Source organism: Lycium barbarum, chromosome 5 (assembly GCF_019175385.1).
Source record: "Lycium barbarum isolate Lr01 chromosome 5, ASM1917538v2, whole genome shotgun sequence".
NCBI classification, from domain to species: domain Eukaryota; kingdom Viridiplantae; phylum Streptophyta; class Magnoliopsida; order Solanales; family Solanaceae; genus Lycium; species Lycium barbarum.
In genome coordinates this window covers 109,904,465-109,976,553 of record NC_083341.1, presented here as the reverse complement: position 1 = coordinate 109,976,553, position 72,089 = coordinate 109,904,465, and the positions used below count along the sequence as shown (strand labels likewise).

General features: G+C 37.7%; 1 protein-coding gene and 1 long non-coding RNA gene across 12 annotated transcripts; one reads left to right on the top strand and one right to left on the bottom strand.

Moving 5' to 3' along the window:
* Positions 1-11,357: 11,357 nt before the first annotated feature.
* LOC132641127 (uncharacterized) lies at positions 11,358-15,465 on the bottom strand. 2 transcript variants are annotated; one of them, XR_009582693.1, is made up of 2 exons: positions 15,079-15,465; positions 11,358-14,667 (listed from the first exon to the last, which is right to left on the bottom strand). It is a non-coding gene; the product is annotated as an uncharacterized LOC132641127 (long non-coding RNA). The 2 variants fall into 2 exon arrangements; XR_009582694.1 differs by having other exon boundaries at positions 11,358-14,663.
* Positions 15,466-47,131: 31,666 nt separating this feature from the next.
* LOC132641125 (pentatricopeptide repeat-containing protein At5g57250, mitochondrial) lies at positions 47,132-54,747 on the top strand. 10 transcript variants are annotated; one of them, XM_060358020.1, is made up of 5 exons: positions 47,132-50,668; positions 51,060-51,291; positions 51,393-51,422; positions 51,538-53,302; positions 54,305-54,747. In XM_060358020.1, exon 1 carries the CDS (start codon positions 47,432-47,434, stop codon positions 50,555-50,557), a length of 3,126 nt encoding a protein of 1,041 aa, XP_060214003.1. In that variant the 5' UTR covers positions 47,132-47,431; the 3' UTR covers positions 50,558-50,668; positions 51,060-51,291; positions 51,393-51,422; positions 51,538-53,302; positions 54,305-54,747. The 10 variants fall into 10 exon arrangements, with proteins under 10 accessions (XP_060214003.1, XP_060213997.1, XP_060214001.1 ...); XM_060358014.1 differs by lacking the exon at positions 51,393-51,422; XM_060358018.1 differs by having other exon boundaries at positions 51,393-53,302.
* Positions 54,748-72,089: the final 17,342 nt, after the last annotated feature.

Sequence of the window (72,089 nt, the reverse complement as noted above, 5' to 3'; positions counted from 1 at the left end):
TCGCCCAGCTAGTATGGTATGAATCAAGAATCTAGTTTGGTCCGCACCATCTTCAGTCTCAACTACGAGATACCTTAGTTTGGTGGATGGGGAAGTGTAGTGTCTGAAGAAAACCATCTCTTCAAGCTGCAAAGGACAAGAGAAGTTATTAGTAGCAGACTTGGACGTATATCCATAGGTACAAAGACCTTGAAAAATGAACTCCCTAAATTCTTAAGGCGGGGACGAGTATCCATTCCTTTGCGCCGTAATATTACCTTACCATTCTTAGGGCGGGGACGAGTGTCCATCCCTTTGCGCCGTAAGATGACCTTACCGTTCTTAGGGTGGGGACGAGTGTCCATCCCTGTGCGTCGTAAGATTACCTTACCGTTCTTAGGGCGGGGACGAATGTCCATCCCTTTGCGCCGTAAGATTACCTTACCGTTCTTAAGGCGGGGACGAGTAACCATCCCTTTGCGCCGTAAGATTACCTTACCGTTCTTAGGGCGGGGACGAGTATCGATCCCTTTGCGCCGTAAGATTACCTTACCGTTCTTAAGGCGGGGACGAGTGTCCACCCCTTTGCGCCGTAAGATTACCTTACCGTTCTTAGGGCGGGGACGAGTGTCCATCCCTTTGCACCGTAAGATTACCTTACCGTTCTTAGGGCGTCCAAGATTACCTTACCGTTCTTAGGGCGGGGACGAGTGTCCATCCCTTTGCGCCGTAAGATTACCTTACCGTTCTTAGGGCGGGGACGAGTATCCATCCCTGTGCGCCGTAAGATTACCTTACCGTTCTTAGGGCGGGGACTAGTATCCACCCCTTTGCGCCTCGAAACTATCTTCTTCATGCATGTTCCTTCCCTTGAACGAGAACTCAACATTGTCGTTTAAAAAAAATAAGGGAGAGACAATGCAATAAAAGGAAACGCTAAAAAAAAAAATTACCTGTCGGACGACGCAATTGAAGCAGAATAATGGAGAACATGCTCCTATTTATAAATGGTGAAAGACAACTAATGAGAGAGAAATTAACAATGTGGAATGATTGTCACTTGACTTCTGGAAGGTTTAATGAATTAAGGCGGCGGAACTAAATCCTTATTCTAATTGGACTTGGTTGTGTTTGCCTACAGGTAATGGAATAGAATGAATCATGTACAAGGCAAAGCTACCACGTCATTGTTTGAAAGAATAGCATATTATGGCTATTATAATAATAATAATAATTATGTTATAAAATGAAGCTAAAAGAGTAATAATATCAAAGGATGAAAACTATAAACATAGAGTGACAAACAGGACAAATTTTATTATTCTTCCAAAATGTGTTTCAAGTACATTACATATGAAAACTTATGCCTCTATTTATAGTACTACATATGCATTCAATATATGAGATTGGAAGAACCATTAATATGGTGGAAGATAATGGAAGAACCATTAATATGGTGGAAAATAATGGAAGAGGCATTATATTTGTGTAGTGGACATCCATTCTATATTTCATAACACTCCCCCTTGGATGTCCATAGATGATGTGTATCGTTAAAAACCTTATTAGGAAAAACCCTGTGGGAAAAAGCCTCAATGAAGGAAAAAGAGTACACATATCTAGTAATACTTTTTGAGAGTTGCCTCATTAAAAACCTTACCAAGAAAACCCAATGGGACAAAACTTGGTTAAGGAAAAAAGAGTACAACGCGTATTTCACTCCCCCTGACGAAGACCAATATTCAGATGTCGGAGTCTTCGCATTCCAATCTTGAATATCATCTTCTCAAGAGTTGAAGTTGACAAAGATTTGGTGAACAAATCTGCAGGATTGTCACTTGAACGAATTTGTTGCACATCAATATCACCTTTCTTCTGGAGATCATGTGTGAAAAATAACTTTGGTGAAATGTGCTTCGTTCTATCTCCTTTTATAAATCCTCCTTTTAATTGAGCTATGCATGCAACATTATCTTCATATAATACTGTGGGTAATTTTGTATCACACTTCAAGCCACATCTTTCTCTGATGAAATGTATCACTGATCTCAACCACACACATTCTCTACTTGTTTCATGAATAGCTATTATCTCAGCATGATTCAAAGAAGTAGCAACAATGGACTACTTTGTGGATCGCCATGAGTACCTCCGCATGTAAACAGATAGCCTATTTGAGATCGAGCTTTATGTGGATCAGATAAATAACCTGCGTCTGCATAACCAACAAGATCTGTACTACCTTTGTAAGTATAAAACAAACCCATATCGCTAGTTCCCTTCAGATATCGCAATATATGCTTAACTCCGTTCCAATGTCTTCGTGTAGGAGAAGAGCTATATCTTGCTAGCAAATTAACAGAGAACGCTATGTCAGGTCTTGTAGCGTTAGCAAGATACATAAGTGCACCAATTGCACTAAGATATGATACTTCAGGACCAAGAAGCTCTTCATTTTCTTCTTGAGGTCGGAACGGATCTTTACTCACTTCAAGTGAGCGAACAATCATTGGAGTACTTAAAGGATGCGCATTGTCCATGTAAAATCGTTTTAAAACATTTTCGGTATAAGCAGATTGATGGATAAAGATCCCATCTGTCAAATGTTCAATCTGCAAACCAAGACAAAGTTTTGCTTTTCCCAGATCTTTCATCTCAAATTCTTTCTTTAAATATTCAATCGCCTTTTGGAGCTCTTCTGGAGTTCCAATTAGGTTTATGTCATCAACATAAACAGCGATTATAACGAACTCTGATTTTTTTTTCTTAATAAAAACACATGGACAAATGGCATCATTTATATAACTTTCTTTTACCAAGTATTCACTGAGGTGATTGTACCACATGCGCCCTGATTGTTTTAGACCATACAACGATCTTTGTAATCTGATTGAATACATCTCCCGAGACTTTGAGTTAATTGCTTCAGGCATTTTAAATCCTTCAGGAATTTTCATATAGACTTCATTATCAAGTGAGCCATAAAGGTAAGCTGTAACCACATCCATCAGATGTATTTCAAGGTTTTCATGTACAGCTAAACTGATGAGATATCGAAATGTTATGCCATCCATAACGGGTGAATATGTTTCTTCATAGTCGATACCGGGTCGTTGAGAGAATCCTTGTGCAACAAGGCGTGCCTTGTATCTCACAATTTCATTTCTCTCATTCCTTTTTCGCACAAAAACCCATTTATGGCCAATTGGTTTTACACCATTAGGCGTTTGGACTACAGGTCCAAAAACCTCACGTTTGGCAAGTGAATTCAATTCTGACTAAACTGCCTCTTGCCATTTTGGCCAATCATATCTTCGTCGACATTCTTCGACAGATTGGGGTTCCTGATCGTCAATGTCTTTCATAATATTTAGTGCAACATTATATGCAAAAGCATTATCCACCATAATCTTCGATCGATTCAAATTTATCCCATCACCAGAAGAACTCAATGATAGTTCTTTATTTACTTGAGTCTCGGGTTCCCTAATATCTTCAGGAGTATCAGGATTAGTCAGATCTTGAATATCTTCATGATATTCTTTCATAGTGTCATTTTGATCATTTTTCGTGTTTCTTTTTCTAGGATTTTTATCCTTAGAACCCAATGGCCTACCACGCTTCAGGCGTGCATGAGATTCAGAGGCTATGACACTAGTAGATTTTTCCTTTGGGACATCAATTCGGATAGGCACATTCTCTGCAGGGATATGTGACTTAGTTATCCTTTTCAAATCAGTAAAGGCATTTGGCATTTGATTTGCTATTTTTTGCAAGTGAATGATCTTCTAGATCTCCTGTTCACATATGGGGGCACGTGGATCAAAATGAGATAGTGATGGAACTTTCCACACAATTTCTCTTTTGATTTCTTTTCTCTCTCCCCCTAATTGTGGAAAATTTGTTTCATCAAATCGACAATCTGCAATTCGGGCAGTGAATAAATCTCCCATCAATGGCTCAAGATAGCGAATAATAGAGGGTGATTCAAACCCAACATATATACCTAACCTTCTTTGGGGGCCCATCTTAGTACGCTGTGGTGGTGCTACAGGCACATATACAGCACAGCTAAAGATTCGGAGATGAGCAATATTTGGTTCATGACCAAATACTAATTGTGACGGGGAGTATTTATTATAATGAGTCGGTCTGAGATGAATAAGAGATGCTGCATGTAAGATAGCATGTCCCCAGACGGTAGTGGGCAACCGTGTTTTCATAAGTAGTGGTCTTGCTATCAATTGTAGTCGTTTAATAAATGACTCAGCAAGGCCATTTTGGGTATGAACATGTGCTACAGGATGTTCAACTTTTATCCCAACTGATAAACAATAATCATCAAAGATTAAGACGTAAATTATCCGGCATTATCGAGGCGTATAGCCTTAATGGGATAATCCGAACACTGTGCCCTTAAGCGTATTATTTGTGCCAATAATTTCGCAAACGCCAGGTTTCGAGACGATAGGAGGCACACATGAGACCATCTTGAAGATGTGTCTATTAGGACCATAAAATATCTGAATGACCCACAAGGTGGATGAATAGGTCCACATATAGCCCCATGTATACGTTCTAGAAAAGCAGGGGATTCAATGTCAACTTTCATTGGTGATGGCTTAGCTATCAACTTACCCTGATAACAAGCAGCACATGAAAATTCACCACTTTCAAGAATCTTCAGGTTCTTAAGTGGATGCCCATTTGAATTTTCAATAATTCGTCTCATCATTATTGATCCAGGGTGACCTATTCGGTCATGCCAAAGCACAAAAGTACTTGAATCATTAAACTTCTGGTTTACGATTGAGTGTGCTTCAATTGTACTAATTTTTGCATAATACAGACCAGAAGACAAAGTTGGCAATTTCTCCAAAACATATTTCTGGCCGGAGACATTCTTTGTAATGGCAAGATATTCATCATTTATTTCGTTTAATGTCTCAGCGTGATATCCATTACGACGGATATCTTTGAAACTTAACAAGTTTCTTGGGGATTTAGAAGAGAATAATGCATCTTCTATAACAAGTTTCGTCCCCTTAGTCAGAAATATAGTAACTCTTCCGGAGCCTCTAATCAATTTCGAATTGTCAGAAATTGTATTAATATTTCCTCTTTTTCTACGCAAGTGAGAAAAGTATTTCTCATCTTTGAATATGACATGTGTTGTTCCACTATCAATCACACAAATATCTTCTGATTGGTCATTGATCCAAATAAAATTTGAGGAATTTCCATAGATTCTTCAAAATGATATAATAGATAAAGTGAATATCGAAGTAGATATTATGATTAGGCAAAGCATTACACACATTTTATTACATATATTACTATTTAAACAAAGCATTACACACACTTCATTTACATAAACATGGAAACATAACCACATACAAACGACACGTATGAAATATCTAAGTTTTTACAGATCCATCACCGATCAAATGATCTATTTTTCCTTCAGGGAGTTCAAAGAAATCTGCCACATCTAGATGCATGGGCTCAACATTATCTTCAGAAATAAAATTTTCTTCGGCATCCTTTTCTGCCCTTTTGAGAGAGGCTTGATACAGCATAATTAGGTGCTTTGGCGTACGACAGGTACGTGACCAGTGCCCCTTTCCTCCACATCGGAAGCATTTATTTTCTGAATTTTTCTTTTGCCCAGTTTCATACTTTTCATCCTTCCTTTTACACTGCTGGTGGTGAAGGGTATTATTTGGTGCAAGACGAGAATCATGATTAAAATCTCTTCCTTGACCACGGCCATGACCACGACTGGGGCCACGACCTCTTCCACGCCTAGAATGGCGAAAATTTGCCTCATTCACTTCAGAGAATGGGGCTGTCACGACCCAACCCCGTGGGCCGCGACCAGTGCCCGAGCTGGGCACCTATACGTACCTGATACCCCAAATTAGCATATTAACAGGATAATAATATAATAATAATATTAGTGGTCGCTACAGAATTTAGCAGAAAAGCAGACTTGGCACACATAGGCCGATAAGGCCATCACATAACAGAATATCCCAAACATATGTACAGAACCCACACAGATGTATCCACAGACCTCTACAGAACATATCATAATCATAAGACGGGACAGGGCCCCGTCATACCCTGAACAAAGTACATATCCAGATAGCAGTGACAGACTGTACCAAAAGATGGGCTCTGTAGAAGAGAGCGCCCCAAATAGCAGAAATAGGATCCTAAACGTGTGGATCAGCGAACCTGTCGTCAGTACCTGCGCGGCATGAAAACGCAGCCCCCGAAGAAAGGGGGTCAGTACGAAATATGTACTGAATATGTAAAGCGGAATCACAGAAGTCAAATCATAATGGTTACAGAAAATGAGTACAGAATCCAGAGTGTCAAATGCATATTTCCAAAACAGACAGAATGCGTACAGAAACATATGTCATATCATATCATATCCGGTCCCTGACACGGGACTCGGCAGACAGAATGTGGCCACCCTCCCGACGCTGGTGCCACTATACAGAGGAATCAGAAAAAGGGGCGTGGCCCCGTATCATATAATGTCATATCAAAATGGCCATACAGATCAGATCAGAATAGGCGGACATGGCACATCATACTCCACAGACCCATGTACGCGTATACCTGCCCCCTCACATCGGGACGCGGCGAACAATGCAGAGAATTTCGCTTGACAACATATCCTGGCCCGGGCTCAGTGTGGGAAACATTGGGACATCCACGAATGGAGTAGTGAGAGACTAATGCAATTTAAAAATATCATAAATGTTTTCAAAGACTCGATGAAGCGTATCAAAGACAAACCAATCCAATGGAGTCGGACGGAATCATAATAAATGTATTTCGGATATCATAATAAATTACAGAAGTATAACTTTCCCGAAGTCATCCCGAGTGTCAAAATAATTTATAATATTTAACAGAATATTTAAAATAATATTCGTTAAGCGATTAGTAGGGTAATTAAAACATTTCTTTCAAAAATCGCTTAAAAAGGAAGCTTTAACACATTAGGGGCAAAACCGTAAATAGCGGGCCCGCCTTGGGACAAACAAGGCGGCGGGCTCAAATTGTGCCCTCTAAGCATATAGTATCACCTAAAAAGGTTATACAAACATTCTATGACTTTCTGAATAATTTAGAGCAAAATTGCATAATTTTAGAAAAAGCGTATCAAAATGGTTCAATTCTACTGAAGGAAAAACTGAAATTTTGTCTTGCGGATTCCGAGGGCCAAGAGGTCCTTCGAGGCCCGGATCCGACCCTAACACACTAGGGGCATGCCAAGGGAAGAATTGGGGTTGCTTTACATACCTTTCGCGCCCCTTAAGCCTTTCCAAACTCACTTCCCGTTTCGTCGAAAAACTGCAATTGGTCAAGTTTACCAATTGTGAATTATTAATGCCATTATTTCAACTTTAAGCATATTTGGCTACCGAAATTTCGGCAGCACTTCCCCTATACATATGACACCCCGAGAATTCAACTCGGCTATAAATCATCAACAACAACCCAAACGACAACAACAATATCAACAATGAACATTAAAACACAAATATCCTTCAACTAGTCATTTTTCTCACAAGTTGACATAATCTTCAATTCAACCCAACTTTCAACTAAGATCAATAATTTCATATTCAACAACCATCATGATCATCACCATATAGTTCTAGAAACATTTCATATCGTTTTCCTTAAGATATACACTCGATATACATGATATACAATCTTCCGCCAAAATCATAACTTATGCAAAACATCAAATCTTTGGCATACAACTTCATAACAAGTTTCCAACTTCCAAATTCATCAACCATAATCATAATTCACATCTTAACAACTTCATTTCCATAATATCACAAAATTATTCTAAAGTGACATAATCATCTACATTCCAACTTCAACCAAAATTCATTCAACTTTCATTCCCAATATAATTTCCATCATAACCACAACTAGAATGCAACATAAAATTCAACTCATATATGTATACAACATATATACACCCATGGCTACATATATATATACATACCCACTTTGCAAACTTCCTTATTTCCATAATTTCTACTCATTTCCACATACCACAACATAAACAAACCTTCATAGCATAAGAAAAAGGAATTGATTCTTACCTTTTTCTACAAACTTCTTCACTTGAACAAGTTGTCAACTTGAAGAAATAAGTGCTCCTTCTTCCAAAACAATTACACCAAGTTGTAGAGGACACTTAATTTAGTAGGAATTCAACAAGAAAATAATTTTAGAGGCAAGATTTTGAGGGGTGATTTTTCTATGGCCAAACCCGAAATGCCCTCTTTTTGTTCTTGTTTTTCTCTTGTTTTTCCTCCTATTCTTTCTCTTGAAAGTTCTATGGAATTTGGATGATTAAGTGGTCTTTTATTCATTGACCACATGACTTAATTCCATGGGCTTGGATCCTTTTTATGGACCATGGCCGAATGGCTCCTCACTTGGGCCTGAATTTTTGTTTTTCATTTTTTTGGGCCAACTCGGTTGGTCCCGAGTTGGGCCTAGCCCACTGACCTTTCGACCTTAAAACGTTCATATCTCCTTGTACCGACGTCACCTGGGAACCCACGACCTATGGATGGAAAGCTAATTCAATTATCTACAACTTCTATTTCAAGGTATTTTCGAAATTCCAAACTTACAATACAGTTTTTTCCCCCCAAAGTCAGGTCACCCGAAAACGTTTTCTTAAAAATATTCGTTTGGAGGGTTTCCACTTTGATTTGGTCCAAAGGTACTTCATGAGTTGTGTTTAACTTTACATATGTGATTCATATGACTTTTCAGATGTTCCAAAAAAAATCTCGGTATGTGGGCCCCACCCCAGCAGATGCTCCGAGGTTCAAAAATACGGGATATAACAGGGGCAGTACCAGTGGGTCAGCTTTCATGATTTTTCATTAATAATTCATTGTGTTGTTTAGCCACTAGAAGATGTGCGATTAGATCAGAATATTTCTTGAACTTCATTTCTCGGTATTGCTGCTGCAGGAGCATACTCGAGGCAGGAAAAGTGGAGAATGTTTTCTCTAGCATATCATGATTAGTGATATTTTCACCACATAATTTCAACTGAGAAATAATTTTAAACATGGTAGAATTATATGCTTTAATAGATTTAAAATCTTGTAGCCTTAAATGGAGCCAATCAAAACGTGTTTGTGGAAGTATGACCATCTTCAGGTGGTCATATCTATCTTTTAAATTATTCCACAGAGTAAGAGGATCTTTAACAGTGAGATATTCCATTTTCAAGTCCTCATCAAGGTGATGGCGAAGGAATATCATTGTCTTGGCACGGTCTTGATTTGATGCCTCATTTTTATCTTTGATGGTGTTTGCCAGACCCATCGCATTAAGGTGAATTTCGGCATCAAGAATCCAAGACATATAGCTATTGCCGGATATATCTAAGGCTACAAATTCACGTTTAGTAAGATTTGTCATTAGTAAAGGGAAATAGAAAGTCAATACCTTCGAGGCTTTTAAAGTATTTGCTCGGAACGGCAGAGTCTCGTGCTGATAACGTGTTATAAAATGAAGCTAAAAAAGTAATAATATTAAAGGATGAAAACTATAAACATAGAGTGACAAAGAGGACATATTTTATTATTCTTCCAAAATGTGTTTCAAGTACATTACATATGAAAACTTATGCCTCTATTTATAGTGCTACATATGCATTCAATATATGAGATAATGGAAGAACCATTAATATGGTGGAAGATAATGGAAGAACCATTAATATGGTAGAAGATAATGGAAGAGACATTATATTTGTGTAGTGGACATCCATTCTATATTTCATAACAACTTATTACTATTATGTGGCAAAGTTTGGGATCATTGTAAGTCTAGCGTGGACCATTTTTGGATTACTTTATACATTCTCATCTGATGAACAGTCTATCAGTGATTATTGCATGTAAGGACGTACATGTATAACTTATAATCAATCTTAAAAAGCATCAAGTGAATACTTCAAGTCTCGTCTTTAAAGATCCAACAAGTTATACATCTCAACAAGTCTTGAAGTAGGGGGCATTTCTGGATAACAAAATTTTATTAATTTTAAATTCACAAGAAATGCGAATTATATTCAAAATATATTAGTCCAAATAAATGAATGTTGTGGACTAATATAGTTGGATTTATTATATAAATCCAACAAATATGAATTTAATTAAAACAATCCAAATGCATTGGGCTAGCCCCTTTAATTGAGCTACAAATGACGAGCCCACTTTAACAAGCCCAATATGTCATCTCATCCTAGAGGCTCAAATCGGCACCACGTGTCAAATGACGTGGCACGCCAAGTCAAACAAAGAAGCCAATAAGATCGTGCCACGTGTAAAAATGATACAGCATGCCCAGTCAAATCAAAGGCCAATGAAGATGCGCCACGTGTACAAGTGACATGTTCCGACCAATCAAATATCGACATGTCAGCTTAAATCTGATTGGTCGAAAGAAGCTTGTCCTTATCACAACTCCTCCATCCTACAACTATAAATAGAAGTCTCAAAATTCAGAAAAAGGACAGAAGTTCTAACAAGAAGCAAGGGAGAGCTCGTGGATCAAACGCTGCGGATTTCTCTACAAGCTAAAAGCATTCAAGCATTCAAGTATTTCTCTAGAAGTTCTAGAGATTCAGACGAAGATTCAAGATCAAGCTTCAAGCCCTTGAATCTAAGTACAAGTTCAAGATCAAGACCACCAGATTCAAGATCAAGCTCAAAAGCCCTTGAATTCAAGTACAAGTCAAGATCAAATCCATCAAGTTCAAGAATAAGCTCAAAAGCCCTTGAAATTATTGTTGAAAAGACGAATCAGAGGAATCATAGAGATTGTAACACTCATATTCTGAAATCAGATACAAAGATTGTTGCGATATTTTCCTGTCTCGATTATTATTTTCTCAACGCGAATTTTATTGTCTACATATATATGTATGCGTGTATATAAAATAGAATATTTACCTTAAGGCTCTCGTAAAATGGCTTGAGCTACTACACTCGGGCCCTAATATAATTTCCTCATTTAAACTTAATGAATCTAACCTGTTCCATACGTTAGCATTAAATAGAAAATAATTACCCATAAAATTTGCATCTTATCCTTTTGAAACCCCTATTTAAATCGCTTTTTGTTAAAAATGGATTTAAAAAGAAAGTTAGTTTGATGAGCAATTAACTCAAAAAGGAATTTTTTTTTTCCAGTTAATTTCCTTTCGTTGGAAATCATTTTTTAAAAAGCTGAAAATCATTTGACAATTATTATTCTAAATACGCCTATAATCGAAATATTACTAAAATGATACTTGACTGGGGGTGAGAAAAATAAACGATTAAATTTCTATACTTAACTATTTCTCCGCAAGTTCATACACAAGCAAAGACACAAATATGCTACAAACACAATCCATAAAATGTTAGTCAAAAATATAAACAACATGAATATACACAAGTTTACGCAAAGACATAAAGTTCGAAGAGAGGAAGGAGGACGGAGACTCTTGACACGAATGAGGAATTGAGACTGGTACACATTAATGAACGAGACATAGGCTGCTACTGTTGCCTTCTCTGATATGGGCAGAAGGGTCTAGAGTTTTCTAGAGTTTTCATAACTCCAACTGCTCCCAAGGTTCCTCATAAAAAAAAAAAAACAAAGATAAAGATAAGGATTAGAAACAATCTCAATTTAAATACGTAAATTCAAATTATGCAATAGCGCACAGTGTACACTTGAAATGCTACATATATACACAATCATTTTTTATTTTATTTTATTCAAAAAAAAAAAGAAGGAGAAATAACACTGCCGTGACGCCATAGAAGAACAGTGCACACAACCATCATACTATATTAGCAAAACCCAAACTGTATCTGTCCCATTAATTCAAACACACGAGTTCAAATGGCAGTTTAATATATCTAAGTATGAAAAGACTGATTGACTTTTTAGCCCATTTTTGCAGGTAGATGCTTGACTATTCATGTGAAGGATAGAGGTTTTAAGATATGCATATCATTCCCATAGTATGACATAAATCATTATAGAAGAAAAAACTGGACACACAACTAGTTTTAACCCATAATACTTCAGGTAAATTCTAATTGTTCAAACAAAGGGGGCGAAGCGACAGCCACAAATGAACGGTGTAATCACATTAACTTAGCATGTACTTGACATCATCACTTAGCTTAAATAGAAATCTCCGTATGCGATAGTGCAAGCAAGAATTAGAACCAAAGAAGGAGATCAGGTTCTAAGGCATCCCTAAAAGTTGGACAACTCAAACACAACTTTCACTCCTTTGTGAATTAGTAAAGGTATGTTAAGCATTGTCAAACTAATAGATTAACCAATGGCTTAGATGAGAACAAAACATACTTTAATGTATCCCACAAAGCCACTAATTTCTATACATAATATAGACAGAACCGTATTACATGCTGTTCCTTTCTTCAATTAACTACATGGATGATTACTCTTTAGAACAGAGATTTTAACACAGAATTACATGTTAAGCTTAAACAACACTTTCAACCAATGCCAACAGCCTTCATACAATTCAACACACCCTGTCAATATTTTTTTTTTAAGGCAAAGTGTACAACATACTCACGAGAATAATTACGTCAATCATTATTTCTCAACTTCTACTGTTCACCAGAATACAATATGCCACTATTTCCCTTATTTTTATCCAATTTTACCAACAAACAAGGCCCTTACTAACCTTCCAAGAGGTGGATTCAATTAAGAACATGACAAATTGACTTAAGGACTGTCTCTGAGAAAAGTACAACTGAAAAGTTTTCATGCATGGGCTGATTCTCGTACACGTTACTCAATTAATTCAAGCGGCTTGTCCGAGAAAGAAAAGTATGAACAACCCACACTTAAATCAAACTTAGGGAGAAACCTTGGCAACTTACTGCTGAAAACTACATATCATACTTCAAGAAAACAAATAGGTAGTCATGATTACTAGACTCTCAACATTTATAAGTTAGCAAGTTAAGTAATCTTGAGCATTCCCAGCATTACAACTTAACCAAACATCCTCATTTTTTAAACAGTTAGACGACAAATACATACTCCTGGCATTTTAGCAACTTTAGGGGAGATAGTTCAAGAGCAGATCCAAGTCACAGCTGGGTTTGACTTAAGACAATTTTATACTTCAACTTATCTCATGCATTCTCAAAAGAGTAAACAGTCCCAAGTTCAATAATACACAGCTATTTTCTTCTTCTTTTTATTCTAGCGAATCACTTATTTATCATAACAAGCCCATAGTCTATGTTAGCCTTTTATAAACTGACTCATAAAAAATAGAGGCAAAATAACCGATTTTTTTTATTTTTAGCAAGAAGCCAGTTCAGTTCGTAAAACAAAGCTTATAAAAGATATAGTACTTCATGTTATCTCCTATACTTTTCAAATAAAAACAGCGTAAGTTCTCACAAATCTTTGAAAATTTTGCCTTTAGGCAAGTTCGCATCATCAACTCATAAGAACACCAAGATAGTTACTATATTCTAGTACTGGTGTTTCATTCACACAAGTAAATCGACAAGCAAACAATTTTTAGATTATTATTATTATTATTTTAAACCAGTAATTCTCCCCAACCAAAACAGTAACTTTTTAACCTGAAAACAGTAGCTTTTTAGTTAAAAAAAACAGTAGCTTTCTTTTTATATCAAAACAGTAAACTTTCCTTAAAAATAATAACTTTTTCTCTCGAACAAAATATCACCCTTTCATTTGATCAAACTTAATAACCTGTTCTTTTCAGTTATAAGGCATCATATATTCACATATAGGTCTCTAGACGGAGTCACGGCATGATATTTTTAGTCATAAGGTCTAAATGGATTTTATGGTAGAGCTTTAGGAAATCGTATTAGCAGCAGCTATGTTATCAACCATTTTATTTAAGCTAACTACAACAGGGACAATGCTAACTTTTCAATGCCCTCAAACAAATAAAGTTTCATGCTCATGTCCAAATGAAAGTAGGAAAATAGCTATTTGACACGAACAACTTAATATTGATCCATACTAGAACTGGTTTTGAAGACATGAATGAAAGATAAAACATGATCCAAGCTGTCTATAGCTACAGCCTTAATGGTAAAAAAAAAAAAAGATTACGGGATGTGGACAGATTCAAACCAACGGAAACAAAATGATTATTTGAACCCATATGTAGACTAGTATTAACTACCAACAAATCAGGACATTTTGTTTTTGAGACTCAAGATTTATTTTAGCCATTTTACATCCTGATTTTACATGATAAAACAGACCCATAAGGGATGCCACAAACAGGTTTTTTAGACAAGCGACACTACTACTCATATATTCAGCAAGTTCAACGATCATTCTCTTTAAACGCTAATAGATTGCCATGACTATTTCATGTTTGTTTATAGCAGATAAAGTATAGGCAGATTCGGCCAAGCAAACTCCAAGGAATGCTGAGAACGACAAAACAACGAAACGACTACATTTTGACTTCTACAAAATTAAAGACGAAGGGAGGACGAATGTGATTACCTTCTCCGGGACAGCGAACTGAGGCTAATGTCGTCGTCGAGTCTCCGAATCCGCTTCAAGCAACCCTTGCTTAGCCGAGAACAACCGCAATTATATAGTCAAAAGAACTTAGAGTTAAAACAGGATTTTCTGAGAGTAGGAACCTAAAAAAAAAAAACAGTGGGGAATTTTCCGGTTGTTGAACTTTGTGAAAATAAAGAGATTTTTTTTTTTCAATTCTAAACTTAAGGGGATTTTTAGCTGTCAAGAAAACTTATGAAATAAAGGGATTTTTTCAATTGTTCGACTTGTTCTAAAACAGCCCTCAAAGGCCGGTATTTATAGCTGAAGATTGGGGCGTTTCAACAGCTTCTTCAAGAAGCTTTTTGCCTTGGAATTCCGAATTAAAGAGGGGGGGGGGGGGGGGGGGGGGGGGGGGGGGGGGGGGGAATCTGCAATTTTGAAAAGATGAAATGATGAAAAACAATGACAGATTCTCACCTTTGAAGGCAACAAATTCGTTGGGACTCCGAATTTAGTGGATTCTTCATGGTTTTAGGCTCCATGGACCGAAAAAAACCTTTACCCTATTGATTGTTGGAAGAACGGTCCAGAATCCCAAAGATGTTCGCGTGCTTTTTGATTTGGGGGCTGATTCGACTTTGGACAAGCTGTTCGAAGCTCTGTCACTTGAAGAAAAGGGGAGAAAGGGACAGGGGTTGACGGGAGGCAGCGTCAGTGACGCCGAAATCGGCTTTAGCCGATGGTCTAATGGGTAAAGGGGGGTGGCGGCGAGGTGGAAGACAGAGAGGAGAGGATCGTTTGTCTTTAGGGCTGTTTGGTTAAAGAGAAGGGGTCTGGTCTTGATTGAGTTGAAAATGGGTTGGGGGATTTTAGTGTAGGTGTTGGGCCGGTTCGGGTCGGTGGGGAATTGGGCTAGAGGTGTTGGGTTGCTGATTTAATTTGGAGGAGAAGGGAATTGGCCCAATGTTATGTTGGTGAATTAATTTCTAATCCCCTTTTTACTCTAATCAATTAATTAAAATATGCTTCATTGTCCTAATTAATTCCCAAATATATACACCTATATAAATTACAATACAAGTAATTTAATATAAGTATTTAGTTAAAAAAAAATAGAGCAAAAGATGATTAATACGGTAATAAGTAGGATTAAAGGAAAAATGGCAATGCCAATATTGATATACGAATATCAACATTATTTTTTTTGAGTGATTTTAATTATAAAAAAAAATGATGTTTAGTCATTTATAATTATAAATTATGATTTTTTTTTTGGTAATTTCTAAGAAACGAGAAAAATTCCTTAACTTTAGAGAAATATATCTCGGAAAATAGCGTAATAATCAGTGAAAATATTCCTAGCTCCTTTGGGGAATTTTCAGGACTAAAAGCATAGTGAAATTAATTAAACGAAAAAAGGAGGGCCAAAATTGGGTGTCAACAGCTTGTCCCTCTTCGACCAAGGATGATGATAGAGTCTTTGGACGAAGACGTTGACGTGAACCCGATTTTGTCCCGATGGGTAAATCAGATTGGGTTTGGAAAGAGTACAAGTGAAAAAGAGTAATTCTTTTGGGAATCGAGAGGAGAATTTTATGAATTCGACCGAACTCTGGTTCCTGAGTAGCCTATATATCTCGGGTCATAAGAGAATCAGGTCGATGTAGTTAGAACAAGACGACGATAAGATTTTGAGAGGTCCTCAAAATTTCGCCCCAGTGTCTGAATTATGAGGACACTGGCTCTCTTGTTATAGACAGGGGATAATACTTTTGTTGGAGATTTGAAAGGTTGAGTTGTTGAAATTTTTTTAGTGATCCTCAAAAATTTGTCCCAGTGTTGTAGTTATGGTAACACGAGGTTTTGGAGATGGAAGGGGTAGTGGTTTCAACATGAGCGAAAATAACTAGAATGGGATATGATTGGCTTGACTCTGACTCTGAGTCCCCTACGTATTAATTCAGATGTGTTTTAAAGAAAACGAGAAGATAGAAAATTTTGAGGGATCCTCAAAATTTTGTCCCAGTGTCGAATTATGGTGACCCTAGATGTTGCTAGGAAGATGTGGTCAAATTTTGGGAAAGATTGCTGATGAAAAAGGTCTTTCTGATGACGGGATGTATTTTTGCAGCTTCTTGATTATAAATGTGGCGGCCGCAACACACCCATAAGTGAGACTCTACACGAATGCATCTATGTGCCGTCATAGGATCATATTAGCACGTCGTAGAGGACTGACCCTCAGAATTTTCCCAGTATCGTATTATGACGACCTTGATGTGGAAGAATTTGAATGAGTCTCCAGAATGTAGATTCTCAGAGGAAGTAACTATCTTCTTAAAAACTGGAAGAAAAACAGATTGGCGAGCTAAAGCTGAGAGCGGATTCATTGACTCTAGCTTATGAGTTTGATGTCCTCATTAAGCGGGGCACCTCAGTTCGCTGTGGCAGAGATAGTTCCACGTTGTATTGTATTGACCTACAAAAGATGTAAAGATACCTGTGCAGTTCAAAGTTGTAATGTAATAATAACATAAAGGAATAAAGGGAAGGATTGTAAACAAACTAGAATTGAAAGCTCCGATTTGCGGAGCGACTGGAATGTAAAGCTTCCGGCTGGCGGAGCAACTGTAATGTAGAGGCTTCCAACTGGCGGAGCAACTGTAATGTAAAGGCTTCCGACTGGCGGAGCAACTGTAATGTAATGTAAAAATCTCCGGCCGGCGGAGCAACTGTAATGTAAAAGCTTCCGGCTGGCGGAGCAACTGTAATGTAAAAGCTTCCGGCTAGTGGAGCAACTGTAATGTAAAGTAAAAATCTCCGACCGGCGGAGTTGTTGACCAAGTTAGATGGCGGTCCCCGATTGGCGGGGTAATTGGAGTTGTTAGACGGTATCCTAGATTGGCGAAGTTAGTCGACGCAATTAGATGGTATCTCTGACCGGTGAAGTTAGTCGCAGTTAGATTGTATCTTCAATTGGCGGAGTTAGTTGCAGTTAGATCGTATCTCCGATTGGCAGAGTTATTTGACGCAGTTAGATTGTATCTTCAATTGGCGGAGTTAGTCGCAGTTAGATCGTATCTCCGATTGGCGGAGTTAATCGCAGTTAGATCGTATCTCCGATTAGCGGAGATTTTTTTTTTTTTAACATAGTTAGAACGTAGATCTCCGATTGGCGGAGTTGTTATTAAGGAACAGGGCTGCTACGGGGGCCCCCATCTCTTGAATAATCGACCTTGACCCTATTTCTGGAGATACCTGCAAATTTAAATGAAATATTCAGAGATGAATAAGCCAAGATAACAAAATAAAATAGGAGAAAGTTATTTTGGCTCATGGTGTAGTGATGGGTCTTGTGACGCCTCCACCGGAAGCTCGCTTCGATGTCATCTCGTCATAATTCCTGTCACTTCTGTACTCAAAGAAAAATTCTTAGTTTGGGAGGGGATGTTTATTTGTTTCGATCGTGGCCCTAGCCTTGTCATTTTGAATCCTTTGAGCTTCTTTGGTGCGGAGATCTCTGTCCGGAGACTTGGTAGGTGGAAAAATACATAAATGCACTTTGAAAGAAAGAAGAAGAAAAAAAAAAAATATATATATATATATGGTATTTTAGAAATCGGATATGCATGTATATATACTACGTATAAATGGGATAAAACTCTATCATTTTTTAGATTATGACATGTTCTGAAATGCATTGAGCTTCTCCATTCTGATGCCTACATCCAAACGGTGTCTTTGCATAGCCTATTCCTCTGATAACGCTTCTTCATATTCAAGCCAAATGTTGCGATGTCTTTGACGATGAGACCGATCCTAATCTATAGTTACATTACAAATAAAAGGTTTCCTAAGGGTATGACCAAACCTTTTTAGGTTGCCTACGTATCCCAAATAGGAATCAGGTATGTACGTAGTTCGGGGGTACAAATGAAAAGAAAATGATATGTAATGTGATGTGACCGAGCCTGACTCAGGCTGCCTACGTATCCAAGTGGAATCAGGTCGTAACGTAGTTCAATTACAATAAAGGGGTAAAATAATGCAATGGCCGAACCTGACTCAGGCTGCCTACATATCCAAACGGAATCAGGTCATAACGTAGTTCAATTACAATAGAAAAGAAGATTAATAAAAGGACTGAATCCGGTGGGGATTGCCTAAGTATCCCACCAAGGGAAATCAGGTCGAATCGTAGTTCCAGTTACATAAATATAATGTTTTTGGGGGTTTTCTATTACAAGAGATCGGACCCGATGTGGGTTGCCTACGTATCCTACCGTGGGAAGTCAGGTCAGCGTAGTTATGTTACAATGGAAATGCAAATTACAACGGAAAAGAAAAAGCTAGCTTGGATGTCTTCAGATGTAGTACTTCTTGATTGAGTCTGAGTTGATGGGCTTCGTGCTCACTTTACTATCCATTTCTGCCAAAATCAATGCTCCTCCTAAAAGCACTCGATGAACCACGTATGGACCTTGACAATTTGGTGCGAATTTCCCTTTAGCTTCGTCCTGATGAGGAAATATTGGCTTCAAAACCAACTGCCCTGGTTCGAATTTCCTAGGCCTTACTCTCTTGTTAAATACCTTGGACATCCTATTCTGATAAAGCTGACCGTGACAGACAGCGTCTATTCTTTTCTCATCAATGAGCATCAACTGTTCGTGTCTACTACGTATCCATTCTGATCGTCCAAACCAACATCTTGGATAATCCTTAGAGAAGGTATCTCTACTTCTGCGGGTATCACAGCTTCGGAACCATAGACCAGCATATAGGGAGTTGCTCCTGTGGATGTTCTAGCAGTGGTACGGTAACCAAGCAAAGCATATGGCAACTTTTCGTGCCACTGCCTGTGACTGTCTGTTATCTTCCTCAAGATCTTCTTAATGTTCTTATTTGCTGCCTCGACTGCACCATTCATCTGTGGTCGATAAGCTGTGGAATTTCGATGTGCAATCTTAAACTTTTCACAAGTCTCTCTCATAAGATCGTTGTTGAGATTGGCTGCATTATCTGTGATAATTGACTCTGGAATCCCAAATCGGCAAACTATATTGTTGCGAACAAAATCTGCTACCACCTTCGTTGTTACTGCCTTGTACGTTGAAGCTTCGACCCATTTAGTGAAATAATTGATGGCCACCAAGATGAAGCGATGTCCATTTGATGCAGAGGGTTCGATAGGTCCAATCATATCCATGCCCCAAGCGGTGAACGACCAAGGGGAGCCCATTACATTGAGCTCATTTGGGGGAACTCGAATGAAATCTCCGTGAACCTGACATTGATGGCACTTTTGTACATAGTGAATGTTGTCTCTTTCCATAGTCATCCAAAAGTATCCCACTCGCAGAATCTTCTTTGCCAAAGTGAATCCGTTCATATGGGGTCCACATGTTCCTGCGTGTACTTCTTCTAACAACCTTGTCACCTCTGTGGCATCCACACATCTTAGCAATCCTAGATCTGAAGTCCTCTTATATAGGACTTCTCCATTAAGGAAGAAGTGATTTGCCATTCTCCTCAAGGTCCGCTTCTGTTTGTTAGTTGTATTTTCCGAATATTCTCTCGTCTCGAGCAACTTCTTAACGTCGTAGTACCATGGCTGGCCATCCAATTCCTCATCGACATGAAAATAATATGCTTGCTGGTCATGTATTTCTACCTTGATAGGGTCGATGTAATTCTTGTCCGGATGTTGGATCATTGATGACAATATCGCAAGGGCATCAGCAAACTCATTTTGGATTCGAGGGACATGTTTGAAGTCAATCTCTCTGAACTGCTTGCACAACTCCTTCACGTAATGTAAGTATGGAAAAATTTTAACATTCTTGGTGGTCCATTCTCCTAGTACCTGACGAATTAATAGGTCAGAATTGCCTATTACCAAAAGTTCTTTGATGTTCATATCAACTGCCATCCTAAGCCCGAGGATGCAAGCTTCGTATTCCACCATATTGTTCGTGCAGGGAATCTGATCTTTGCCGATACAGGGTAGTGCTGACTTGTCTCGGAAACCAAAACTGTTGTTATTCCGACTCCTTTGAAATTTGACGCTCCGTCAAAGAACATCCTCCATCCTGAATAAGGCTCTGAAATATCTTCCCCTGCGAATAGTACTTCCTCATCAGGAAAATAGGTTGTAAGCAGCTTGTATTCATTGTCTACGGGGTTCTCTGCGAGGTGATCCGCCAATGCTTGTCCCTTGATAGCCTTCTAAGTTATGTACACGATGTCAAACTCACTTAACAAGATCTGCCATTTTACTAATTTTCCGGTGGGCATCGGCTTTTGGAAGATGTATTTGAGTGGATCCATCCTTGAGATCAAGTACGTGGTGTACGCAGATAAGTAGTGCCTCAACTTTTGTGCTATCCAAGTCAAAGCACAGCACGTGCGTTCCAACAAAGTGTACCTTGCCTCGTACAGTGTAAATTTCTTGCTTAGGTAGTAAATGGCTTGCTCCTTTTTCCCTGTCTCATCGTGTTGTCCCAACACACAACCAAACGCACCATCCAATACAGACAAGTACAGCAATAGAGGTTTTCCCGGTTCTGGCGGGACCAATACGGGTGGACTGTACTCCTTGATTCTGTCGAAGGACTTCTGACACTCTTCTGTCCACTATGTGGCAGCATCTTTCTTCAGCAGTTTAAATATGGGTTCACAAATCACCGTCGACTGTACGATGAATTGACTAATGTAATTGAGCCTTCCGAGGAAACTCATTACGTCTTTCTTGCTCTTCGGGGGAGGCAAGTCTTGGATTGCCTTGATTTTTGAAGGATCCAACTCTATACCTTTTCTGCTAACAATGAATCCCAATAATTTTCCAGCAAGAACTCCAAATGCACATTTTGCTGGACTCAACTTCAAATTGTACCTCTGCAATTGTTCAAAGAACTTCCTTAGGTCAGTAAAATGATCTGAACTCCTTCGAGATTTGATAATGACATCGTCCACGTAGACTTCAATCTCCTTATGAATCATATCATGGAATAAAGTAGTCATGGCCCTCATGTAGGTCGCACCAGCATTCTTGAGGCCAAATGGCATCACTCGGTAGCAGTACATTCCCCATCGAGTGGTAAAAGCAGTCTTTTCTGTATCATCCTCATGCATCAAAATCTGATGATATCCTCCAAAGCAATCGATAAATGATTGCAACTCATGTTTTGCACAGTTATCGATGAGTATGTGGATGTTCGGAAGTGGGAAGCCATCCTTAGGACTAGCTTTGTTGAGATCCCGATAATCCACACATATCCTGATTTTTCTGTCCTTCTTTGGAACGGGAACAATGTTGGCCAACCAGGAAGGGTAGCTTGTAACCCTCGCGACATTTGCTTCAATCTTCTTAGTGACTTCCTCTTTGATCGTTAAACTCAAATCGGGCTTGAACTTCCTTGGCTTTTGCTTGATTGGCGGGCGGGTGGGATCAGTTGGTAGCCTATGAGAGACAATGTCGGTGCTCAGCCCGGGCATGTCGTCATAGGACCAAGCAAATACGTCGACATACTGCTTAAGCAATTCCAACAATTCTTGCTTCTGTTCAGCTTCTAAGTGTATGCTGATCCGAGTTTCCTTCACTGTTTCGTCGTCTCCTAAGTTAACTATCTCAGTTTCATCCAAGTTCGGTTTCTTTTGATTCTCGAGTTGCTCGATCTCTTGCGAAAGATTCTCGAGCATCATGCTTTCATCATATTCCTCGTAATCTTGTTTGCCTTTTGTACTTTTCTCAACGGTTTCGTTACATATCATAATCACAGAATGAATAGTTTTACTAGTTTGAGTGCTAAAAGAGGAAATCGAGTAGAAGTAAGATATGATTGTTACACCTCGAAAAATTTTCCGTTGATGCACAGTGAGTAGACCAATGAAGAGCACGAGTATACGGTATTTCAATAAGTAAGGAATGACATTTGATGACCCTAATTAAGATTTCAAAGGCGTTCGAGATAGAAGAAGAAAATTTGCCAAGAGAAGGCAAGACATACGATAAGTATCGAAAAGTAATTACGAGTAACAAGTTAACGAAGATTTAATAATTCTTTGGAGAAGAGTTATAACGCCCCTTAGATTGTTAATGAGGTGATAAACAAGTGCTAAGAAGGTTCCATAAGGGTTGGAGATCAAACAAGTCGACGAAAACGAACTTCGGGAAACTGGGGATTATACGGCCAAACATACTGGTCGTATAAAACATACGGACCGTATGTTGGAACGTATAATCAGCCCAGAATAGCACCCCTCTCTGGACCAAATCTACGGCCAGACATACGATCAGTATAATTTATACGGACCGTATGTTGGTCCGTAGAAACTGGTCAGGACAGATTTGTATTATTAATAAGGGATCAAGTTTCATTTTATTTCATTTCCCTTTCAAACCCCTTCTCTCTAAAACATCTCTCTACATTTCTCCCACAAGAATTCAAGAGATATTAGTGATCAACAACATCAAACTAAGTGAATCATGTGTAAGAAACCCATTAAAGTTCATCCAAGGCAAGGAATCCAAGTGAAGGTGAAACTAAGGTTTTGCTCAAGTGAGGTGTTTTCACCCAAGGTTCATCCCTACACCATCTAAGGTAAGATTTATGGTATTTCTATGTTGTTTAAGGTATTTGAAAGTTGAAACACTTGGATTGTAGAAGGATATAGAAAAATGGGTCATGAATGTGGGAATAGTATCATTGTGAGTAATAGCTTGAATTGAGTCATGATTCTTGATGTGTTGTGATATGGTTATGTTATAAATGATGTTAAGAACATGGGATAGGCATCGTATATGAATGAACGTAGTCGTGTGTTATGACCATAGATATGGATGATTGGAAGTGAATTGAGAAATATAGATAATGTGGATGAATAAAGACTATTGTTATGATATTGTGAATGTATTATTGACGTTTGGGAGTTGATATATGATATGGAGGAAGTCGTATAAGTAAAGGAGATGCTGTCCAATTTTCTCTAGTGTTAGTCGTGTATGCTAGCTATCGATTTTCTAATGGTAGTACAACTCTAATGAAGGTATAAACGTGAGCATTGAAGGAGGACATGCAAGTGTAGAGTAATTGAACGGGAAGGTATGTAAGGCTAACCCTTCTTTCATAAGGCATGGTTCTTTGGACAAATATCTATTCTTCTACGAGCCTATGATGCTCTCCAAATGATTCTATCTTCAAAAAGCTACCAAGGTTATAATTCTTGATATGTATTACGATTGTACTAAATTCCTCATATGATGAATAATCCTATAAGAATAGATGTAATGAATGACGATAATATAATGATAATGATGACGATGATAATAGTAATGATGATAATGATGACGACGATAATGGTAATGATGATAATGGTGACGATGATAGTAGTGATAATGCTAAAGATGCCTATGAGATTATATGTATATGTGCCTATGTATGGCTATTATGAAACCCTGAACGTATATGGTCGGGTAGAATATATAGATGTATATATATATATATAGATGACGATGCGCGCGCACCACTGCAGTTGAGTACGGATAACACTGAGCCTTGGTAGGGCCAGGTATGTGTAACACTGAGCCTTGGTTGGCCAGGTATGTATGATAACCGAGCCTAATCATGGTCGGGTACGTGAAACACCGAACCTTCGTGGTCGTGTATGCTATGTAAATGATATGTATAGGATATGGATATGTTTATGATATGGATATGGATATGTATATGAAAACGATTATGGATACGAATGTAAATGAGTACGGATATCAATACAGATACGGATACGGATGTATGTACACAATCACGCACTAGAAATGGAAAGTCCCTACGAAAGGCAAGTAAGTGCTTATGACGATGATACTACTATCTCCCATCTTATGCTATTTCTTATGTTGCTTATTATGCTTCTATATTGATGTTGATCATGCTTTACATACTCAGTACATTCTTCGTACTGACGTCCTTTTGTTTGTGGACGCTGCGTCATGCCCGCAGGTGGCCAGGGAGACAGGCTTGATCCATAGCTATATATCTCAAGGACTACATAGCGGAGCTCCATCTCATTCGGAGCTATAGCTTTTGGTATTGATTCTTTTGTGTACATATTTATGGGCATAGCGGGGTTCTGTCCCGCCTATATGATATGACATACTCTCCTTAGAGGCTCGTAGACATGTGTATATATTTAGATGTGTTTGGCCTCGTCGGCCTGTATTTCGGATATCATTTTGTTAGCCTCGTCGGCTTATGTACATTGATATGGGCATAGTTGCAAATGATGATATAAATGTATTGATTGTCCAACGGGATTAGTACGATTGATGAGTAGAAAGCATGATTTATTATGTAGTTCACCTAGATGTAAATGAAAAGGTATGTTAAGAGGTGCCCGGGTGGGCTAGTACCGGGTGCCCGTCGCGGCCCTCCGGTTGGGTCGTGACAATGATATTTTAATAGAAAAGTAGAAATGCATTTTCATTAAAGAAGCATTCAATGCTTTTAAAGAAAGAGGCAGATGACAAAAGAGCACAAGCATGATTCAAGCCTCAACTGATCACGCTATTTTGAAAACAAACTACAATTCCACACTACCAAGACTCCCGGCGAACCAAGGATGGGCTGACAGTCCAATTCTGTAAGATCTCTCTTGGTTCGGTATCACGAATAGTCGGTGTCTTGGTATCTGCTTCAGTCTCCCCACAACACTCCTCGATCATTGTCACGAACAGGTTCTCCATTCCTTCTATGATATCTTCATCGACCTCCGGCACAATCATCTGACCCTGGACAGGAACTTGCTCTGGCACAAAGATCCTCTTGGTGCCGCTAGTTTCTCCAAACATAGGATCATACCCGAGCCCAAAAGTACCCTTCTGCTGCTTCAATTGGATTGGTTCAATTATGCCATCAGATTTTGGGCCTAACCCGGACTTTGGCTGGTAGCCGTACTTCAACATCTCTGACGCTACCATCTTTGCCGCGCTTGACATCTTTATTTCATCAGATCCCGCCTTTTCATCTATTTTTACAGCTTGCATGATTTCCACAGCATGAAAGGTAGCTCCATCTAATTCTCTCATTTTTTCAATAATAGGAATAGAGCGTTCTGAATAGACGGGGTGACCAAGTTCCCCCTGAACTACGATTTGCTCCCAGCCCCATTCGAATTTCAAACACTGATGCAAAGTGGAAGGAACAGCTCCAGCCATGTGGACCCATGGCCTTCCTAACAATAAGTTGTAAGTTGACAATATGTCCATCACTTGAAAAAGGACCGGGAACTCCACGGGCCCGATCTACAAATGTAGACAGATTTCTCCAATGACACCCCTTTGTGTCCCGTCAAAAGCTCGGACCTTCATACGGCTTTCTTTCATTTCTCCCGTGTCCATCTTCAAACTTCTCAAGGTGTTGAGAGGGCAAATGTTACACTCGGAACCTCCATCGACAAGTACCCTAGATACAAACTTATCTCCGCACCTCACGGTGATGTGAAGTGCTTTGTTGTGTTCTGTTCCTTCTGGTGAAAGTTCATCATCGCGAAAAGAGATCTTGTTTGCTTCAACCATCTGCTCGATTGTTGTGGCCAGTGTTTCACTCGTCGTCTCATTCGATATGCTTACTCCACTCAACACTTTAACTAAAGCGTCCTTGTGGGCTTCAGAACTCATCAACAAGGACATGATCGATATTTGGGCAGGTGTCTTCTTCAATTTTCCTCGACTGAATAATCTTTGGTTTGTATCTTCTTCCAGAATTCTGCTACCTCGGCATCAGTAATGTTTCTCCTTTGATGGTGTTGTTTGCCTGAACTTCCTCTGTTTAAATCCTCCGGGACATAACATCTTCCTGACCTCGTCATTCCATGGGCGACTGCGGTCTCCATCATCTTAGCCTTCCCTTTCAATTGATAGTCCCATGCGACTGCCCTAGAATCATAATCGTGCTTTCTTGCTACAACAGTGGTCACCACGGGTTTTAGTTGGTATGTTCGAGCAGTTACCAGCGCCTTCAACTGTACCGTGATGATGGGAGCAGTTGGGGATGTTGCGACAAATGCCTCAGTGTTTCCAACAGGTACAATGGTTCTCTCCAAGTCATATTCCTCATCAAATGATATCATATTAACCGCCCGATTTCCATGATTTGGTAGCGGGTTGTTGTTCACATTCGGGGGAGCTACAGTGCATTGAATCTCTCCACTCTTGATTAAAGCTTCAACCTGGTTTTTCAAACCAAAGCATTCCTCGGTGTCATGTCCCTGAATTCCCGAATGATATGCGCAACGTTTGTTCCTATCAAAGTTTCGAGGAATTGGGTCAGGGATTCTCCCTTCAATTGGTTGCAACAATCCTGCTGTCCTCGACCTTTCAAATAACTGGGCTAAAGGCTCGGCTATAGGGGTATAGGTTCAGGTATTTCTGACTTCGGGAGTTGGGCGAGGTTTCGGGGCATATGGTGGTCTATTTTGGTGGACGGGTACTTAGATAGGGGTGTAAGGTCTTTGAGGGTTTTGGTAAGTGGGGGCTCGTGGTGGGTTGTAATGTGGCTGGGCGTTATAAACTGGGTATGGGACATAAGGGGCATGAGCAAAGATTTGGGGGTTTGTGGGGTATCGGCGAGATAACTCTCCTCGCCGGTAGTAAGGTGTGATTATAGATATGTCCTCTTTCTTCTTCTTAATTCCGCTTATGGAACCTGACTGTATGGCTTTGCTTGCGGCTTGTAGCGCAGCCATTGACTGAATCTTTCCGAACTTGATTCCTTCTTCCAAAAAGTCTCCCATTTTGACCAAATCGGCGAACTTTTGGCTCATTGATCCCATCATCTTTTCAAAGTAGATGCCTTCCTGAGCTCGAATGAAATACTTGCTGAGCTCGCTTTCGTCCAATGGGGGCATAACTGGGGTAGCCTTAATTCTCCAACGTCTTGCGTAATCCTGGAATGATTCAGTCGCCTTCTTTTGTATGTTGCTCAGAGAAAATCTGTCTGGTGTGATCTCAGTGTTGAATCCGAAGCGATTCATGAAATCCCCAGCCATATCCTGCCAGTCGCTCCATTTGCGAGGATCTTGGCGAGTATACCAGGTGAGCGCCTCTCCTGACAAACTTCTAATAAACAATTTCATCCTCAATTTCTCGTTCCTTCCTACTCCTACTGACTTGTCGCAGTAGGCCCTCAAATGTGCATGAGGATCACCTGTCCCATCAAAAATATCGAACTTAGGAGGTTTGTACCCTACTGGCATGCCAATATCCGGGTGTATGCATAGATCATCATAATCCAAACTCTCACTTCCCCGAGTGACTCACATGCTCCTCATTTCTTTCCTTAGACTGTGCAGCTGGCTAATGATTGATTCGTTTTCTCCTATCTTGGCATCTCTCTCCATTTCTGCATACTGATCCACCTCGAACGGGACCCTGACTGTAACAGGAGCGGTAAGGTTGGAGCCCCAGCTGCATATACCGGTGGCACATGTTGCTCATGGGAAGTGTCAACGTGTGCCCCTGGTATATGCTGCACGGTGGGGTATGTAGGTGCAGTAGCAGTTTGGGTTGATAGTGGGTTTTGTGAAGTATGGGTGTAGTCGGGGACGTAAGGGGTTTATTTATGCAGATTTGGTACATTCGTGAGAGTGACCGGAGGTAGGTTGGAAAAGAAAAGGGGTATTGGAGGTGGACGTGTAGATGGAGGGAAGTGTTCTGGAACCGGCGAGTCCAAAGACGGAAAGTGAGGTGGGTTTGGGAAAGCAGTCACAGTGAGATGGGTCAGGTCCCGAACTTGGCGCAACTCTCCTCTTAGTTCGTCAAGTTGTAGCTTTAGCAAAGCGATCTCTTCTTCATCGTTCAGATTAATCCTCTCTCTTGAGCTTTATGGATTTTCATTCGTTATGGAAAGGTTAGCAGTTGGGTTGACTTCGTTGGTGATAGTCATTTTTCCCTTAGACCTCAAATTGTAGTGTGACTCGGCCAGTTTGAAAATCAACACAAATCAACCTCTGTTGGGGGGATAAAACTAAAATAAAGACAATTGGAAAACAAAAGTTAGTCCGGGAAGCTTTAGAAAGAGTATAGTAACACATTTGATCACATAATTACGTCAAGTCGACGTGCAAACAAGCGTATCCTAATTGTGGAGCCTCTTTTTGCCAGAAGTAAGCCAACGTTACACACAAGTTGAAGATGATGATGATGATCCCTTTTTGACACATTCTGTGATTTTTTAGAACAAACATAACTTCCATTCCAACAAAAGTTAGCTCGAGAGCTTACAAGGATAGGCTTATGGCAGCCTGAAATGATAAAACACAAAAGGGGATGGCCATAAAGGCATACAAAAGGAATGGGTCGATGGAAATTTGAAATGAAAATGCAAAGGGTGGCCACGAGGACGTATAAAGGGATTGGGCCATACAACACTCTTTTGGAATGTAAAGAAAACAAAAGAGGGAAAGAAAATAGTCTAGGGCCATGTCGGGTCGTCATTGTCATCCCCATCATATGCTGGATCATAATCGGGCCTTGGGTGGTATTCAGGTTCTTCCTCTGGGTCTGTCTCTATCTCCCAACCTGCCTCTGGATCATACTCAGGTCCCTCCTCTATACCATGTACTGTAGGCCTGTACTCGGACTGCACCTCCAGTTTCTCCTCGGAATATCCTGCTGGAGCATACTCGGGTGATTTCTCCGGCTCTACCTCCATTACAAGATTACGCTCTGATTCCCACTCTGGATCTTCTTCCGGATCCTCTTCCATTGGTTCATCTGGCTCTGTCGGATCTTCATCGGGATCCTCTTCCATTTCTTCTTCTAGCTCCACCGGATCTTCCTCTTATACCAGTTGTATCATATGGTTTACTGAACCCAGAACTACCTGCCTGTACATGTCATTATTGACGTTCATGAAAGGCAATATCTAAACTGTAAGCCAAGCGGCTACATCATCGTCCGTGAGCCCATCGAATCCGTCCTCGGTTGGCAAAAGTGCCAAGCCTCTCACATTATACCAGGCGTAATACTCGGGTGTGCACCAACTCTCGTCACCCATACCAATTGTGATCATGTTTAATTCTCACTCGTGCTACTGGAACCACCCTATCATAATTATCTTCATGCAGTGCCATATGGGACCAGACTGGGACATCTTGTGTAACTCCAAACTGCCTCAGGACTCTGAGAGGCGCATATGGTTGAACCCCGTCCAACCCGATCAACTCAATGAAGTACAGATTTGCAGTTCTCACCAAAGGTCTCCCCAACAACCAAGGGTATTTCCACTGAATAGCATCTCCCGTGAGCTGAACCAAGAATGTGCGCCACTCCTCCTCTCCTATAGGTTCAGGCCAGTACCTCATTCTTTCCGTATGGCTCTGAATTCTGCAATGAGTATCTATGCAGTAATCCATGATGGGGAGGCGAGTATAGAAGTGTTCCATGGACCATAACTGCAGCAAGAGATTATACCCCTCGAAAAAGTTATGCCCTCTTGAACAAGCCGATAGAGCTCGGAGCATCTCCGCGAGGATCATAGGGATCAATGTCAATTCATCCGATCCAGAGAAGATATTCATAACAAGTGGCAAAAGGTTAATATTGATTCGGTAGGCTTTCTTTGGGAATACCAAGACTCCCAACAACGCTATGGCGAAGACTCGTGGCCGCATTTTCTCCCACCTTCCGCGGTCACACGCAAACTCATCCCGATATCGATCAAAGCTTTCTCGACGCCCAAATCTCTGAAAAAGAAAGTCAAACTTCACTCGATCATTTTCCACGTTCCTCAAGATAGGGTAGACATTAAATCCCAAAATGCGCAAGAATTTCTCTCCCGATATGAAGGATGGTAACACTGACATTCTTCCCTCAAATGGTAAGTCGGTGAATCCACAAACTTCCTCTAAAGTAGGGGTTATCTCAAAATCCAAAAAATTGAAGGTTACACTGGCGGGATCCCAAAATTCTATCAGTAGCTTGGTGAGAGTTTTGTTAGCTTGGATACCCATTAGTGACATTAACGACTGTTATACCCCATTTTAACCGGGTTAAATTAAAGTACAACATATTGGTGATTCCTATTTATTTTGTTTTAAGGAGTCGCCACCTAATTAATTTAACGGTGAATTAGGACACCTAAATATTAACTAAGGTAAAGTTAAAACTAAACCTCCATTAATAGTCTGTTTAACCAATGTGATTCTAGGTAAGGGCTCTATATTATCCTAAAGGGAAGGGGTTAGGCATCCTTTAGAATCAGCTAACTACGGTTGTCCGGCCAAACTTAGGTTAATTAATTCAGATTAAATATAATGCTTAACTCTTAAGAAAAATAGGTTATAAATATTATTGAGATTTTAAAGGAAAAACATAATTATGCTATTTAAACTGACTTGAAGAAATGCATAGTAATCCACTTAAAAATAAAAATTTATAAATGTTGTTAATAATAATTTTTATTATAAAAGTGAGACTGGCAAAATATAATGATTTGTATATAAATAGAAGCTTTTAAGAGAAAACCTAGCCAATATGACATTATATCAGTATAATAGCGTAAGAAATCTAGACTTGTTTTAAAAAAAAAAGAAATAGAATGCAGAGATGATGAATTTCTCTCTTTTTACTGACCTATTTAATTATACTCGGCTAAACATAGACGTGATTGATTCAAACTTGAAGAGTTATTTATAATATGTTTGAATTTATGTTTGCATATTAATGATGTTTTGAAATTAAGATAATAAAATATTGTTGTATCCCGTATTTTTGAACGTCAGATTATTTGCTGAGATGGGACCCACACATCGAGATTTTTTTTGGGACATCTGAAAACTCATATGAATCACATATGAGAAGTTAAACACAACTCAAGAAGGACCCTTGGGCCAAATCAAAGTGGAAGTCCTCCAAACGAATATTTTAAGAAAACGTTTTCGGGTGATCTGACTTCAAGGGGCAAAGACGGTATTATAAGTTTGGAATTTGGAAAAGTACCAAGAACTATAAGTTGTAGATACTTGAATTAGCTTTCCAACCATAGGTCGTGGGTGCCCAGGTGACGTCGGTACAAGGAGATATGAACGTTTTAAGGTCGAAAGGTCAGTGGGCTAGGCCCAACTCGGGACCAAACCGAGTTGGCCCAAAAAAATCAAAAAAAATAATAAGGCCCAAATTTGTGAGGCCCAACCGGCCATGGTTATGGCCCAAGCCAATATTAAATAACATTTGGTCAATAAATAAGATGACTAAGTCATCTTATTCCACATAATGTTCTAGAAATTTCAAGAAAAGCAAGAACAAGAGAGAGGAGAAAAACTTAAGGCCATTTCGGCCAAGAGCAATTTTCACAAGAAAAATTTGCAAAAATTCTCCAAAAATCATTTTCTACCAAGTAAAGGGTGATTAACAAGGTGGAGTTGTTGTTGGAGCAAGAAAAATTCAAAATCATACAAGTTGTCAAGTTGTAGTCAAGTGAGAAGTTGAAGAAGAAAGGTGAGTTTTGATCTTGTTTTATGTGTTATATATGGTTTATATGTGTTGTAGTATGCTAAAATGGATGAAATTCATGAAGGAGAGAAATATAGTATATGGCCGTGTATATATATATGTGTGTGGGAGTCATGCTTCAATTATTTTAATTAGTGTTTAGTTGTTATTGTTGTGAATGATATGTGGAAAATGGAAGTTGAATGAGTTTGGAGAGATTGTAGTGGTGTATACATGTTGGAGCCGTGTGAGTGTGCATGGTATATGTGGCCGTGTATACTTGATGTATAGTCGTGTATATTGGTGAGTTGTGAAAGAATAATGAGCGAGTTGTAATTAATTTCTTAATCGTTGTGTTGTAGATGTTATATCGCAAATAAAGACTTGACAAGTTTGGTGAAGTATTGGCAATTGGAAGTTTGTGTAAATTGAAAATAATGTTTTTGTATGGAAGACATGTAATGGTATTACTATGATGTTGTTGGAATATATGTATTATAAGGTTATTGTTGTTTCATTGGAATTGGAGAGTATTGAAGGACGTAGAATGTTAATTGAAGTGTTGGAATGCACCTTGAATGGAATATGTGAATTTTTAGTGTGATTGTTGAATTATGTTAATAGTTTGGCCGGGTTTGAATTCCCGGATTGTGATTGATGAGAATTTGGCTATGTTGAATGTTGAGGATGGTATATTTACAGAGGAAGTGCTGCCGAAATTTCGGTAGCCAAGTGGTTCCTTAAGATTCTAACTCTAAGTACCCTAATGAAAGTTTGGGTAAATGTGACCAATTTGCAGATTTTGACGAGATTGCAACGTGAATTCGGAATAGCAAAAGAAGCGGAAAGAGGTATGTAAGGCTTCACCCTTCTTTCTATGGCATGTCTTAGTTGAAATAAGTTGGGTACGAGCCTCGGGGACAACTCGGTTCCCCGGAATCCGCACCTAAAGTTTTCCACTTTTTGTTCAATAGAATTGAACTAGAAAGTGTGCCAATTGTTGGAAAAACCTCTTACACCCTTAGAACTTGTATAAATGGGACCCGATTACCCTAAGACCCTCACAAGTAACGCTATGACACGTAACATACGTAAATCGTATACGCTACCTCATCCGGCCCGAGGTGGGCCCGCTACTCTCGGATTTTTCCTTACAGTCTTGCTTGACTTACTTGAAGTGAATCCAAAGGGAACCTTTGATCCCGATTTCGATACCAAATGATAAATACTATGACTCCTCTAACGAGGGAACTTCCATGACGATAATGATAACAATGATGTTAGATAAGAGAATATGCCTATGATACGTACTACCGGAACGACTCTATGACTAAGATGACTAAGCTAAGTATCTTATGTAAACATGAAAATGATAAACTAATTTTTGAATCTTATTTATATTTCCTAGCTATGACTTTATTTTCTAAAAGATTTCAAAGTCTATGAACCGTCATCTATGATGCCCCGATTTCATTCTACGTTTACTTTAATATTATTCCCCGTTGGTAGTCTCACCTTAAAATACTCGTTCCTTCAAGGTGAGACAAAGCGATCACGAGTATTCTATAATATAATTGGAGGTCACCGACCTTACGTCACTCCGATGACTACATGATTCTTCTTTGGGCTTTCATGCGTGCCTATGAGACATATATATATAGGATACGTAAATGCATATAAGACATGTAAATGTATGTAAGATATGTGTATATATTTTTTTAAAACATGCACATGACGAAAGAGCTAGAGCGCTATAGACGCTGATGTACCTACACGACACACGTATATGTATATGATAAAAGATCTAGAGCGCTATAGACGCTGATATATGTACATGATATATGCATGTGTATACGGGGAAAATAGAGGTAAAGGCAGAGCGTTATGAACGCATATCCACCTGATCAGTTGGCATTACATGATATGATATCGTCCCGGACGCGGGATGTGTATATTTATGGTTAAATGGATCGGCTGTCGACGCCTCGGCAATATGAGATGTCCTATTTTATATGTATATGTATATGAACAAGGAAAGATTCTTAAAGGAAAGCTAAGTACGCATAGCACCTGCCAAGGGTATATATATATACAGGTTATGTTTCTATCCCAGGACATGTGTTGTAACTCTCTTATGTCATTATACATGATTCATATTTTCTGTATATTACTATTCATGCCTTACATACTCGGTACACTATTCGTACTGACGTCCCTTCTTGTGGACGCTGCATTTCATGCCGCGCAGGTCAGCAGACAGGCGGATTTGATCCTTAGAAGCTCTACCAGCAGTGTTGACAATGCTCCAGTTATTCCGGAGCCTCACTTCCTTGGTACTATTTTGTGTATATATATTCGGGCATGGCAGTACTCATCCCTTTCTATGTATAAGTGTACTACGTCTAGAGGCTCGTAGACAGAATGTACAGTCAGTTAAGTATAGTTAGGTATATGGTGTTTTGGCATGCTAATGTTGATGTATAAGTGATAACGAAGTTTATTAGTCTATGTTCAGAATGACGCCGCTAATGTTAATGTTCAAAAAAACAAAAATGGCTCTGTTTACATGGCTTGCTAAGAGGTAAAAGTAAAAAGATAGACAAGGGGTGCTCGGTACAAGTATCGGGTACTCGTCACGGCCCCTAGACGGGTCGTGACAGAAGTGGTATCAGAGCAGTTCGGTCCTAGGGGTTTGTCTACGAGCCGTGTCCAGTAGAGTCTTGTTTATGGATGTGTAGCGCGCCACACTTATAAACAGGAGGCTACAGGGCATTTAGGAAATGTGACCTTCTTTGCATTCTGAAATCGTGCGATAGAGCTAAGTTGTCAGGCTTCCATATTCCTTTTCCTAAACCTGTGTTATGGTTTCAGTAATGCCGCCGAAGAAAAAGGCTACGATGGCCGAGAAAGCCAAGGGGGTGGCGGCCAGCAGAGTTGAACGGGAGCTAGAAGAAGAAGAATCTCATAATGAGGCTCCCCCTCAGACTGTTCCTGCTCCCCCTGCACCAGCAGAGCAGGAAAGAGTTCCAGCTCCAGCCCCCGCACCTCCAGTTCCACCGCCAGCAGTTCCGGGCCAGCAGATGGCAGAGGCCATCCAGTTATTAACCCAGCTCGTTGCCGCACAGGCTCAGCGGCAAGATGTAGACCTGGGAGGCAGAGCGATAAGTGCAAGCGCCCGCGACTTTATCACCCTGAAGCCTCCAGAGTTTTAGGCAAAAGTGCAATAATCAAATGACGTAGAGAGATCCATTTAAAGGCAAAGAAACAGATTCGAAACTCAGGGGAGGGGCTCAAGATTGCAGGCATGGTAGGGGAAAGAAGCAGTGACATTAACGATATTCTTATCCTTTTAACAGATCATGCATACTTAATGATGGATGATATACCAAATGCATATTTGATATATAAATTTATAACATATCAAAAACATGTGAGGGCAGTATACTTTGTATACCTTGATATATCCTGTATGCATAACATCTCAATCAAATAGAAAAGATCCCATGATTTTTCAGATTCTGTTGGTCTTATTTAGACTCATTCTTGACCTTTAGCGTGATTTATGTTAATCTTCAGTGATGCTCTAACAGTTAACATCAAGTGAAATAAGTCATCAGAGAATTTATTAGTCATTTCTAAGGCAAGACATTCGTTGAATTTCTGTCCAGACTCTCAAGTAAAATTATACACAACTTGGAAAGTTTTACAACACTTTCACTATAGGGTCATGTGCTTACAAAGAAATGCATAAAACCTCTGTTACACCGAAAAGAGTAGAGGTGCGATAGCACAATTGTAATTAGTGGAATTTAGCTATTCAGCTCCTTGTTCCGATTACAAACACATGCTTCCCAGTCTAACTTGAACTAACTCCTTAGTAGGTATTGTTTGTGCTATTGCATAATGAATCTAAATAATGAAAGAAAACTTTGATAGTTCATGCCATCCTAACTATACTCAAATTTACGTATAGATTCAAGTGAGCACTGGCCAAACAGATGACATATTATAATTCAAGATGGGCCACTCACCATTATCTGAATACTAAAACAGCAGCCCAAATAATACCAACAGATAATTCAATGGAATATGTCAATATCACAATTTTCAGATTTCAACAAGTAGAACATAGAGGTATGCACTCAACTGATCCATATAATACTCTTAAGGGATATTAATGAATAAAGACAGGCTAATTCATAACAGAGAATGATCATTCCAGCATCCATTAAAGTCTAGAAAGCATCTAATCACACAACCCATCTCAAATCTTGATTATGTTTAAAATCCTGATTCTGTTAGCACAGTCCACATCACAACCAGAAAACTTCCCAGGGTCATATAAACCAATCAATTCTTAAAGTAAGAAATCTGGATGCTTATTCCCTATCAAAGTAAACTTGTTAAACTATATACAACATCACATAGGTTTGTTTAACTAGTCAACTTCAATTCTAAAATGATTCCCTGAATTTGACACAATTCACATATACACACCAAGCTTTGAAAATTGACAGTTTCCATTTTTTGAACTTGAAATAAGCTTCTGATTCTGAATCTAGGCTTCAACTTGGCTTTGGTAAGCCAATCTTTATTTTAAGCAAATCTTTCAAGTATACTTGAGCATGTTATTACCAGTTTAATGAGTCTTTACTTTCAAAACTAATCTTAAGCAAACACAACAACACATTTGTCAAGAAAGAGGAAGGAACAACAAATCTTTAAGCCAATTGAACCTTATGCTTAAACATACACTAACTTATATATTCTTGGTAAACATCTGACATCCTTTTATGATAGTGGGAAAAGCACATAAACTCTTGCTAATGATATTAATCAGTTCATAACTTAATGACTCCTACACAGCTAATGATATGGACATAATTATGCAAATTGTAAGCCTTAAACATGCAAGATTAAGCCATTCAAGTATGCAAATATGATCCTTGAAGCTGACATGGGCAGATAGCATATCATCTTCAGGGACTAATCTGAATTCAACTAATCACAGGGAAACCAAATCTGTATGAAAATTTACCAAATAATATAAGACTTAACATAGAAAAAAATGAACAGTAGCTAACTTGAGATGAACATGCACAATTTGCATTAGGTGTGACTAAGATTAGGCATATACACAACTAAACAACCAACAAGTAGCTGAGCTTATCTAATAAATTACAAATTCAGTGCTAAAACAAACATGGTTAAATGAGCTTAATCAAGTGAGATGGAGAAAAATTAATACACACAAACGCGATTAACATGTCATCTAATTTGAACCAACATCTGATTAATCCAATGACATACCCACTAACAATGTAAACTTGAAGCACCGGGTGAATCTAAACTTGCCTATAAAGCTAACATACTCACAGAATTAAACTAAACAGGACTGATCATGCCTAATTCAACCGGAATAACTACAAACGAAACTACAACGAGACTAAAAATACAACTAAGCTAACAAATCAACAAAAACGGTTTAAAGCATTCAAACGATTGCTAAAATAACTTAAAAGGAGGAAATTTACCTTCTTCGGGTGCAGCGAAGTGGGTGCGAATCTTCGATCTACACTCGAACACTACCAAATAACAACCCAAATCAATAAAAATGAATGGCTTAATATTTTCAAACGAGACAATCAGAAATATTGATATTGCAAGATATCAATTTTTTAGAGAAAATCAAGGCGGCTAGTAAAGAACTCTAATCTTGAGGGGATCTTAACAGCTCAAGAATTTATAATTTTTAGGGGGGATTTTCTTTGCGATTCGAAAGCCTCAGTTTCTAGGGGATTTCTGCGGATAGACGACTTTGATTTTTAGGGGGAGGTGGGTTTCTTGAACCGAAAAATCAGTTCTTGGGGGGGGGGGGGGGGTTTCTTGAACCGAAAAAATCCTTCAGATTCTAGGGGGTTTCACCAAATCAAAAAAATCCTCCCTAACCGATTCCACTCCACAACTATTTATAGGGTTTTTTAGGTTTTGTGTTGAAGAAAGAGAGAGAGAGGAGCGGGGGGACAGACGAGCGTGGGTGGCAGTGGCGTGGGGGACAGGGTATGGTGGAGTGGAGGCGGCAGAGGGGAGTGGGGGTGTCAGAGAGGAACGTGGGAGAGAGAGTGTGGATAGAGAGAGAGAGGAGGGGAGGGAGACGAAGGAAAAGGGAAAGGAGAGGAGAGAGCTGCGACTGCTCTCTCTCTCTTTTTGTTAAGGATGAGGTTTAGGGTTTTAATAGTAGTGGGCCGGGTCGGGTAGTGTATTGGGTTGGGCTGGTCCGTTTTGAAATATTGGGCTGGTATTTGAAATGTGGATTGGGCATTAAAATGGGTTGGGCTGAATTAAAATGAATTGGTCCGAAAATAGTATGAGTTGATTGGGCTACTACGTTTAAATAAAAGACCTATTTAAATAACTTGTGTTAAAATATTGCTCAATATAAAATATGCAACTATTAATGCTTAGATAATAGAAAATGGCGTTGTAATAGTCGTGCAATAATATTTCGAAAATCCAAAATAAAACTATTATTTAATTATGCGAAGATAAATGCGATGTGAGTGCGTAAGCCGGTAAAAAATGTGCTGAAATGATAAAATGTGAGTTATAATAATATTAGTAACATAATAATAATAATAATAATAATAATAATAATAATAATAATAATAATAATTAGTATTGTAATAGAATAGTGAAACGCCGGTATTGATAAGAGGCTAATAATTATAGTAAAATATGATATATATATATATTTTTTATTTTCCAAAAATATTAGAAGCGTAAATAGGTATTTCGGAGGAGAGGCGGGACAAAATTGGGTGTCAACAACGACCCTAGATGTTGTCGGATTTCCTCTCTGTGTGCCACTTTTATGTTCCTCTACCAAGTTTGCAGGTCGTGAGGAGATGAGACTATCATTTGGATATTTGGTAGGTTTTGGTTAATTTCCATCTGAAAAAGAAGGGTAAAAGTTATGATAAGTATTGTTTGTTAAAAAAAATCATTTTGTGTCTCTTAAGGATCATTTCATCAATTCACACAAAGGGTTATGTCATTCAGGTTTCAAACCTTTGACAAAGGGTGGATTCCTAATTTGCAGTGACAATACCTTGGATTGTCCTGCCTAAGGTGTATGCAGCATGACTTATTTTTTCTAGAATAAGATTTTTTCCTAAGAATTTCGGAGTGGGACTGAATGTCTGCGAGAAGGTAAGTAGTAAACTACCGCACCGACTCTGAAACTAGAGAATCCAAAGAAGGGGTGGAGGCGTGTAAGATAACACCTCGTGTGAACCATAGTGTGTGTAAGGTACGGCCAAAGACTCAATAGAAAATGCAATGACATCATAAAGAAAGCAGTAACAAATAGTGTTTTCTCAAACAAATAAGGAGCACAAGTTTGGCTTTGGCTTGCGTCCTTTCAAATGTAGCAAGCAACTCACAAATAACAGGTGATAAAATAAATAAACAAACATCCCTCGAGTATCTATTTCTTAAACTAAGTCTACTAAAGTCAAAACTTAAGGTATGATCCCCAGCAGAGTCGCCATTCTGTTACTGCCCTATTTTTAACAGATTAAAACTAGTTCACAACTTATGACTATGTTTCCTCTGGTTTTGAAAATTTTTCAGAGTCGCCACCTAATTTTAGGAAATATTAGGAAACCATTTGTAAAAAAAAAAAAAAAAAAAAAAAAAAAAAAAAAAAAGTAAACTCTTTTTTTTAGTCTTTGAAACCTGTGAGATTCTAGGTAAGGGTTTTATTTACCCCGAGGGGAAGGTGTTAAGCATCCCTCAGAGCCTATCCGAAGACAATCTTTAAACTTAGCCTAATTAACACTAGAGGGGGGATTATTTAATTTATTATCACCTATTTAAAGAATTGCGAAAAAAGAAACTACTCTCTCAAAACTATTTGTATAAAAAGGGGGTTTTAAAGTAAATATAACTATGCGAGTAAATGCATATTTATAAAAAGAAGTAGTTAATGCTAATGTATGCATGAGGAAAATATGTATGACATTCATTTTATATAAGAATAATATGTATAATATAGAATAAGGAGGGATATATATGTTTTTTCTAAGAATATGTATAATATAGAATAAGGAGGGATATATTTTTTATAAGAAAATAATGTATATATGTGATATGTAAAAGACTTAGATAGTATATGTGATATATATGTGTATGAAAATGGTACATATGTATGTTTATGTAGAGACAGTAGTTACTATACATGAGATGTAAACCTATACGTATATATTCACGATGTACTTTTGTATACAATAGTATAAGATAAGAGGATTATGAATGCATATTTTTTATAAAAAAATAAAATAAAAAAATAATGTATATGTGCGATATTTATATCCTATGAAAAAGGGTATATAATGGTTCAAAAATAACTATTTCTGTGATATGGAAATAATATATATGTATACACATGATGAAAAAATGATCAAAGGAATTACTGAAAATAAGATAGTATATATATGTATGCGTGTATATAAAATGGAATATTTACCTTATAGCTCTCGTAAAATGGCTTGAGCCACTATACTCGGGCCCTAATATAATTTCCTCATTTAAACTTAATGAATCTGACCTGTTCCATACGTTAGCATTAAATAGAAAATGATTACTCATAAAATATGCATCTTATCCTTTTGAAACCCCTATTTAAATCGCTTTTTGTTAAAAATGGATTTAAAAAAAAACGTTAGTTTGATGAGCAATTAACTCAAAAAGGAATTTTTTTTTTCCAGTTAATTTCTTTTCGTTGGAAATCATTTTTTAACCTGAAAGTGCATAACAAAAGCTGAAAATCATTTGACAATTATTATTCTAAATACTCCTATAATCGGAATATTACTAAAATGAATACCTGACTGGGGGTGAGAAAAATAAACGATTAAATTTCTATACTTAACTATTTCTCCGCAAGTTCGTACACAAGCAAAGACACAAATATGCTACAAACACAATCCATAAAATGTTAGTAAAAAATATAAACAACGTGAATATACACAAGTTTACACAAAGACATAAAGTTCGAAGAGAGGAAGGAGGACGGAGACTCTTGACACGAATGAGGAACTGAGATTGGTACACATTAATGAACGAGACATAGGCTGCTACTGTTGCCTTCTTTGATATGGGCAGAAGGGTCTAGAGTTTTCATAACTCCAAATGCTCCCAAGGTTCCTCATATAAAAAAAAAAAGATAAAGATAACGATTAGAAACAATCTCAATTTAAATAAATAAATTCAAATTATGCGATAGCGCACAGTGCACACTTGAAATGCTACATATATACAGAATCATTTTTTATTTTATTTTATTCAAAAAAAAAAAGAAAGGAGAAATAACACTGCCGTGACGCCATAGAAGAACAGTGCACACAACCATCATACTATATTAGCAAAACCCAAACTGTATCTGTCCCATTAATTCAAACACACGAGTTCAAATGGCAGTTTAATATATCTAAGTATGAAAAGACTGATTGACTTTTTAGCCCATTTTTGCAGGTAGATGCTTGACTATTCATGTGAAGGATAGAGGTTTTAAGATATGCATATCATTCCCATAGTATGACATAAATCATTATAGAAGAAAAAACTGGACACACAACTAGTTTTAACCCATAATACTTCGGGTAAATTCTAATTGTTCAAACAAAGGGGGCAAAGCGACAGCCACAAATGAACGGTGTAATCACATTAACTTAGCATGTACTTGACATCATGACTTAGCTTAAATAGAAATCTCTGTATGCGATAGTGCAAGCAATAATTAGAACCAAAGAAGGAGATCAGGTTCTAAGGCATCCCTAAAAGTTGGACAACTCAAACAACTTTCACTCCATTGTGAATTAGTAAAGGTATGTTAAGCATTGTCAAACTAATAGATTAACCAATGGCTTAGATGAGAACAAAGCATATTTTAATGTATCCCACAAAGCCACTAATTTCTATACATAATATAGACAGATCCGTATTACATTCTGTTCCTTTCTTCAAATAACTACATGGATGATTACTCTTTAGAACAGAGATTTTAACACAGAATTACATCTTAAGCTTAAACAACACTTTCAACCAATGCCAACAACCTTCATACAATTCAAAACACCCTGTCAATATTTTTTTTTAGGCAAAGTGTACAACATACTCACGAGAATAATTACGTCAATCATTATTTCTCAACTTCTACTGTTCACCAGAATACAATATGCCACTATTTCCCTTATTTTTATCCAATTTTACCAACAAACAAGGCCCTTACTAACCTTCCAAGAGGTGGATTCAATTAAGAACATGACAAATTGACTTAAGGACTGTCTCTGAGAAAAGTACAAATGATCATGTTTTTAACCATTTTTTCTAGCACATTTTATAAGCTCAGGTCGTTAAGAACATACTGGGAAACAGTCTCATAGATTGACCTCTCATTTCCATGAACAAGTAAATGGACGAGTAAAATCTTTTGGTTAGAGATTTCGGTCATAGTACAGATGAAATAGTTGAAATAATGATTCAAAAACATAGTCCTCTTGATAAGTTACTAGTAACTATTATAGGCTATGCTAGGATTCAATCATATTGATATGCAACTGAAAAGTTTTCATGCATGGGCTGATTCTCGTACACGTTACTCAATTAATTCAAGCGGCTTGTCCGAGAAAGAAAAGTATGAACAGCCCACACTTAAATCAAACTTAGGGAGAAACCTTGGCAACTTACTGCTGAAAACTACATATCATACTTCAAGAAAACAAATAGGTACAGTCATGATTACTAGACTCTCAACATTTATAAGTTAGCAAGTTAAGTAATCTTGAGCATTCCCAGCATTACAACTTAACCAAACATCCTCATTTTTTAAACAGTTAGACGACAAATACATACTCCTAGCATTTTAGCAACTTTAGGGGAGATAGTTCAAGAGCAGATCCAAGTCACAGCTGGGTTTGACTTAAGACAATTTTATACTTCAACTTATCTCATGCATTCTCAAAAGAGTAAACAGTCCCAAGTTCAATAATACACAGCTATTTTCTATTTCTTTTTATTCTAGCGAATCACTTATTTATCATAACAAGCCCATAGTCTATGTTAGCCTTTTATAAACTGACTCATAAAAAATAGAGGCAAAATAACCGATTTTTTTTATTTTTAGCAAGAAGCCAGTTCAGTTCGTAAAACAAAGCTTATAAAAGATATAGTACTTCATGTTATCTCCTATACTTTTCAAATAAAAACAGCGTAAGTTCTCACAAATCTTTGCAAATTTTGCCTTTAGACAAGTTCGCATCATCAACTCATAAGAACACCAAGATAGTTACTATATTCTAGTACTGGTGTTTCATTCACACAAGTAAATCGACAAGCAAACAATTTTTAGATTATTATTATTATTATTTTAAACCAGTAATTCTCCCCAACCAAAACAGTAACTTTTTAACCTGAAAACAGTAGCTTTTTAGTTAAAAAAACAGTAGCTTTCTTTTTATATCAAAACAGTAAACTTTCCTTAAAAATAACGGAAAAGAGCCTAAAATACCCTCGAACTATTGAAAATGGAGCAAAAATACCCTCCATCCACCTTTCAGCCCCCAAATACCCTTATCATCTATCTATTGGGTCTAAAATACCCTTATCACCACCTATTGGGTCTAAAATACCCTTATCACTAACAGAATCTTTTCATTAAACACGTGTCATTTTTCTATTGGTTGGATTATAAAATTAATTAAACTAATTAACTTTTGCAATATTGACCAGATAGTGCCCCCACCCCCCGACCCGACCCCCCCCCCCTTGAAAAAAAAAAATTTTGAAAAAAAAGTTGACATTTTTTTTTGCACCCCATCCCGCACCCTACCCCTACCCCCCCCCCCCCCCCCCCGACGCAAAAAAAAAAAATTAATATTTTTGAAAAAAAAGTTTTGACGTTTTTTTTTGGGTTTTTTTAGCTGGGAGGGGAGGGGGGCGTAGGGTGCGGGGTTTGGGGGGTGGGGGGTGGGGGGAGGGGGAGGGTGCGGGGTGGAAAAAAAGTCAACTTTTTTTTTCAGCTGGGAGGGGGGGGGGGGGGGGGGAGGTGTAGGGTGCGGGGTGGGGTGCAAAAAAAATATTGTTACGCTTCTCAACTTCCCAGTAAAAATCACAAGTACTGTGAAATGTCTTGATAAATTAAAATGTCTAATGTAATTGAGTTACCAAAAAAAAAAATATCTCACCCTAAAAAACATGGTATATTTTCAACCAAAAATCTAAAAGGCACAAGTGTAGACTACAATATTTTTTTTGCACCCCACCCCGCACCCTACACCTCCCCCGCACCCCCCCCCCCCCACCCCCCAAAAATCTAAAAGGCACAAGTTGACTTTTTTTCCACCCCGCACCCTCCCCCTACGCCTCCCTCCCCTCCCAGCTAAAAAACCCAAAAAAACGTCAAAACGTTTTTTTTCAAAAATATTAATTTTTTTTGCGTCGGGGGGGGGGGGGTAGGGGTGCGGGGTGGGGTGCAAAAAATGTCAACTTTTTTTTCAAAAAAAAAAAAAATTCACCGGGGGGGGGTCGGGGGGTAGGGGGTGGGGGGCACTTGGTTATCTGGTCAATTAGTTTAATTAATTTTATAATTCAACCAATAAAAAAATGCCACGTGTTTGACCAGAATATTATGTTAGCAATAGGGGTATTTTAGACCCAATAAGTGGATGGTAAGGGTATTTGGGGGCTGAAAGGTGGATGGAGGGTATTTTTGTTCCATTTTCAATAGTTCGAGGGTATTTTAAACCAGTAATTCTCCCCAACCAAAACAGTAACTTTTTAACCTGAAAACAGTAGCTTTTTAGTTAAAAAAAACAGTAGCTTTCTTTTTATATCAAAACAGTAAACTTTCCTTAAAAATAATAACTTTTTCTCTCGAACAAAACATCACCCTTTCATTTGATCAAACTTAATAACCTTTTCTTTTCAGTTATAAGGCATCATATATTCACATATAGGTCTCTAGACGGAGTCACGGCATGATATTTTTAGTCATAAGGTCTAAATGGATTTTATGGTAGAGCTTTAGGAAATCGTATTGGCAGCAGCTATGTTATCAACCATTTTATTTAAGCTAACTACAACAGGGACAATGCTAACCTTTCAATGCCCTCAAACAAATAAAGTTTCATGCTCATGTCCAAATGAAAGTAGGAAAATAGCTATTTGACACGAACAACTTAATATTGATCCATATTAGAACTGGTTTTGAAGACATGAACGAAAGATAAAACATGATCCAAGCCGTCTATTGCTACAGCCTTAATGGGTAAAGGGGGGTTGGCGGCGAGGTGGAAGACGGAGAGGAGAGGAGCGTTAGTCTTTAGGGCTGTTTGGTTAAAGAGAAAGGGTCTGGTCTTGATTGAACTGAAAATGGGTTGGGGGATTTTAGTGTAGGTGTTGGGCCGGTTCGGGTCGGTGGGGAATTGGGCTAGAGGTGTTGGGTTGCTGATTTAATTTGGAGGAGAAGGGAATTGGCCCAGTGTTATGTAGGTGAATTAATTTCTAATCCCTTTTTACTCTAATCAATTAATTAAAATATGTTTTTTTGTCCTAATTAATTCCCAAATATATACACCTATATAAATTACAATACAAGTTAATATACATATTTAGTTAAAAAAAATAGAGCAAAAGATGATTAATACGATAATAAGTAGGATTAAAGGAAAAATGCCAATGCCAATATTGATATACGAATATTAACATTATTATTTTTGAGTGATTTTAATTATATATATAAAAAATGATGTTTAGTCATTTATAATTATAAAATATGATTTTTTTTTGGTAATTTCTAAGAAACGATAAAAATTCCTTAAATTTAGAGAAATATATCTCGGAAAATAGCGTAATAATCAGTGAAAATATTCCTAGCTCCTTTGGGGAATTTTCAGGACTAAAAGCATAGTGAAATTAATTAAGCGAAAAAGGAGGGCCAAAATTGGGTGTCAACACTCCCTCTATCTCAAATTATGTGATACGGTTTGGATTTTGATAAGAAAATATTTAACCACAATTATTCGTATGCCTTTTAAATATTTCAAATAGTTAATAATTGTGACTTATACTCTTTCTGGTTCAAAATAAGTGTCCACTTAGCCTTTAGCACACGGGCAATTCGCACGAATGCCCCTATCTTGGGGTGGTCTTTACTTTTTGCCCCTCAAATCGCTAGTCTTTAATTTTTATCATTCAACACTTAAATAACAAAAAAGTGATAAAAAAAATACCCCTGATATTGAAAAAAGAAGAGAAATACGGATGTATGACCTAATTTCGTAAGGCAAAGTTTCATAGAATGTTTCTTGTCGGGCAAAGTTACATAGAAACTGTGTCTTATCTGGTATAGTTCTGTAGAAATTAAGTTATGCCGCATAAGATAAAGTTTCTATAAACTTATGTCGAGCGAATTCGTTACTACACAACTTATGCCGGATAACTAAATTTCTATACAACTATGTCGTTTCTATGTAACTTGGCCTTGTGAATTTTTTTTTCCTGATTCTGTTGGGGATCGGACCCAGAATCTCTGATTTCGTAGACCAGCGAATAAAAGTGCTTTGGCCCACAAATTTTCATTAAATGACAAGTAGGGACAAAAATTAAAGACCGGTTTGTATGAAGGACAATCCGTGCAAAAAAAATGTTAGCAGACCATTTAAGAAAAAACTAACTCCTAGAAGAAAATATCGACTAAATTAGCTTTAATTAAAACTACCCAAAATAATATAATTTCTTGATTACATAAAAACTCACCTATCTAAATTGGGGTAAATTTGAAAAAAAAAAATTAATTCCTTCTAAATTATGTAAGTAGACATACCAAAATAAAATGATTAAGTGAATACATATTATAAACCGGAAAAGAGTAGTACTACTTTTTATATAGGTTCTAAATATGTAGATTATTTTTAAAAAAACTTAAAAATCTTATATATCCGAATTTAGCGTCAAAATAAAGAAGTTTTACGGGAGGGAGTAATAATTATAATCTAACCTGTGTGGAGTAAAGAAAATAGGAAAAAGAAAAGGAGATCTTTTTTCTTTTTTTCTTCTGGGCTGCTCGCCCAATTCTTTCTCAACTCATTGGCGGTGCTGCTGTGGAAATGAGAGGGCAAAGTTATGCAACACAATAAAACAGCATTAGCTTCTTCAATTTGGCTCTTTTTGTACACTATTTGCTCTTCTTTATTTTTGCCTCTTGCTGTTATGATTACATTTATTTCAAATTAGAGCTATGAAATCGAAGTTCCCAAATCTAACTGTATAGTATCACAGGCCATGATTCTCTCTAAGATATCTCCAAATATTGTTTCTCTATTGAAGACTGGTTTCACTCCCACCACACAACACTTCAACCAATTCCTGCTCTTCCTTTCTCAATCCAAAAGATTCAAACTTATCACACACTTAGTCAAATCACACCAATTCCAGAAAGACTCCCAAACACACAGAATTTACATACAAGCCCTTGTAAAAGAGCATAAATGCGAAAAGGCCCTTTCTGTATTACAGCAGGATTGTGATGGCAAAGTTTTGCTTTCTTCTTTCACTTTTTCTTCGTTGATTTACTCTTTATGTAGTCAGGGAAGGATGGATTTGGCAATTGAAGTGTTAGAATTGATGACTACTGAGAAAAATAAATACCCTTTTGATAATTTTGTGTGTAGTTGTGTGATTTCTGGTTTCTTGAGTGTTGGAAAAGCTGAGCTTGCTGTTGAGTTCTTCGAAAATGCTGTGAATTTAGGTTATTTGAAGCCTAATGTTGTTACTTATACAGCATTAGTAAGTGCTTATTATAGATTGGGAAGAATTGATGAGGTTCAAGATTTGGTTGCTAGGATGAAGATATATGGATTAGAATTAGATGTTGTGTTTTACAGTAATTGGATATATGGGTATTTTAGGGAAGGAGCGATTGAAGAGGCGCTCCTTAGATACAGTGAGATGGCACAACAAAACAACAACGTCACCGGTGTAATCCCACAAGTGGGGTTTGGGGAGGATAGGATGTACAATGAGATGGTGTGTAGGAGAATTGAGTTGGATACGATAGGCTATACGATACTTATTGATGGGTTCTCGAAGGAAGGTCATGTGGAGAAAGCAGTTGGGTTTTTATACGAGATGAAAAAGCGCGGTGTGCAACCTAATTTGGTTACTCTTACGGCGGTGATATTAGGATTTTGCAAGAAAGGAAAAATGTGTGAGGCGTTTGCGGTGTTTAAGATGGTTGAAGAATTGGGGATCGAAGCGGATGAGTTTATCTATGCAGTGTTAATTGATGGCGTGTGCAGGAAGGGTGACATAGAACGTGCATTCGAACTGCTCAGTGAAATGGAGAAGAAAGGAATAAAACCTAGTGTTGTCACGTACAATACGATTATCAATGGATTGTGTAAAGCTGGGAGAATGATTGAGGCTGATGATGTGTCTAAGGGGATCTCCGGAGATATTATCACATATAGTACGTTGTTACATGGTTATATTCAAGAAGAAAATGTCATCGGAATGGTAGAAATAAAAAATAGAGTTGAAGCAGCTGATGTTTCTCTTGATGTTACTATGTGCAACTTTCTTATAAAAGGCCTATTTATGATGGGGTTGTTTGAGGATGCTCTTGCCATATATAAGAAAATATCGGATATGGGCCTGACTTCCAATTTTGTTACTTACTGTACCATGATTGAATGTTACTCAAAAGTAGGAATGATAGATGAGGCACTTGAAATATTTGATGAATTTCGGAAGGCATCTATAACTTCAGTTGCGTGTTACAATTGCACCATTCAAGGGCTGTGTAGGAATGGCATGCCAGACATGGCAGTTGAAGTATTTGTTGAACTAATAGATCGAGGTTTACCTTTAAGTACAAGGATCTATATGTCATTGATCAAAAAGATCTTTGGAGTTAAGGGTGCTCTTGGAGTTTTAGATTTGTTTCAGAGATTGGGAAGAAATGAGCATGAAAATTTTGATTCAATGTGTAGCGATGCTGTTTCTCTCCTTTGCAACAAAGGATTATCAGAGGCTGCATTCGATCTGTTAATGGTGATTCAAAGTAATGGTTTTGTTCTAAGCAAGAACTCCTACTACCTTTTAATGAGATCCCTTCTCTATGGTGGCAAAACATTTTTGACTGGCCTCCTTTTGACAACATTCATAAAAAAGTATGGGATGTTTGAGCTTAGAGCAGCCAAGATACTTGTTTACTTTCTTTGCATTAAAAATGTAGAAACTGCGGTTCGGTTTCTTGCTACTATGAAAGGTGGCATATCTGAAGCAACTTTTCCTGCTGAAGTTTTGAGGACACTGACAAAAGGCGGCCGATATCTGGATGCTTTTAACCTTGTTGTGGGAGCAGGAGATAAGCTACCTCTCATGGATGTGGTTGACTACTCAATTATTATTGACGGCCTTTGCAAAGGAGGACATATTGACAAGGCATTAAACCTCTGTAATTTTGCCAAGAATAAGGGAATTTCTTTCAATATTGTAACCTATAACTCAGTTATCAATGGGTTGTGTCGTCAAGGGTGTGTGGTTGAAGCTTTTCGGTTATTTGATTCATTAGAAAAAATTGATGTAGCTCCTTCAGAAATCACATGCGGAATACTCATTGACACTTTATCAAAAGAAGGTCTTTTAGAAGATGCGAGGAGGTTGTTTGAGGAGATGTCCGTAAAGAATCTTAGACCGAATACTCTCATATACAATTCATTAATTGATGGATACAGCAAGTTAGGTCAAGTCCAGGAAACTATGAAGCTTCTCCTTGATTTACAAGCTGAAGGCCTAACACCAGATGAATTCACTGTCAGTGCAGTACTTAACAGCTATTGTCAGAAGGGTGACATGGAGGGGGCTCTTGGGTTCTTTTCTGAGTTCAAAATGAGACCTGATTTCTTGGGTTTCATGTACTTGGTGAGAGGCTTATGTGATAAAGGAAGGATGGAAGAATCTCGATGCATTTTGAGGGAGATGTTTCAGTCAAAATCTGTAATTGATCTTCTTGGCAGAGCTGAAAGTGAGAATGGAACAGAGTCTATTATAAGTTTTCTTTCTCAGTTGTGTGAGCGAGGAAGCATCCAAGAGGCAGTTAATATTCTCAATGAAGTGGTGTCCGTGTTTTTCCCTGTTAGAAGAGGTTGGAATTTATTAGAGGAGCCTAATTATGATAGGAGAGAGAAGAGAGCTGATTCTAAAGACTTATTATGCAAATACAAAATAGATATCGACGAGGCTTGGACTCCGGATAAGGCATCAAACAATCGTAGTAACCGAGACAATCAAATAACCCAGTTGCTCGACTTCAGTTATTATTATTCCCGTATTGCTTTATTGTGTTCAAAAGGGGAATATGATAAGGCTAATGAAGTGGCAAAAGTTATTACTGGTTTCACATAGAGTGTATTCATCTTTAGACAAGATTGACTAGTTTCTCTGAATATGGTTTGAGCTCTTCTAGTGTTTCTTGCCGGAACAAAGAACCATACAACCATACAGGAGCTCTCTTGGGTATGTTTTCTTCTTGTTGAGCTATACCTCAATACAATCTGCATGCTAGTCTAAATGCTCAGTTCATTTTTTTTTTTTTTTTTTGTTACTCTAGGTTATCAACTTGGCAAACTCATATATCCATTTTCCAGAAACAGTCAAATTTAACTTCGTAGTCGGATTTTATTCTATTTAGAAGTATTCCGAGTGTTCTCTTTAGAAGAGATAGGTCAATTAATTATATATTGTTAACTTATTAAATACTATTGTTTTTTATTGTACTGATTAAATATTATTGTTACTTCTATTTTTTCTAATTACATAACATTACATTCTTTACTATGTTGCACTTATTGATTCTAATTCAAATGTTTGAACTATAAGCCAACTCCGAGTTTGATATCCAATGCAGGTGGAAAAAGAGCTGGAAGATTTACACCAAGAAGAGCAAATCTTAGCGACTAAAGCTAGGTATTAGGAAACATTGCACGATGGACTTAATAGTAATCTTTCTAAAGCAGAAGCACAGGGGAATTTGGACCTTCTTGCAAAGGTCATTCAAGACTTTGTGGCATTTTATCTGCCCTTTGGCAGACTATACATAAAGCCTTAGGCGATGTTTCACTGACACTCGTGTTATTTCGGTAATTTTACACACGTCACTTTTGCAGACTATACATAAATATTTTCACACATCACGTTACTGATTATAATTTCTTTCCCTCCTGCTTCGATCATTCAAAAGGTGAGTAGGGATAAGTATTTATCCATCGTGGTAAGCTTATTTCATTGTTGTTAGTTGTATCTTTTGTTAGATTATTTCAAACTGTGTAATAGTGTTTGATAACATTGATAAAACAAACACCACTGTCTTTGACATCATCTTACAGATTTTCGGGAGCACGAGTTATATGTGGATTCCTTCGGAAGACGCATTGCTCTGTCGGATGTACTGGATATCTTGACATTTAGGATTGGAAGTGGAAGTTGTTATGATTGCACGTCTCTAGGTGAAGCTTGGGAATCTTTGAAGCATTTTTTAGGAGTGCTCAGCAGATGCAAAAGACAGACCATGATTGCAATTTCTATGAATATTTCACTGAGGTAATGTTTGCAGCTATTAGAAGGTTATTATGGCTTGTTCAATTGCATACTAGAAGGCTCCTGGGTTATGTATCTTATTCTAATTTTTATACGGCCATACTTACTAACTTCATATTTGTTATTTCTTTTCCAGAGGGAGAAGTGATTCTAGCCTGGGTTTTTCTATTCCTTGTATGACGTGATTGGTTTTCCAAAGTTTTCTATCACTAATTATGTCTATTTTCAGGCTTCAAGTTTGCCTTGTTGTGAGAAAAAAAGGTTGTTGTTTTCCATCTGCAGTTGTGTTTCAATATGTTTGGACGAATAATATTGTGGCGATATTGAAGGTAAGAATGTTATTCTCTGACATGGTTCGCATAAATAAAAAAATTATGATTGACCATCTCCCCAGATAAAAGGATACTTTCGAGAAAGGGTGAGCGCAACTGAAGTGTCTATACGTGCAAATCTATTACTTCCTCCATCTCAATTTATGTGATGGTGTTTGACTGTTCATGGTTCATCGACCTAGAGAAAGCTTATGATAAAGTGCCAAGAGAGGTTCTGTGGAGATGCTTGGAGGCTAAAGGTGTACCTGTGGCGTACATTAGAGCGATCAAGGACATGTATGATGGAGTATGATGGAGCCAAGACCAGGGTAAGGACTATAGGAGGAGACTCGGAGCACTTCCCAGTTCTGATGGGTTTGCATCAGGGATCAGCTCTTAGCCTATTTTTATTTGCCTTGGTGATGGATGGATTGACGCGACAAATTCAAGGTGAGATGCCATGGTGTATGTCGTTCGCAGATGACATAGTCTTGATTGACGAGACTCGTAGCGGAGTTAACTCTAAGCTAGAGGATTGGAGACAGACGTTAGAGTGTAAAGGATTCAAGTTGAGTAGGACCAAGACAGAGTACTTGGAGTGCAGGTTCAGTGGCGTACCTCAGGAGGCTAACGTAGAAGTGAAGCTTGGTACCCAGGTCATCCAAAAGAAAGAAAGTTTCAAGTATCTTGGGTCTATTTTACGAGGGAATGGGAATATTGACGATGATATCACACATCGTATTGGTGCAGGATGGTTGAAATGGAGGCTCGTTTCCGGAGTGCTGTGTGACAAGAAAGTGCCACCAAAACTTAAGGACAAGTTCTATAAAGTGGTGGTTAGACCGACTCTGTTGTACGGGTAGAGTGTTGGCCAGTCAAGAGCTCTCACGTGCAGAAGATGGAAGTCGCGGAAATGAGAATGCTGCGGTGGATGTGTGGGCACACTAGGAGAGATAGGATCAGGAATGAGGACATCCGGGACAAGGTGGGAGTGATATCGGTGGAGGATAAGATGCGGGAAGCAAGGCTGAGATGGTTTGGGCATGTGAAGAGGAGAGACATAGATGCCCCAGTGTGGAGTTGTGAGAGGTTGGCTATGGACGGTTTTAGGAGAGGTAGAGGTAGGCCAAAAAAATATTGGGGAGAGGTGATTAGACAGGACATGGCGCAGTTTCAGATTACCGAGGATATGACCTTAGCTAGGAGGTTGTGGAGGACTCAGATTAGGATAGAAGGCTAGTAGGTAGTCTCGCTTTTCTTTCGCACTAGTAGGCGTAATTTTGCTCTACTGTTTGTTGCCCTTTGATTCCTGCTTTTATGTGTTGGGTCTTGTCTTTTCATGCTGTTTTATCATGACTTCTTTGCTCTTGTTATTTCTCATTTTCGCATTGCTTTGATTTGCTTGTCTGTATCTGACTCTTTTCCCTTATTTTCTTTTGAGCTGAGGGTCTTTCGGAAACAGCCTCCCTACCTTTCAAGGTGGGGGTAAGGTCTGCGTACACTTAACCCTCCCCAAACCCCACACTGTGGGATTCAACTGGGTATGTTGTTGTTTGACTGTTCATGGAGTTTAAGAATGAAAGGAAGTTTTTTGAAACTTGTGGTATAATATGAGCTATAGATATTTGTACCTATTGAAAAAAACTATAGATATTTGTGGCTATAAATCATCTTAATAAGGGTAAAATGAGAAGTTTAAAGTTAAATCATTACTAAATATAAAAATGTATCATTCTTCTAGAGACTAACTAAAAAGGAAAGAGTTCACAAAAATTGGGACGGAGGGAGTAGGTAGGGGAGGATTTCCCTGCATATCAAGGATATGTACTTCCATTTTGTTTACTATAGAGGTCTTCAGAAACTGAGTACACATGCGTAGTGGATGTTTGAGGCAACTTAGTTAGCTGAAACTTTTGATATTGTTTTAACTTCTTGCAACTGCTAGTCCACGAGCTGGCTGTTGCTTCTTAGTCGTTGCATGTCTTGAACAAATTCATTAAGTTTTTACTGTTCTGTTTAGCCTAAACATTGCTCAGGATGAGAGACGGAATATTACTTTCTTTTCTTCATTTTGGTTACAGATGGTTGTTTAGAATTGCGAGATTAAGTACTGTTTCTTTCTTTTCTAGTTCTTGGTTACAGATAGTTTATAATTGTGACTTTCACTCTTGATTAGCTGTCTCATTGGCTCATTTTATATTGTGAATGAACTATTATCTCATTCGATTTTGTTTTTCTTTCCCAGGGAGGCAGGCATATAATTAAGGGTTTTCTAGAGAAGCTAGTACTGGGATTTGTCAAAATGGATGGTGAGTCTGATGCTTTAGGGCACAAACAAGTTATCCTTGAGAACTCAGAAAATCAGCAACATCAACTGTCAGGATTATGAGACCTTCAGAGAGTCCTTAAGAATCGCGAGGGTGTTTGACCAGATTGAAAAGAGATCAAGTTAAGCAAATATACTTGTTAAGTATAGATTACTTTTACCTAGTGAAATTGTTGGATTCCGAGGATGAAGCAGTTTAGTTTTTGTTCTGATTCATGTAACAAGAATTGCTAGATACCAGTTACATGGTAAAGCTAAAAGTCAATGACAATAGTGGGAGAGAGCTGGTATGCATTTCTTGGCATTAATGGGATTGTGAATATAATGTTCATGATAATTTGATTTATGGTTGATAAAAGGAATGAGGGAAGCTCCAATAGAAAAATATTGCAGAGGAAAAATACTTTGAAGATGAACCTTTTGTCAAGAATTTATGACGGTGTCGAGTTGGAACAACTTGTTCTTCCTGAATATCCTGATTTAAGACTAGAGAAACTTTTGCCGCTATCCTATTCTAGTTTTTATCTGTATTTGGTAATAAATAAAACATTTGCACCCCGGTTGACCTCTCAGAAATTTCATAAAAAAGGCTCTTAATCAAACCCATAGATAAACACTAACATGCAAACTAAGTTCAGCCATCAAACCTTATCTAGGTTGAAGCTCCGACCTAAGTCAGCTATTTATTCACTCGCCAAAGGTGAACTAGTTTCTTCACTTATAAGGTTGAGGTCCTGATTTTTCTGTACCTTTTACCGCATTCAAACTTTTCTTTTAGCCTTTGCTATTATAGGCTAGCAGTAGTTATGAGCAGCAGTCCCTTGTCTAAAAATAAGAAAAGACAAAGGTGAGTGCCATGATCACAAGGGATTAAGACGTTGATGAAATGGCAAGTTTAGCTGGTCGATTGGATGACAGAATTTGCTATAAATATGAAAGATCCTATAACCATCTTCTGTAAAAATCAAACCATTAAAGCTTAAAAAGTTTGGTGTGTAATTTATTAGATAGTGCTGACAAAAGAAATAAAAATTGCAAGTAATCGTTCAACCCGCTTCTGTATTTTGTGTTTGTATATGAATGGATTAGCGTTGAAAAATCTCTTTTCATGCCCCCCTCCCTCCCATTTTAGTTGTCACAATTTCTTTTTGCACACCCTTAAGAAATCATAAATAAGAAAATATTTTTACTAATTTTCCCTCGTCTCTCTTTAATAAATATGCTCTCCGTCCAATATAGGTTACTTTGAAGAGCACTTAATATTAAGAGTAAAATGGAACAAAATTAATTAATTTCATTTTAATTTTCTAAAATAACCAGTATTTTAGGATAAGTATTTTTAATGTTGACAGTTAATATGGGACGGAGGGAGTAGCAATAATGCCTTTGATCTAAATATGTCAAGATACCTTGTTTGTAATTCCATCAATATTTCCAAATAGTAATTGAGAACTGATCTATATTTATATAGAGTAGGGCACTAGACCCGTCATGTGATATGCCTCTTTGGCCTCAAATGCTATTTCTCTTTTGTGTTTTTTTGGCCTTTTCCTTTCAAATTTTCTATTAGGGTCTTAACAAGAGAATTCCTATCCATAATAAAGAAAACAACTAATAAAAGCCATATTCCACAAAAACAAATTCTAGAAAGAAATAGGGAAAAACAGAATTCAAGTGGCCCATAAGAATCATACCAATTGAAATGGAGAGTTTCTTCAAACAACAAGGGGTTGGGTCAACTATTCAATCAAATGATATTGAACCACGAGATGGGAAATGAAAACGATTTTCCCCACACGAAGTTTGTGAAGTAATTGTTTGATAATGAGCAAGGAATATTCGTCTTTCTGCTAAATAGGATGTATTGAACTCATAATTTCTTCTGACACTTTTTCAAATTCGATAAACATTGGTTGATCGTATATTTCATTATAGTTCTATGATTCAGAGGATCAATCTATAGTGAGTGACTGCCTCCATTATGTTGTTGCTAGGAAATAACACTATTTTTGGTTTTGGATCTTCCAATAAATAAATCTTTCTACCATACTATCAATCTATTAGAATACTGTCAATTCTAGTCCACTCATTTCATTTAAGACATGAAATTGGAATTCTTTTCATTTTATTTCATCAATTTTGGCTAAGAACTCAGGAGTCAAGTTTCATTCAAATTAGCTAATAATTAATCGTTTTGACTAACTGTTTTTACGTAACTGATAAGTAGAAAAGCGGTAGAAACTAGAATAAATAGTGCAGTAGCAATAAATGCAAGAATATTTACTTCCATAATCCCATTGGTTTTTTTACTTCGCAATAACTTGGGATTTAATCCCATAGATATATATATATATATATATATATATATATATATATATATATATATATTTAAATGCAAGAATATTTACTTCCATAATCCCATTGGTTTTTTTACTTCGCAATAACTCGGGATTTAATCCCATAGAGATGATAAATCTTTGGCTTATAAATTCAATGAATGAATATACGTCTTTCTGAATATAGATGATGATATCTATACAGATGGATCATATATATATATATATATATCGTAGAATGAAGTACCACATGGGTGGATATATATATGAATCAAAATTTGCCGAATCACTCATACTATGATCTTCTACATTCTGGGTTTAAGGAGCCGTTGCAATTTTTCCCAACAGCAACTAACGTTGCATCCCTTGACAAATGAATCGTATGGTTACAATTAATTGAATTGAACTTTTTTAGTTACAACTCCACACATAATTTCTCATATTCTACTAATGTTCTCACATAATAATTATAATCTATCAGTTACAAAATAACTTTCTACCCAACACATCTTTCTTTTTTGCTCCTCCTCTCCTCTTAAATCCTTTGTCAACCTATTTTTTCTTCTAAACTTATTCGCACCAAAAACGGCAACAACGATTACGCATGAAATAACTTCTCTTCCCCAATCCTAATCTTATTAAATCATCACTCTCATCTATCACTCTTTGTTAGTCCATAATCCCATTTCTAATGCCAAATTAATGTAATAATTACCTAGATTAAAAAAAAAAACTTTTGGAAATTCAAAGTTCAAAAACTTCTTCAACAATTCATTTTTTCCTTTGGATTTTTCTCTATATATTTAGTTAAAACTTTCATAGATTTGACTACTTTAATTCTCTTCTTTTGAAGATTTCTGATGTATGATGATTGACTTATATTTTAGGAATATGAAATTACGATGGAGAAATATTTGATAAGAATTTGATTGTTTATTAGTAACTTTTCAGAAGTTTGTTTTGATTTTGGAGCAAGATGTTTCATCCGTGTTATAGTTTATCCACAACGCGTTGCCGGTCAGTATTGAATTTATATTTATCTATATATATATTTCATCGGTGTTGTAGTTTTTGCCTAACTTTTTGTCAGTTATTATTGAACATTTTTACATTCATCATGCATTATTCAATCAATATTCTTCAATTTTATGCGCTGCTGCTTTTTACCAGAATGTCAAGTAACTTCCTTAAAACTTAAAACTACTTTATGTATTTAGGTATGAATATTTCTACACTTTTCTTGATTTCTTATCTTTTGGGTGTTTAGAAATATATCTTAACAAAATTTTGTTTAATTTTTGTTTGTAATTGGACTATTTTGAGGAAAAAAGACTTTTAATGCATTCGACATTTTTGCTTTTGATTTTTTGTTGTGTTGTTGTGGCCTCTTCTTTTTATTTCACTTAAAGTTATGTTTTGATTTAGAAATTTAAGTTTCTCAAAGTATTTTCCTGTTGATGTTATGAACTTGTGTGCATCGTCATGAAAAGATATTCTAATATTTGCAAAATCTATTTTATGGTTAGTTTAAGATTAGAGTATAAAAAAAATACCATTTCATAAATTAAATTTGTAAAATTCTTAAATTGGTATCACTATGTTGTTATTTTTGATACTTTTTTGGATAGTTGCATTGTGAGTGGACTAATGCAAGCTTAAAATGACCATGAAGTCCTTATGAGATTAAGGAGAGTATTTGATAGCTCTAAGTGCGTACCACAAGATTTTGAAGTCATAGGAATCAGTGAAACTAAGTTCGTTGAAGAAAAGTGGAAGCAAGTCATGTTTGGAAAGGTTTTCGCAATGTTTGAGCTAATATTTGTTTAGTAATGTCTTTAGGAGGGGAAATAAGGCCTCTTAGATGGTTAATGAAGTGTTATGCTAGTGCCAATAAGGTTCCATAAGGATCGGAGGTTGAATGAATTGACGAGAATAAATTTAGGGAAAAGTTGGATTGTACGGCCATTGATACGAACCGTATAATTTATACGGCCCGTATAATTGTCCGTAGAATATTTCCAGAATGGGGTGGATCCCCGGTGGGATTATACGGTCCAATTATACGGACCATATAATTTATACGGCCCGTATAATTGACTGTATATCTTGGTCGGGTCAGTTTTCTTTTTTTGTTATATATGACCACCCTTGTTCATTATTTCATTTCTCACATTTTTCCCAAGTCTTGAAAGCCCTAGAACCTTCCTCCAAACATATCAACACAAATCTAAAGTGAAATCAATGATCAAGAGGCCAATATTAAGAGACCCATGTGCCAAGAAGCTTGCTAGGTTTGTGGAACTCAAGATTTCATATGGTGTTGATGTTGGAGACTTCACTCTAGTGGAGTAAGCTAATCCAAGACTTTTTCTTAAGTGATTAAGGTAAGATTTTTCATCTTTTACATATGGTTAAGGTTTTTGGTTGTTATGCCATGTAGTTGGAGGAAGAAAAGTGAGAATCGAGTGCAAGAATGAACTTGAGGATATTGTGAGCTATAAATTGATTTGAATTGCGATTCTTAACATGATATGAGTATAATGCTGTTGTGGGTGATGCTAATAATGTTGAGGAAGTATTTTATGCAAGTAAATATGGTGTTATGTTGTAGCTATTGTTATGAATGATCTTGGAAAGGAGTTTCGAGGATTGGATAATGCTTAACTTGAATGAAGCCTCTTGATTTTGGTATTGTTAATAATGTCATTGTGTTTGGGAGTTGTTTTGGTATTTGGTAGAAGTGGATGAAATAGGGGAAGTGCTGCCCAATTTTCGTTAGCTCATGAATTATTCTAGTTTGAATTTAAGAGTGTCCTTAAGGCTTAACCATGGTATAAATCCTTTTAAATGTAGATTTCTCAAGCTTTGGAGATGAACGTTAAGTAGTTAAGAAGACGTAAAGGTATGTAAGGTTAACCCTTCTTTCTTAAGGCATGATTCCATTTATGTATACCTTTATGTGAAATCCATAGTATCTTTTATGATGACTTCAATTCCTAGAATCGCTAAAGCTCCTAGTTCTTGATATTCTCATGATATTATTGGTTCCATCCTACGATAGTTGATCCTCTAAGGAAAGATACAATGAAAGTGATGATGATGATGATGATGTTGACGATACTTATGTACCTATATATATATATATATATGTGTGTGTGTGTGTGTGTGGCTATCAGTAATACCGAGCTTATATGGCCGGGTATGATATCTATTGTGCGCGCACCACTGTAGTTGGGTACGGATAACAGTGAGCCTTGGTAGGGCTAGGTATGTATAACAACGAGCCTTGTCATGATCGGGTATGTGAAACACCGAACCTCTATGGTCGGGTATAGTACTACTATATATGTAAGCGTATGTAATGGAAGGTTTCCATTAGAAAAAGGGTAAGTAAATATGATGAACGTCACTAGAGGTATAAAAGGCTCTATCATCCCTATGACTCTTCCATCCTATGTTACTTTTCATGCTTCTATTTTTCTATTGATTATTCCTTACATACTCAGTACATTGTTCGTACTGACGTCCTTTTGTTTGTGGACGCTGCGTCATGCCCGCAGGTGGACAGGGAGATAGACTTGATCCTTAGGGTGCTTATCCAGAGACTGCTTAGAGGAGCTCCATTTGATTCAGAGCTGCAGCTGTTGGTACTATTCTTTTGTGTATATACATATGGGCATGGCGGGGCCCTGTCCCGTCTATATGATGTTACATGTTCTTCTTAGAGGCTCGTAGACAGTTATGTATAGTTAGATGTCTTTCAGCTTTGTCGGCTCACATTTTTGTATATCATCTTGTTAGCCTCATCGGCTTGTGTATATGGATATGGGTATATTTGTTGATGTTGATATGATAGTGCTCTTGCCCGATAGGATTTGTATTATTATCGTGAGTTAGCCATGTGGCTCACCTATTTATAGTTGTGAAAGTATGATGAGAGGTGCCCGGGTAGGTTCGATCCGGGTGCCCGTCATGACCCTTCAGTTGGGTCGTGACACCTCCACTCCTACCAATTCGGGTCATGTCTGCAGATTTCAATCAGAGTGCCGCAACCTGTATGCACGTTGGAGCTGCAGAGAGGCCACACACCCGTACTTTAGGGTCTGAAAGTCTAACCTTGGCTTATATAAGGGTAGCTTAGGGGAGAAGGAAAATGGTCCATCTAGTTCATATTCTTATAATCCTCCTCTTTTTTCTCAACAGACAATATTGTCACAACCCAATTTACGGCTCATGCGGGCACCTACCTTATTCACACCTAGTATGCGAACCCTTACCAACCAACCCGTTATTAAAACTTTTTTTCAATTCAACAACTAGTAGGAAAGAACATTAAGTAAGGAAACATAACGACACTCTTTATAAATTTAAAAATTACAACTACCCAGGACCTAATCTAGACATGTACAAGAGCTTCTACAATACAGAGGAGTAAACTCAAAATAAAAATGACCTAACTTCTACCTAGGAATAAGATACACAGAAGCTGTAGGGAGATGTATGCCACTTCCGCTGTCGAAACCTTCAAGCCATAACCTGAAACACATCTACACCCCGAAAAGGATGTTGCAAGAGTAGCATTAGTACATCACACGTACTGGTAAGCATCATAGGTCGACTAAGATTAGTTCACGCATACGTTCATAGAATTAATAAGATAGACAGATAGGCAAGGTCGTAACACCTTTTTAAATCCTAACCATACTTAAACAGTTTCCGACATAGACCTGCTCAAATTCCTTTACCATATCAATTCAATAACAGGAAGCAAGGGCCAATAAACAACAACATTTACATTCAAGACTGACTCCTAGACCAGCTAACCCACAGTAATTAATAAAGGACAGACATCAACCTCCATACCAACCAATACTAAGTGGAACCACAAATCCTTACCTTTTCCCTACATAATCTAGTAGGATCGTAAATTGACAAATAGACACCACAACACAATAGCCCACATCAGACACTTATCAATAATTGCTTATCTAATGCAATTAAAACCAAGTAAAAGCAATGCAACCAACAACGGTATTTCAACCGTATTACCAACCGGAACTATGCTAAATGGAATCACTCCGACACCACATTTCCTCGTTAGTCAATGGAGCCAAGAAGTTACATGCAACCACAACCGCCTATAACTAAAAAAAACATCATCAAATAGGAACCACTATCTACCAATCACAGGGATATGATATATCCACTCACTAACCAAGCACATGAATAATATGAGTCCAATGCAAAGCAATGCAACAATAATAGTAACACATCGGTGTAAACACATACTACATGGTTATGTTTGCCTAATTAGACATGACCTAGAGGGGACCCATGGTGTCCATATACCACTCGCTCCGGAACTGACCTCGGATCACAAGCCCATAACTAGGCCACATCCTCACCCCCTGTCAAATGTGCCTTTCTATATGCATTCTTTCTGTATCTCATCATAATATAAATCTCAACGTATTTTCAGTCCAACAGTCAATATGGAATATGATCAACCAACGATATCATGTCACGAAATACAAGGCATCAAGCCATAAGTCATATCAAGACTGAAGTAAATTAACTCATTAATATAGTGAATATGTAATCTTCTCAATCAACAAGAAGAGTATATATGAACTAATATATATGAACACCTTCCTTCTTTAACACAACAATTACACCTCAGGTTTTAGTACACAAAGTAATAACGACAAGCCCACATAATCACTCAATCATTACCAACCTAGGAATTCCCAACTAGACTTCATGTCCGAAGACCTATAAATGCTTTCTCCCATCAATTATATTACATATACATTCAACTAATCAAAGTCTAACTCAAGTAAACCATAACCTACCTCGATGTTGAGAAATTATCACGAACGTCCATTGAATCTCCACTTTTTTGTTTCCAACCAGAAGCTATGACAGAAAAGTCTATAAATATCACGAAGCCGAGAACGAGAGTCAAATTTAAGCATACGTAGTAGTCTAGAGTCCATAATTACTGGTCTTTATAATTCATAGGAATTAACCTTTCTCTTCATGTTCCCAATTCAATAGGCCAAGACTTAATCCATTCTCTAAATATTGAAAGAATCATTATTCATGTTTGGTTTATCATCCTAAAACAAGAATCTATGAAGAGTTTTCGAAAGTATAATATTTTCTGGTCAAGATTACCCGTTACACTTTTCTTGGGTGAAAACAATGATAAGGACCCCATCTTTATTAATCTCATAAGATAAGCTTAGCAAAGAAGAGCTTTTCTTTGAAGAAGATAACATGAAGAGTGTTTGAAGGGTTCCCTTTGTCAAGCCTCTAAGCGTTCTGTTAAGAAATCCTCCTAGGTGACGGCTTAGAATAAGGTTTTGTGAAAAAAAGGGGATCAAATCCCTAAATAAGGTTTTCAAGCTGGGTCTGGTTTGCGTCGACTGCTGCAGCTGTCCACTTGTCCGCTGGGGCGGACACACTGCGGCGGTTCCCCAACCTCTGCAGCAAAACGACCTTACCAACCCCACACTTTTTGGACGTAAAATTTCCCTACAGACTAGTCATACCACAAATCAACTTGGTTCTCATACATGAGCTGCGGATAGTTTAATAACGACCAGACGGGTCATTATAAATATACACAAGTTTATTCATGGCTTATTTGGATTCTGGAATCATTGTCTTAAATTTTTGTTTCTTATTGTGCATCACCTGTACATACCCTTACTCCGAACCGGGCTCATAAAAGAGTTCTTAGGATTAGATACGGCTCACTTGTCTTCAAAGCCTATAAAAACTAATCTCTAACTGATTTTTTAATTAAATCCATTTTCACAGAAAAATACCATTACTCCAAACCGGGCTCATAAACGAGTTCTAGAGATTGGATACGGCTTACTTGTCTTCAAAACCTATAAAAACAAATCTCTAATTGATTTTCTGATTAAATCTGTTTTCATCGGAACACGCCGCCTATGGGGATAGACAGTTGTGGTGTCATCGCGATCCGTAGCATAAAATCTTAAAAAACTTGCTGGCATTTAGAGTTGTCCTGTTAAAGAACGCCTGACCATGCCTGAATCAGCTAGCAGCACGTTAGAGAGCAATGTCCCAGTTGGAGTAAGAGGCCTACAGGGCTCGCGATCAAGGGATCAACAGAACTCTAACAGGGAAAATAAGAAAGAGTTAGATGAACTAAAAGAGAGGGAGGGGATAGTACCACCCCCGGAGGAGGTTTATGACAAGATCCCAATAGGGGAAGAATATTCTAACTGATCGGCTGAAATTAGGGAAGTGCTTCCCAGAGGACGTTATTTTGGAAAAAGGAAAACGCGCCCTCACTCTGGGGTGGAGGGGATGTACAAAGTGGAGGACTACCCATCGGAAGTAACTTCAATGGGCTATCCCCCCCGAGGAGGTTCATGACAAGATCCCAACTAGGGAAGACTATCCTAACCGATCGGCGGAAAGTAGGGAAGTGCTTTCCAGAGGACGTTATTTTTTAAAAAAGAAAAGGCTCCCTCACTATAGGGTGGAGAGGATTTACAAATCGGAGCACTCCCCATCGGAAGTAACCCTAACGACGGTCTTGGCATTGAACAGCGCGATGATGGAGCGCATGGAAAAGCTTTTAAAATCTCTGATGGAGAAAACACTGGTCAGTCGCTCTTCAAATAACCCGGAGGTTATCGAGGTGCCTGGGACTCTTAGAGTAAATGAAAGAAAGATAGAGTCGAAGCGAATCGAGCAAAGCACAAACTTAGCAAGGATTACCAAACTAGAAAAAGAGCTCCATGACCGGATGAGTCAGTTACCTGGGGAACCCTCTATCTTGAAGGGGGCAGGAGCAAGGAAATACGGAAAGATCCCATACAAGCTGAGCGCAGCTCCTACGCTTATCCCAAAGAAGTTCAAAATATTAGACGTACCTAAATATGGCAGAACCACGAACCCGGAAAAACACATAACGACCTTTGAAGCGGACATCACTGGGCACGACCTCAAACAACACGAGATCGAATCAGTCATGCTGAACGCTCATCAAGGGAGAACTTTCTTGGTATACTCTTTTTACCTGAAAATTCTATTAACTTTTTTGTTGCTCTTGCAGATACGTTTGTGAAAGCTCATGCCAGAGCTCGAAGTATTGAGACGCACAAAAGGGATATCTTTGATATTAAATAGAGGGATGACGAGTCTCTCCGCAACTATGTGGAAAGGTTCGAGCGGGAGAGAATGATGTTGCTTGATAAGTTGGTATTTTACCCTTTTATCGCTTCTTTAATCTTAGAGTTTTGCTATATTTAGTTGAGAAGATAGTGCATTTACTGTGGTTTACTCCTATTTTGCATATTTATGTGATTTAGAAGTGATCCGGAAAGAAACCAAGTGAAAACAAGTCAAAAGAGGCCAAATTGAAGAAAACGAAAAAAGTGGCTAAAACTGCGAAAAAGGGACTGATCTGCAAAACTGAATATTTGGGGCTGTTTTGGTCATATTTTGATGCAGGAAAAGTGGGGAATTATAAAATTGAATCTTGGAGCAAAATATTCTTCATCTTTGGCCATTCTTCCAAGTTGAGGAACGAGCTACACCTAGGATTTGAAGATTTGGAGGCACTCAATGAGAATTTCTTTTCCCATTTCTTCAACTCTTGCTTTTATTGTATATCTAAGTGTGTAACATTTTATTAATTTTTTTATGCAAACATTCATATGTTAAAGTTTGGATTGAATCTCTTGTTTTACTTATGTATTGTCACGACCCAATTTCACTAAGTCATGAGGGCACCTACTTTTTCCAACTCGGTAGATGAATCTTTAACCCAACATTTCATAAACACGTAAATAGATAATAAATAAGCGGAAGATAAAAGGAAAGATAACGGATATCTCACGATAATAATATAAGAAAGCGAAAATAATAGAAATACACCCCACTATCTGGTTTGGTCATACAAGAGCATCTAACTAAATACTACAAGTCTGAATAATAAAAATACATAAATGGTCTCAAAACATATGTCTTAGAATAACAAAGTAAGACATAATGCAAGAAGAGTCTTTGGGTGGCGAAGCATCCACATGCTCACACCAACAGACTCGAATCAGTAGCCTCGAACTCTCAGCCTCGAGGGGTAGACATCGATCCCACCTAATACTCTACATCCATAAAGGACTGCAGCAAGTGCAAGTCAGTACAAACAAGGCGTACTAGTAGGTATCATAGGCTGACTAAGATTAGCTAACATATTCCAAGACAATAAAGTAAGATAAATAGGTAAATCAACAAGGTATAAGTCAATCACGAGCCAGTAACCAAGTACAAGTCATCACTTATGTTATAGCATCTAAACCCAATTGTGCCAAGTCTCAATATATCCAATCCGAATCCATCAATCGCAATACATATCACGCATATATAACCCAATTGGGCCAACTCTCAGTATGTCATAATACCTACCACAAGTCTAAGCCCAAATGTACCAGGTCTCAGTATATCAACACCGAATTCGTGTATCACAATGGTATCACAAGAATATCACAGGAAGCCAAATGATACAATGCAATGCAATAATGTATGTAGGATGAGTGCAATGCATATACAACTTTGTACAACATGTCCCGGACGGAATGACTCCACGTCTCGGCGATCATGACCCATGTGGACCCGCAATGTTCATGTACCACTCTCTCTGGAATATGACCTCGGATCATGAGCACACTCTCACGATCTCGGCAAATACCTCGGGCATCGAACACTCCATCGTTCCTGGTAAGAAACCTCGGGCAACGAACACTCATCCCTCTTTTATGCTCTCCGACAGAAACCTCGAAAGCTACACTCTCTCACATATCATTAGTACCTGTTGACACCCAATTTTTACCCTAAAAAATTCAAATTAACTAATCGAGCATCTCGAATCGCAAACAGAGTAAAATAATCAAAAATATTATCGAAACTGTTTTCGGTGTTATTTTGCCATTTTCATTTGGCAAAATACCCCAACATATATTATGTATAATCTACGTATATTTTTAAATGCTAATCATGTCACTTTATCAATTCAAAAATCAATTTGCACAAAAACGAGGATTTTTAATTAAATACGTGTTTTTAATTATCAATTAAAGTAATATTTTACTTTGTTAAAATCAAGAAGCTTAATTAATTAATTGGATAATTTATTTATCTCAATCTTATTTCAATTTGTTTGGATTTTAAAGAATTAGCTTTGATTTAAAAGAATTGATTTCAATTTGATTTGAATTGACCATTCTACTAAAACAAAGGTGATTACAATTGAGAAAAAAGGGCTACTCTTTAAACCCAATTGTGACAACATTTTAAAGCCATATATCAGCCCTTATTCTCATATGTTTTGGGCCATTTTTGCTCCAAAACACAGCTAGCCCAACACCTTAGGCACAAGACCCGACCCAAGTCTTTAATTCCCCATAAAATCATTTTGTTCCTCTCATTTTTCCAAAAATCAAAAGAAAGAGGAACCAAACGAACCCTAAGGTTCTCTGACTCTAACGTACACATCCAGCTTGTCTTCAACGGTAATGTGTCCTTTTCTTTTATTTTTCAACGGATTTTGCTTGACTTCTTTGGGAAGATTGGGATTTCAATCCAAAAAACAAAACAAAAATGAATTTGGAATTTTGAATTGTCCCACATCATTTGAAATGCTATAAAAACCTAGCATTTAGGTTCTATAAATAGAAACACCTCTCTTCATTTTCAAGAGGTTAAGATAGCCACAATGGGTTTTTACACCCACAATGGGTTTTTTGACAACCCCAAGAGTGAGAACGCTCAGGAACCCGGCTAAGCCATTGAGTTTCGAGGAAGCTCTCGCTAATATTAGTTTTTGGAAGTCATTTCCGTTCGTCAAAAATTGATTCGTGTGAAAAGTAGTTTGTCGTCTCTCGTTGCCCCCGTCGTTGCTCGACAAAAAGATAATACGCAAAATCCCTTTCTTTGCTTTTAATTTTTGTCCTTTAAGTTCTGATTATGAAGTGATTGTTGTGATTATAGGGCGATTAGTGTCAAATAGTTATTAGCCTATTTTGTTTGCTCAGTTTATGGCAGTTTATATATGTTTCATTGTTAGCTTAGTACAATTTTAGCTAGTTCAGTCATCTGCCGGTGTAAGCGGGCCTATTTGTCTTGTTTTGCTATTGATAAGTAGTAACAATAATAGTATAAATCCCTTTAGCTTAGTTTAATCATTCATCTATCATTTATGTGTATTTACTTAACTTGTATTTTTTGCTTACTGTTAGTTAATAATGGTTAGTATGATTGCTGGTTTGGTTGTGGATAGACTAGTCATTATAGTATGCCAAGTTTTTGGTTAGTTTAAATGCTTAAGTGTTGTTTAGGTATTACGGTTGGTTAGGCTAATTGACAATCACTTATATCATTCATGGTCGATGTAGTACTAGCTCAATATGGTAGTGTTAATTAGTATAGCTTAATCTAAAAGGAGCTATTCAATTTGGTGAATTAAAATTAAAGGCCATCTGTGACAATGCTAATTTGTTCATGACTCCCTCTTAGTTAAACTGATGATTAAAAGCTTATTGTTGTCAAGTATCCGCTTTTTTCCCTAAGATGTTGGTATGTTATGGTCTGGCTTAAATGCCACTTGAACAAATGTGTGTTAAGACAGGTTATCCATGTCATCAGCATGCCTGCAAAATCTGTGAAATGTCTGAACATGGCCTTAACTTTTATATGTTAGTCACTTGTGGGTTCATTAACACAACTCATATCTGATCATACGTAGCTATAGGTTATAAATGTGTTCAAACTCATGGGATGCTTCAGTCACTATTTACCAACATGCCTATTAGTTTAGATGCGGCTTTGCCTAAACACTATATCCTGATGTTATTATCTGTTTACAAAAGTAGCGTAATATGACAGCTTTGCTTAGTTGCTTATGTTTAGATGCACCAGTTAATACACGTGGTGTTTGTTTGTGACATAGGAAGTATGAACTGGTTTCCCTTGATTTTATGGGATTGATATGTCTGGATTAATCCCCTTTAAGGATGGTGTAGAATATAATGAAGCCAACCAGTATCCTCATGCTCATGATAAGCTAGGTCTGAGCTAGGCTGAGGTCTAGCATGTTGTTTTTTTGTCCTGTCTGTGTCATTCAGAATTAATCTGGTAAGGGATATTCTGACCAAGTGGTTTAGTTATTTTAGTGAATTGGTAATAAAGGCAAATGAAATGTCTCTATCACCATCTTATGCCTCTCCAAATGCTTGCTTGAAACCAAGACTGACCTTTCCATGAGTTGTGATAACACCAACGTTTTTTAAGAAGTCTACCCTACCTTATGTGTGATCTTTCATGGTTTTCTCTACTTGCTTATGTCCATCTACTCCACATACTTAAGCTTGTGCATCAGTAAACTCTGATTAAATCTATGACTCTATTTAACGACTGATTGAGAGATTATATCAAACTTGTTGCACATGTTAGTTTGGCTTAGTAGTAGTTTGTATATGGTATATATTGGGTATAGTTGAGTCAAGATGTCTAAGACTGACTTTATATTGATTATTATGAGGAGCACATAGTGTATGTGTTTTTCCTTCCTTATTTTGAAGGTTGTTTGAGAGCAACAAGTATATATATGCCAGTTTGAGTGTGCTTACCCCATTCCTCCTTGAACTAATAGGCTTTGAGTTGTGTTTCTTATACTATCCTTATCATGTTCTTTGTTCGTCTATCCTTTCTTGGTCTTGTCAGGGGTTCGGTTTAGCCTTCTCTGATAGCATGCCATGCCTAAGGTTCTAGAAACCTTTTGACCTTGTGCGACATTGTAAACATGGATAGTGGTAACCCCCTTTGTTGTCTCATCTTTCAAGTTTGATGTTTGGTTTATCATAAATGAGATCCAAATAAGAATCTGCCAATTGCATTTAAATGTTGCTTGTCCATACATATTGTGTATGGATCTGCCGCAATGTGAAGTCTGTTGAAACATGTTTTGCTTCTAATTTAAGAGTTGCAATTTATTCTTACTTAGTCCTAACTGCTGATTGAAGAAATCTAGTTTGAATGCTTGTTTTCTCCTGCTATGGTTCAATAAACATGGGTATCATATAGTTCCTTAACTTTAAAAGTCAAGTCTTACCTATTAAGAGTTTATAATTTCTGGAGACTTTGGTCATATTGCAAACCTGTTTGATAGAATAATCTACCCCTAAAGTTGTGAACTTGACTGTTTTGTCACCCTAACCATTGTCTAGCTTAAGACTAAGTTTTATAGTCATATAATCAAGTGAAGAACCCCTTTCAACCTGTTTGGGTACTGTTTTGTTGGAAATTATTTCTGGTTACTAATTCTTCACTCTCTCTTTTCTTTGCATGCCTTGGGAGGGGGGAGGGAGGGGGGGGGGGGGGATTTCCAAATCCCCAAATGTCCTTGGGCTGCTACTTGATAAAAAATGGATATTACTTGGCTTGTTGCTGGTTTTTTAGGGCATCTTTGGTTGCCTTGTGAGTAAGGCTCCTAGCTGCGAAGCACTACTGCTTATTGCCACTACCTATTTATGCCTCTTCTGAACTTAAAGGGACAGATCCTACACTTGACTAAGAATGGTTGTTGAAAGTATGTTGTGCTAAATTTGGTTAGATGCTCTTATGGGATTACTGTTACATTGTGTTGCTATCAGTTACATTCAAAGAAATAGTTTGTTGCACATCTTGAGCAAATCTGTTGTTATGCTTAAGACTTTGAAAGTTGCTCCCATATTTGGTAGAAGTGACTATAGCTTGAAAGGATTATTTGCTACATTTTAAGGGCTGAAAGATGCCATCTCTTTTAGTAAATTTGTTGTTGCTAGTTGGCCTGAAAGATGCCGCAGGTTTGAGAAACAGATTTCTACACTTGACTAAGGAAAGGTTGTTGTATAGCCTATGCTATTCTTGGTGAAGAATACCACTGATTTGAATATGATACTACACTTAGGACTAATGAAAAAATTATTTGAGGCCATGCTTAGTCTGGAAAGATTATCCCTCGGTTTGGGCAAGGATAATCTCACATTGATATCACGAGGTAGGAACCGACATGCGTCTGGCAGGGCAACCAGAATGGCTAATAGTTTGCAGCCGCGATATGATCTAGGCTCCTTTGCCTTCGGAACTGTGAGTCTGAGCCTCCATAATCAAAGCTCTCAAAGTTTGATACGAATCCGAGAGATATTATATTTTATGTTCCTAAACGTCACCCTATGGGGTGGCGTGTCATTTTGACTAACTACTTTCCTTTTCATTGTGCGAGGTACCAATAAAACAAGCACAGAGAGCAAGTCTTAAGGACAAAGTAAAAGGATCAGACGTTTAGAGCTTTGGACGAAGAGTAGAAGAGTGCGGGATTGGGGCCCAAGGCCGACATAGCTGAATTTTCTTCCCTTTCTTTATTTTGTATAAAACATGCCTACTTTATATGTTTACATTTACTTTGTATGAACATGCTTGTTGCTGTAGATGTTTATATAGCTATTGAAACCCTTATAGGTCAGAACCGATGATTTAGGTAGACGATATTTCAAATTGTACCTAAACGATAAAAGAGTTGTATTCTTTTTTATTAAAGTAAATAAAAGTGAAAGAATATTTCTCGGACAGAAAGTTGATTACCTTTGAATATATCTTTAAAAGTACATTTCGTAATTTGAGAAGCTTAAGAAAAGAAATATTTGGGCTAGACCCAACTTAATGAATTCAAATAAGTGGAATTTCCTTCAAAACCCAAGTTTGGGAAAATAGTTCTAAGGATACCGTTGACTGAAAAGATAAAATGTGGATAATGTATGAATTAAATAAATATTGTACATGTGATGACCCTTCCGGTCGTTATGGGAAATGTAGGATCTCGCCACCGAATAGAACCTTTCCAAGGATAGAATGAACCAGTAGAAACTCAATCGTGTGAGCTTCTGAGCTGAAGTTTGACTTGTTTTTGGTTGTTGCTTGATTTTTCTTGAGTCTGCCGGGGGGTGACATATAAAATTAGAACTCCGTTGGGAATTCCGAGGCTACGGGTGGATTCGAAGGACGTCTTTATGTATATGTGCATGTTTGTTTTGTGGTTTTGAGGCCTTGGATGAAATGTTGGCTGATAGCGGGAAAAACTGTACAAAAGTCGAGCTCACTGTCCAAGAGGGATCGTTGTGGCGGTGGAAGTACTGCTGCGGCGGTACCACTATAGCCGTGGTTTGACTGCTATAGCGGCCATCATGTTCTCGGTGGCCGTTGTAGCGCGAGGTGGACCGCTATGGCGGCACCGCTATAGTTGTGACAGATCGCCATAGCGGTAAGGCGGATCCCTTTGGCCCGCTATAGCG

Bases quoted from the DNA above. Each gene is read 5' to 3' on its own strand.
- LOC132641125 (XM_060358014.1), top strand. From the start codon at position 47,432: ATGATTCTCTCTAAGATATCTCCAAATATTGTTTCTCTATTGAAGACT.